Source organism: Jaculus jaculus, chromosome 7 (assembly GCF_020740685.1).
Source record: "Jaculus jaculus isolate mJacJac1 chromosome 7, mJacJac1.mat.Y.cur, whole genome shotgun sequence".
NCBI classification, from domain to species: Eukaryota; Metazoa; Chordata; class Mammalia; order Rodentia; family Dipodidae; genus Jaculus; species Jaculus jaculus.
Window position 1 is genome coordinate 70,720,911 of NC_059108.1, and position 72,089 is coordinate 70,792,999.

At 40.7% G+C, this 72,089-nt stretch overlaps 2 pseudogenes; one reads left to right on the plus strand and one right to left on the minus strand.

Moving 5' to 3' along the window:
* Positions 1 to 12,330: 12,330 nt before the first annotated feature.
* Positions 12,331 to 13,236, minus strand: LOC123462218 (annotated as a pseudogene).
* Positions 13,237 to 25,664: 12,428 nt separating this feature from the next.
* Positions 25,665 to 31,664, plus strand: LOC101605718 (annotated as a pseudogene).
* Positions 31,665 to 72,089: the final 40,425 nt, after the last annotated feature.

Consider the following 72,089-nt stretch of genomic DNA (forward strand, 5'->3'; position numbering starts at 1 on the left):
AAACCAAACCTACAGAGAATATTTCAGGAAATTCAGCACACAGAAGAATCAAATAATCAACCTCAAGTACTTACAAGAAGCATATCACAATGACCTAACTCAGAGAAGGCACAAAAAACTTCAAAGTCCATGAAACATAATATGGCAGGGATCAAATCAAACTTCAGTCATTACCCCAAATATCAATGGGCTTAATTCCCCATCAAGAGACCCAAGCTCACTGGATGGATCAGAAAATTAGTCCCCTGAATCTGTTGTCTTCAAGAAACCCACCTCACCACTAAAGACAGACACCTCCTCAGGGTGAAAGGGTGGAAAATGATAATTCAAGCAAATGGGAATAAGAAACAAGCAGGCATAGCTATGCTAATATCAGATAAAATAGGCTTCAAACCAAAAATATTCAAAAAAGACAAAGAAAGCCACTTCCTACTGATCAAGGGAACAATCCATCAAGAGGACATCACAATCATCAATCATTATGTACCAAACACAGGTGCACCACAATTCATAAAACAAAACCTACTCGACAGTAAAACAGAAATAGCCACCAACACCATAATAGTTGGGGACTTCAATACACCATTATCAGCAGTAGATAGATCATCCAAACAGAAACTCAACAGGGAAGTGAGAGAACAAAACCATCAAACATTTAGACCAAACAGACATCTATAGAACATTCCACCCCAAATCCACAGACTACACATTCTTCTCAGAAGCCCATGGAACCTTCTCTAAAATAGATAATATATTGGTTCACAAAGCTTGCTTCCATATATTTAGGAAGATTGACATAATCCCCTGCATGATATAAGATCACAATGCTATATTGCTAGAAATTAACAACAAAACACCCACCAAGAATCCCATTGGCTCCTGGAAACTGAACAGCACACTTTTAAATAATAAATGGGTAGTGGATGAAATAAAAAATGAAATTGGGAAATTTCTAGAAATGAATGACAATTTGAACACATTATACCAAAACTTATAGGACACAATGAAGGTGGTGCTCAGGGAAAATTCATAGCACTAAATGCCTTCATAACAAAGACAGAGAAATCCCAAATCAATAACCTAACCATCCATCTAAAGGTACTGGAAAGGCAAGAAAAATCCACCCCCAAAAGCTCCAAATGGAAAGAAATAATTAAGATCAGAGCAGAAATTAATGAATTGGAAAGTAAGAAAACAATTAAGAAAATTGATGACATAAGGAGTTGGTTCTTTGAAAAAATAAAAAAGATTGACAAAAACATGGCCAATCAGATCAAGCAAAAGAGAGAGAGACAGAGAGAGAGAGAGAGAGACTTAAAATTCACAACATTAGAAATGACAAAGAGAAATCACAACAGACATAAGTGAAATTGGGAGAATCAATCAGATTTTACTTTAAAAACCTCTACTCCACAGAACTGAAAAATATGGAGGAAATGGATAAATTCCTAGACACATACCATCTAACAAGGTTAAGCTCAGAGCATATTAATCTCCTAAACAAACCTATTACACCCATTGAGATTGAAAAGATAATTTAAAAAACCTCCCCCAAAAGAAGAATCCAGGACCAGATGGCTTTTCAGCTGATTTCTATCCAGCATTCTTTGAAGAACTAAAACCAATCTTTTCCAAAGTGTGCCACACAATTGGAGAACAGAGAAAGCTCCCCAACTCCTTCTATGAAGCTCCTATCACCCTAATACAAAACCAGGCAGAAATGCCACAAGAAAAGAAAACTACAGGCCTATTTCCATGATGAAGTTAGATGCAAAAATCCTGAACAAAATCCTTGCAAACCTAATCCAATAACACATCAAATTAATGATCCACCTTGATCAAGTGGGCTTCATCTGAGGAACACAGAGGTGGTTCAACATATGGAAATCTGTCAGTGTAATACACCACATAAAAAATATTAAACACAAAAACCACATGATCATTTTGATAGATTCAGAAAAGGCCTTTGACAAAATACAACATCACTTCATTATCAAAACATTGGAGAGAATCAGCATAGTCGCTTTATATATTAACACAATAAAGACTATATAAAAAGCTCCTATGGGTCTGGACAGATGGCTTAGCAGTTAAGGCATTTGCCTGCAAACCCAAAAGATCCTGGTTTGACTCTCCAGGACCCACATAAGCCAGATGCACAAGGGGGCGAATGCATCTGGTGTTTGTTTGCAGTGGCTGGAGGCCCTGGTGCACCCATTCTTTCCCCCTCTCTCTGCCTCTTTCTCTCTCTCAAATTAATAAGTAAATAAATAAATAAAATATATTTTTAAAATGCTCCCAAAGCTCAAATAATACTTAATGGAGAGAGACTGAAGGAATGCCCATTGAGATCAGGAACAAGACAGGGGTGTCCACTCTCACCTCTGCTCTTCAATATAGTACTGGAAGTCCCAGCTCAAGCAATAAGACAGGAGAAGGAAATAAAAGGGATACAATTTGAAAAGGAAGAAGTTAAGTTACTGCTATGCACAGATGACATAATTCTATATGTAAGAGATCCGAGACCTCCACCCCAAAACTCTTTTTTTTATTGTTAATTTTTTTCTCAATTTTTATTAACATTTTTCCATGATTATAAAAAATATCCCATGGTAATACCCTCTCCCCCCACTTTCCCCTTTGAAATTCCATTCTCCATCACATCCCCTCCCTGTCTCAATCATTCTACTTACATATATACAATACCAGCCTATTAAGTACCCTCCTCCCTTCCTTTCTCTTCCCTTTGTATCTCCTTTTTAACTTACTGGCCTCTGCTACTGAGTTTTTTCCTTCTCACGCAGAAGCCCAATCATCAGTAGCTAGGATCCACATATGAGGGAGAACATGTGGCATTTGGCTTTCTGGGCCTGGGTTACCTCACTTAGTATAATCCTTCCCATATCCATCCATTTTTCTGCAAATTTCTTAACTTCATTTTTCTTTACCACTGAGTAGAACTCCATTGTATAAATGTGCCATATCTTCATTATTCACTCATCAGTTGAGGGCCAAAACTCTTAAAGGTGATAAACTCCTTCAGCAAAGTAAAAGGTTACAAAATCAATGCACAAAACTCAGTAGCCTTTCTATATGCAAATGACAAAGGTACAGAGAAAGAAATAAAGCAGAAGGGCTCAAATATCCAAGCATATCCTCAGCATAAGAAACACCTCTGGAGGCATCACCACACCTGATCTAAAGCTATAATATCTGTCCAAGCAACTCATGGTCTAACCTACTTAGCAGCAAATAACCTGTCATGATGCTCACACAAGTGCAATGGTGGTGCACAGCTATGGTGGGAAACCGGCTGCTCTTGATTTGGCTAACTGATCCCCTCAGTGGTACAAGACCCATAGCTGGAACTGGGAAACAAGTCAGAACCATATCCAAACATAAGCCTGCTCTCCATTATCAAGCTACCACCAATTGAGGGCTACAGGAGGGCCTACACCTATTAAATTCTCTATAAAAAAAGTAAGGGTTATATCATTTGTCAGGTGTTAACTTTACTCCCCATTGGAGAGTCTGCTTATGTTTTTCAGATAGACATAGATCCTAAGGAGAGAGCCACACCATCATACCTCAAAAGGTCCCCGGCTGAAACTGAGAACAATTGGCGAAACAAGCAAGGGTGCTGTTTTCTTGGTGAACTGGGTACCAGCACAAGGGTGAAGGAGATCAACACAGAGAAAAATCAACTCCTGCCAGATCAGATTTCCAGAGACCCAGAAGCACCCAACACCTCATAACTGAAGCAGAACAAAAATGAACCCAACATGGCTCAGGGAAATTTTGTGGAAGAAGGGGCAGAAAGAATGTCAGAACCACACATTGGGTCATGATATGCAGAGACATTTATCCTACCCACAACTATGGGATAACTCCAGAATGCATGACCCATATACCTCACCAAGGAGGGATCAGGGGGAGGGGGTAGGACATGGATGAGCCTAACAATGGTACCAAATTGACTGTATTCGCTGAGTACAAAACTAATTAATTAAAAAAAATGAAGTCATACTCAAAAAATAAAACTATCCTGGTTAAAGTTTTGAACAGAGTCCAATTTAAAGTTGTAAAATGTTTCAATAAACATTTCTGCAAAAAGAAAAAAAAAACAAAGCCATAATAGTCAAAACAACATGATACTGGCATAAAAACATGAGTATAAATCAATGGAATAGAATCAAGGACCCAGACTTTGGGTCAAGTAACTACAGCTACTTGATATTTGACAAAGGTCCTAACAATATAGGCTGAAAAAAAGACAGCATCTTCAACAAATGTGCTGGACAAACTGGCTAACCATATGCAAGAAATTGAAACTTGAACCATGCATCTCACCAAGCATAACAATCAAGTCCAAATAGATCAAAGACTTCAATATAACACCAGAAACTCGATGACTACTGGAAGAAAATTTAGGAGGAACATTCCATGATATAGGAATGGGAAAAAGCTTCCTGAACAAAACCCCAGTAGCCCAGGATCTTAGACAATCATTTCAACAATGGGATCTTGTGAAGGTCAAAACTTTCTTCACAGACAAATATACAATAAGCAGAGCCAATATATTACTCACAGAATGGGAGAAAATATTTGCTGGTTATCCAACTGACAGAGGCCTAATCTCTAGAATCTACAAAGTACTCAAAAATCTAAACAACAAAAAGTCAAACAACCCACTCACAAAATGGGTTAAAGAGCTGGACAAGCAGTTCACAGAGGAAGAAATACGAATGGCAAACACACACTTAAAATATTCATCATCCCTAATCAGCAGGGAAATGCAAACTAAAACAACTATGAGATTCCACCTTACCCCAATAAGGATAGCAAACATTAAAAAATCAAATGAAGGGCTGGAGAGATGGCTTAGTGGTTAAGTTCTTGCCTGTGAAGCCTAAGGACCCTGGTTCGAGGCTCAATTCCCCAGGATCCACGTTAGCCAGATGCACAAGGGGGCACACGCATCTGGAGTTCGTTTGCAGTGGCTGGAGGCCCTGGCGTGCCCAATCTCTCTCTCTCTCTCTCTCTCTCTCTCTCTCTCTCTTTCCCTCTCTCTGTCTGCCTCTTTCTCTCTATGCCTGTCACTCTCAAATGAATACAAATAAACAAAAAAATCAAATGAAATAAATGCTGGTGAGGATATGGAGAAATAGGAACCCTCATCCACTGTTGGTGGGAATATAAGATGATAACTATAGAGTTACCAACAGACCCAGTTATTCCCTTACTGGGCATGTACCCTAAAAGCTCCATGCCTCAGTTCAGAGAAATTTGCTCAACCATGTTTGTAGCTGCTCAATTTGTGATAGGCAAGAGCTGGAATCAACCCAGATGTCCATTATTAGATGAATGGATAACCAGGATGTGGTATATCTACACAATGAAATTTGAAGAAAAATGGCCAAACCTGGGACAGATCATTCTCAATGAATTCATCCAGTCACAGTAAGATAATTGCCACATAGTCTCACTCATCTGAAGCTCCTAACCTGAATCTACCCAAGTTGCTGACATACCTAGCAAGCATCTAGAGGACTGGACAGTAGAGTGGGTGGGAGGAAGGAGAGGGTAAAGAAGAGGGTGGGGGACACAAAACTGAACCCAAATGGCAATGGTACCATAAAACACTACATCCTATAAGACTAAATGGTTCAACCTTCAGCAGGCCCTTAGAGGGAACACTGTTGCAGTCTGGTTCACGTTGCTGGTAGAAATCACCCAACCAAGTGCAGCTTGTGGGAAAAAGAGATTTATTTTGGCTTACAGGCTCGAGGGGAAGCTCCACGATGGCAGGGGGGAAATGGTGGCATGAGCAGAGGGTGGATATCACACCCTGGCCAACATAAGATGGACCATAGCAACAGGACAGTGTGCCAAACACTGGCATGGGGAAACTGGCTATAACACCTATAAGGCTTCCCCCAACAACACCTCCTCCAGGACGCTTTAATGTCCAGTTGCCATCATCTGGGAACCTAGCATTCAGAACACCTAAGTTTGTGGGAGACATGAAATCTGATCTTTATCTCCTCCTGTTTCTGTTTCTCTCTTTTCTCTTCTCTTTTCTTCTCTTTCATCTCTCTATCTCTTTTATATTACTTATCTTTTCCTTCCTTCCCTTCTTGTAACTCCCAGGACCAGCAGGTGGATATCATCCACAATGAGCTTTTGATCAAAGAAACCTACAAGGTTTCTCAAAAGAATGCCAGAGCACTTGATGACCCACCATAGGTTACTGGTAAGATCCTATGGCTGAAGACACCATACGCTGTTGGCATGTAACATGGAGTGACATGGCTGGAAGCTGGAAGAGAGTCCCTAGACAGTTATCGCATCTAGTGCCAGAAGTGCTACCTGAGCGACTGGGGGATAATGACCAGTATCTGTCCAAGCAATGCATGGTTTAACCTACTCAGCAGCAAACAACCTGACGTGATGCTCGCACAGTGCAATCGTTCCACACAGCCATGCTGGGGAGGCAGCTGCTCTCAATTTGGCTAACTGATCTGCTCAGTGGAATGGAACCCATAGCTGGAGCTGGGAAACAAGTCAGAAACATATTCAAAAATGAACCCACTCTCCACTAAACTCTCTCTAAAAAACAATGGTTACCACATTTATTTGGTGCTAGCTTTACTCTCCTTTAGAGAATATGCTTCTGCTTTTCAGATAGACACAAATCCTAAAGAGAGAACCATCCCATCCATACCTCAAAAGGGCCCCAGCTAAAACTAAGAATAATTGGGGAAACATACAAGAATGCTGTTTTCTTGGTGAACCGGAAACCAGCATAATGGTGAAGGAGATAGACACAGAGATCAACCCCTATCAAACCAGTTATCCAGAGACACAGAGGCTCCCAATATCTCAATACTAAAACAGACCTAAAATGAACCCAACATGGCTCAGGGAAATTTGTGGAAGAGAGGGTGGAAAGAATATCAGAGCCACACGTTGGGTCATGACACAGAGACACATTTCCTCCTACTCAAAACTGATGGCTAACCCCACAATGCCCAACCCATATACCCCAACAAGAAGGGTCCCTGTGAAGGGGTGAGGACAGGGAGGAGGCTAAAATCGGTACCAACTTGACTGTATTCACTAAATACAAAAATTTTTTAAAAATTTAAAAGAATAATATCATAGTACAGTATAGCATCCTAGTAAAGAATAGCATCAACTCAGAACGCATCATGGTGCTAGAAAGAAGTGACTGGAGTGCTCAATACTGCAATATCTCTATCACACCTTCCAAGGCTCAGGGTCTATTGCCCAAGAGGTGGCAGAAAGAATGTAAGAGCAAAAGGAAGGGTAGGACTTCTTACAACGTGCTCCACCCAGACACAAAATAGCCTGTATATCCATGACCTCACATTGCTTGACACTACCTACACAAGACCATCATAATAGGAGGAAAAGATCATGACATCAAAATAAAAGAGAGACTGATTGGGAGGGGGAGGGGATATGATGGAGAATGGAGTTTCAAAGGGGAAAGTGGGGGGAGGGAGGGCATTACCATGGTATGTTTCTTATAATCATGGAAGTTGTTAATAAAAAAATTTTGAAAATAAAATAATAGCATCATAGTGCAGGACATCATCATAGTACAGGATAACATCATAGTACAGGACATTGTCATAGTACAGGATAGCATCATAGTACAGGATAACATCATAGTACAGGACACTGTCATAGTACAGGATAGCATCATAGGACAGGACACTGTCATAGTACAGGATAGCATCATAGTACAGGACACTGTCATAGTACAGGATAACATCATAGTACAGGACACTGTCATAGTACAGGATAGCATCATAGTACAGGACACTGTCATAGTACAGGATAGCATCATAGTACAGGACACTGTCATGGTACAGGATAGCATCATATGGTACAGGATAGCATCATAGTACAGGACACTGTCATAGTACAGGATAACATCATAGTACAGGACACTGTCATAGTACAGGATAACATCATAGTACAGGATAACATCATAGTACAGGACACTGTCATAGTACAGGATAGCATCATAGTACAGGATAACATCATAGTACAGGACACTGTCATAGTACAGGATAGCATCATAGTACAGGACACTGTCATAGTACAGGATAACATCATAGTACAGGACACTGTCATAGTACAGGATAACATCATAGTACAGGATAACATCATAGTACAGGACACTGTCATAGTACAGGATAGCATCATAGTACAGGACACTGTCATAGTACAGGACAGCATCATAGTACAGGATAACATCATAGTACAGGACACTGTCATGGTACAGGACATTGTCATAGTACAGGATAGCATCATAGTACAGGACACTGTCATGGTACAGGACAGCATCATAGTACAGGATAACATCATAGTACAGGACACTGTCATGGTACAGGACATTGTCATAGTACAGGATAGCATCATAGTACAGGACACTGTCATAGTACAGGACAGCATCATAGTACAGGATAACATCATAGTACAGGACACTGTCATGGTACAGGATAACATCATAGTACAGGACACTGTCATGGTACAGGACATTGTCATAGTACAGGATAGCATCATAGTACAGGACACTGTCATAGTACAGGACAGCATCATAGTACAGGATAACATCATAGTACAGGACACTGTCATGGTACAGGATAACATCATAGTACAGGACACTGTCATGGTACAGGACATTGTCATAGTACAGGATAGCATCATAGTACAGGACACTGGCATAGTACAGGATAACATCACAGTACAGGACACTGTCATGGTACAGGATAGCATCATAGTACAGGACACTGTCATGGTACAGGATAGCATCATAGTACAGGACACTGTCATAGTACAGGATAGCATCATAGTACAGGACACTGTCATAGTACAGGATAGCATCATAGTACAGGACACTGTCATGGTACAGGATAACATCATAGTACAGGATAACATCATAGTACAGGACACTGTCATGGTACAGGATAGCATCATAGTACAGGACACTGTCATAGTACAGGATAACATCATAGTACAGGATAACATCATAGTACAGGACACTGTCATAGTACAGGATAGCATCATAGTACAGGACACTGTCATAGTACAGGATAGCATCATAGTACAGGACACTGTCATAGTACAGGATAACATCATAGTACAGGACACTGTCATGGTACAGGACATTGTCATAGTACAGGATAGCATCATAGTACAGGATAACATCATAGTACAGGACACTGTCATGGTACAGGACATTGTCATAGTACAGGATAGCATCATAGTACAGGATAGCATCATAGTACAGGACACTGTCATAGTACAGGATAGCATCATAGTACAGGACACTGTCATGGTACAGGATAACATCATAGTACAGGACACTGTCATGGTACAGGACATTGTCATAGTACAGGATAGCATCATAGTACAGGACACTGTCATGGTACAGGACAGCATCATAGTACAGGATAACATCATAGTACAGGATAACATCATAGTACAGGACATTGTCATAGTACAGGATAGCATCATAGTACAGGATAACATCATAGTACAGGACACTGTCATAGTACAGGATAGCATCATAGTACAGGATAGCATCATAGTACAGGACACTGTCATGGTACAGGACATTGTCATAGTGCAGGACAGCATCATAGTACAGGATAACATCATAGTACAGGATAGCATCATAGTACAGGACACTGTCATGGTACAGGATAACATCATAGTACAGGACACTGTCATAGTACAGGATAGCATCATAGTACAGGACACTGTCATAGTACAGGATAACATCATAGTACAGGATAACATCATAGTACAGGACACTGTCATGGTACAGGATAACATCATAGTACAGGACACTGTCATGGTACAGGACATTGTCATAGTACAGGATAGCATCACAGTACAGGACACTGTCATAGTACAGGATAGCATCATAGTACAGGACACTGTCATAGTACAGGATAGCATCACAGTACAGGACACTGTCATAGTACAGGATAGCATCATAGTACAGGACACTGTCATAGTACAGGATAACATCATAGTACAGGACACTGTCATAGTACAGGATAGCATCATAGTACAGGATAACATCATAGTACAGGACACTGTCATAGTACAGGATAGCATCACAGTACAGGACACTGTCATAGTACAGGATAGCATCACAGTACAGGACACTGTCATAGTACAGGATAACATCATAGTACAGGACACTGTCATAGTACAGGATAGCATCATAGTACAGGATAACATCATAGTACAGGACACTGTCATGGTACAGGACAGCATCATAGTACAGGATAACATCATAGTACAGGACACTGTCATGGTACAGGACAGCATCATAGTACAGGATAACATCATAGTACAGGACACTGTCATAGTACAGGATTACATCATAGTACAGGACACTGTCATAGTACAGGATAGCATAATAGTACAGGACACTGTCATAGTACAGGACAGCATCATAGTACAGGATAACATCATAGTACAGGACACTGTCATGGTACAGGACAGCATCATAGTACAGGATAACATCACAGTACAGGACACTGTCATGGTACAGGACATTGTCATAGTACAGGATAGCATCATAGTACAGGACACTGTCATAGTACAGGATAGCATCATAGTACAGGACACTGTCATGGTACAGGACAGCATCATAGTACAGGATAACATCATAGTACAGGACACTGTCATGGTACAGGACATTGTCATAGTACAAGATAGCATCACAGTACAGGACACTGTCATAGTACAGGACATTGTCATAGTACAGGACACTGTCATAGTACAGGACATTGTCATAGTACAGGATAGCATCACAGTACAGGGTAACATCACAGTACAGGATAGCATCACAGTACAGGCTAACATCATAGTACAAAATAGTATCATAGTACAAGATAGCATCATAGTGTGAACAGTAAAGTAGAGCAAGGAGAACAGTGAGCATCATCGAGGAACATCTTTGTGGGAGTAACACAAGAACAAAAGGAATAGTACTTAAAGGGGGAAGGGGAAAAAAGCAGAGGAATCAGGGAAGAAGATTAAGGAAGGGCAGAGTATAAGAAGCAACTTTAGATTGAAAAGATCACAGACTGAAAATCATACTGATACATGTAAGGAAAACCATCAAAACAAACTCCTAAACATAGCTTCTTCCACAGTTTAAACTCCAGGGAGAGATTATTAGGCATATTTCCAAGCAGGAAAATGTGGGCCACGTTCAAAGTCAGAAGTCCTCCGGGTGGCTCTGGACTGCTGCATGCTTAACAAACAAGAAGACCGTGGGGTGATAATTTCCACTGAAGGCTATGTGGAAATGTGAGTTAAAATTTGTCATATTTGCTTTTCATGCCTGCAGGAAAGCAACAGAAAAACTCTCTCATTCTGTCCAAATTTCAAACACTGGCCAATCAATATCCTTTATGCAAAAGATACTTCAAGAAGCACTGTAAGGAGATTCAGAGACTACAGAGAAAGCAACACTAAATCAGATTTCGGTCTTGCCCCTCACAGATCAGGGAGAAGTGGGACAGAAAGACTGTAAGAGCTTCAAGGTGGACGGGAAGAGCTTGAGGCAGTGTCTCCCCTCCCCCCTGCAGAGACTGACTGAGGCCTCTTGGTCTCCACAATGAATACCAATAACCCACCAATGAAGACCCTCAGCAGAATTGGGATGGGGGGGTTCTAATAGTACAAACTTTTTATTTTAAAAAAAATCAATAAATAAGAAAAAAAAATAAAGAAGCACTGTAATATACTAAAGGTTGTAGTTAGATTAAAATACCCTAAGATAGTTGTTTTTATTAAAAATAATGCATATTGGCTTCCAAAAGTAATTTTGCTTAAAGTTTTGAAATTAGCCAAGCCCCAAAGCAATAAAAGCAACCCAAAAGAGAACAAAAGAAAAATGAGAGAAGGGCGTGATACTCAGGTTATCAAATTAAGTCTGGCAAGTCACTCAGATCCTTAAATTTAATGTTGGCACTTAAAGTACACACTTAGAACCAACAGGTGTTTTCTTATTCACTTTAAGACTTAAAGCTGTTTTGGGTTTTGTTTTGTTTTGTTTTCCATCCTGCAGTATCCCTGCTTTTACATGAAGTTGAACAATACAAGGTTGTTTAAAATGTATTAGGGATAAGCACACTTTAAAAGTTGTTTTCTAGCCCTAAAATTTATAATATTGGGTATTTAAGTTTGAAGTACACTAGCTATTGAGAAAAAAAAAATTGGTTCAGGAGGGTATGGTTGAGGCCATTATGAAATGGAAGCATCAACTTTTTTTTTTTTTTCAAATTTATCAGTTGTTTAATTAGGTTCTTAGTAAGAAACTTAGAACACCAATTTGTGAGGATAAACTCCATTCGTTCGAGCCAAAACCGATCGCGGGTAGCCCTGGAGCTGAGGAACAGCTTTGATCTTTGGCAAAATTTGCGAGTCCACAGCTTTCTGCTCCACTTTGCGTTGCTCTGTAATCTCGTATTTCTCCTTCTCTGTGTCAAAGCTCTCGCCTTCCTGATGCCTGGGCTTCCGCGGTTTCTTCTTCTTGAAGTAAGCATCAGTGAGGTGTTTAGGAATTTTAACTTTGCTGATATCTATTTTTGTGGAGGTGGCAATGACAAACTTTTGGTGTGTTCTACGCAGAGGAACTCGATTGAGAGAAAGAGGTCCAGTCACAAGTGATAAGCCACTTTCCAGCTGCTTCAGGAAAACCGCTCTCTTGGCTCTGTGGCTCCTGTGAGGATGATCAGATGGTCCCGGGAGTGATGCTGGCGCGCAGCGTCTCACATGCTGACCCGAGGGTTTCTTGCCATGGCTCAACAGCTGCCGTGGCACGTCTTCAGTAGGATAATACCTAGGCATTTTACGAAGCTTAACCATGCGATACCTTCATTCTTGTCACCACCGACTGGTTTGGTGACTGTAGCACGAACCTTCTCCCCTTTTTTCTTTTCAACCTTGGATTTGGCAGTTGAGTACTTCCTCTTGTACAGAGCCCTTCTGGAATACATAGCTGATCGGGAGTACCTGCCAATTCCTCTCACCAGGACCGGGTTCGCGGCGGCAGTGGGGCTTCTTTGGCTTTGTAACCTTAGGGTCACCCTTTTTAGCCCTGCCTACAGCATCAGCCTTCTTGACTGCAGGTTTCTTCTCAGTGTCTGCTTTGTCAGACTTTTCACTTGCCATCTTGTAAGATGGGAAAGAGAACTCGGAAGAGTCAACGTTTTAAGCACTATAAGCCTAAAACTGCATTTTCTTCTGCCTGCTGTTTGTAAAAGTTCTCTGCAACGATCTTTTATGATGACGAATTATTTAAAGCAGTTTACCTACCTAATATGAGTGTTCTAAGACATGTATGTAAACCTCCAAAACTTTTTTCTGTGTATTTAGAAAATACAGAAGAATTTTTATCAACCCCTTCCCCCCCACCAAAAAAAAGCCTTGTGAGCACTAGAAGCAACAGAGAGTGGTAAAATTTAGGGTTGGAGAGGTGGCTCAGTGCTTACAGGCACTTGCTTGCAAAGCCTGCCATTATGGGCTTGATTCCCCAGAACCCATGTAAAGCTAGACACACAAAGTAACTCATGTGTTTTATGCAATGGCAAGAGGACCTGATAGGCCCATTCTCCCTTCCTCCTCCCTCTTCTCTCTCTCTCTCTCTCTCTCTCTCTCTCTCTCTGTCTCAAATAAATAAAATAATTTATTTATTTTTTATTAGATATGGACATATTTAGTATGTAAACAACACATGTTGGTACCGTCCTTTCCCTCCTCCCTGCCCCTTTTTTGAAGAGGCCTTCTTTGTTGGGGATGCAGGTCAACCCCATGAGGATTATGGATCATGCTTTAGGTGTGGGGAGAGAGGCAATGTCTCTAAGCAAAATGCCCCAACTTGTGGCTCTAACAATCTTTCTACCCCCTCTTCCACAAAATTCCCTCAGCTAGGCTGGGTGCATTTTAAGTCTGCGTCAGTGATGGGCTCTTAGGAGCATCTAGATGTCTGGTTAGTTAGGTGTTGAGTGTCCTCAGTGTCCATCTCCATCACCCTTGTGCTGATATCAGATTCACTAAGAAAACAGCACTTTTGCTCATTTCCCCAATTCCTCTGTGGCTTTCAGCTAGGGCCTGCATGGCAAAACTTGTGACACACAGTGTAGACCAAAGGGGCAGTGTTGACCATCTTCTAAAGACTTACCCCAAAGCAACAAGTGTTAATTCAGCACTAGGGAAATAAGAATAACTGCAATATTTTGTTATTAAACAGATTTTAATTTTATTGTTGATTTGGGTGTTTGTGTGCATGTGTACACATGAGTGAAGGCAGACGATAGCTTTCAGGTCTATCTTGCCTGTTTACCTTATTTGGGTCAGATCTTCTCACTCTCTCCTATTCTTTGCTGTGCTCACCATGAGCTTCTGGGATTCTTCTGTCTCTGCCTCTCATCTCAGTCAGTATCAGCATGCTGACATTCTAGAAGTCCACTGTGGCTTCTGGCTTTTTACACTGGGTCTGGGGATTGAACTAGGGCACTCCAGCTTGGGCAGTGAGTACTTGATCCACTGAGCTATCTCCCCATCTCTAAACAGCATTTTTTTGTTTGTCTTGAGACAGGGTTTCACTATAGAGCCCAGGCTAGCCTCAAATTTATAATTCTCCTGCCTTCACCTTTAAAATGCTGGGATTAAGTTGAATTTTTTAAAGAGCTGTTATCTTCAAATATTTTAAAAGAATAACAGATAAAGAAAAACCTTGCTTCTGAGTTCAATGTCTGATGTGGTGGCTTTGCAGCCACTGCAGGGACTTCAGTTTAAGTAGATAAAAGACATAATTGGTTTTGCATTTCAAAATCTCAAAAAGGGGCTGGGAAGATGGCTGAGTGATTTAACGTATATACTTTTTTTTTGTTTGTTTGCTTTTTGGTTGTTGTTGTTTTTTTTTTTTTTTTTTTTGGTGTTTCAAGGTAGGATTTCACTCTAGTCCAGGCTGACCTGGAATTCACTTTTTATTTTATTTTAAAATTTATTTATTTATTTACTTATTTGACAGAGAAGAATAGGTGTGCCAGGGCCTCCAGCTACTGCAAAGGAACTCCAGATGCTGTCCCCTTGTGCATCTGGCTTACGTGTGTCCTGGAGAATTGAACCCAGATCCTTTGGTTTTGCAGGCAAACCATTAACTGCTAAGCCATCTCTCCACAAAGGCATATGCTTTTAAAGTCTGAGAGTTGGTTCAGTCCCCAAGCTGTCAATGTAAGCCAGACTGCAGCAAGAGGCCCTGGTGTGTGCCCACACTCTCCTCTCTGCTCTCTCTTCTTTCTTTATTTTTCTCTTTTTTTTTTTCTTTCTCTCTCTTTCACACATAAGTGCAAATAAATAGATACCATTTTTTACAGTGGACATAGGGCTGGAAAGATGACTTAGTGTCTTAGAAGCCTAAGGACCCAGGTTTGATTCCCCAGGACCCATGTAAGCCAGATGCACAGCCTGCATCTGGAGTTCATTTGCAGTGGCTAGAGGCTCTGGTGTGCCCATTCTCATCTATCTATCTATCTATCTATCTATCTATCTATCTATCTATCTATCTGTGGTGGTTTGATTCAGGTGTCCCCCATAAACTTAAGTGTTCTGAATGCTAGGTTCCCAGCTGATGGATATTTGGGAATTAATGCCTCCTGGAGGGAGTGTATTGTTGGGGGCGGGCTTATGGGTATTAAAGCCAGTTTCCCCTTGCCAGTGTTTGGCACACCCTCCTGTTGCTGTGGTCCACCTTACATTGGCCAGGGGGTGATGTCCACCCTCTGCTCATGCCATCGTTTTCCCCTGCCATTGTGGAGCTTCCCCTCGAGCCTGTAAGCCAAAATAAACCTCTTTTTCCCAGAAGCTGCTCTTGGTTGGGTGATTTCTACCAGCAATGCGAACCGGACTGCAACAGTGAAGTGGTACTGAGGAGTGGGATTGCTGCTAGACACCTGACTATGTGGCTTTGGCCTTTTGGAGCTGATTTTCAAGAGGAATGTGGAAGGACTTGAAACCTTGGTCTAAGAGATGCCTTGCAGTGCTGTAAGTACAGCTTGATGGACTATTCTGGTCTGAGCTGCAAGACCTGAATGCAATAAGAACTATGGACTGTGAGGTTTGGCTTATGAGGGCGAGAAAGAGCTTTGCTTGGACTGGGCTAGCAGTTTGTGTGAGAAGCTTGCTCTTATGCCCATGTCCTGAGAAGTTGTGCAGGGTTGCTTTGTGTAGAAATGAACTGGTGTGAGCAGAGGGATATGGCACAGAAAGAAAAATCTTTGGGTGAACTGTTGCCTGTTCAGCTGCAACTGATAGATTACAACCTTTGAGACTGGCCTAGCTGACCTGTGCTGGGGCAACAAGAAGAATGTAGACTCTTTTGAAGGGGCCTGAGTGCTCAAGGAGTCCTGTTCTTCAAAGTCTGCTTTAATCCCCCCTGGATTAACAAATTGGCACCTACCTGGTATTGTGGAGTATAAGAAATGCTGGAAAGAGGGTCATTGAGTTTGCAACACGGTCTTGTGTTTTGGAAATGGCCATGGGCAGTGTGAAGCAGGTTTCCTGGTTGCCTGCATAGAGACCCCATGGGGCCATGAGGATGAACCGTGGCTTGCAGTGGAGACCCAGTGGAGATGCCGGGACCATGAGATGGCTGCCGAGGAGCTGCTGGCCCTGATGAAGTTTCCCAGGTCTGTGAGTAGCCTAGCTGGAGGGGCAGAATTGGAATGCCAGAGACTTGTTGCTGGTTAGAATTATTGGACTTGAAGATTTGTCACTGGCTAGAGTTGCTGGACTTGAAGCTACAGAGTTTGATGTTTGCCCTGGTTGTTTTAAATCTTGTATTGGTTGAATGTTTCTTTGCTATGCCCAATGCCATCTATTGCAGTGTGAATATTTATTCTGTGCCATTATGGTTTTTTTGAGGTTATTTTTTGGTATTATGGCTCAGTTAAAAGATCTTGGACTCTGGGGATGTATGAACATCATTGGGATTGATAAAAACTATGGGACTTTTAAAGTCAGACTGAAAGCATTGTATTTTACATCATGTATGGATATCAGTTTATGGGGGCCAGGGGCGGAATGTGGTGGTTTGATTCAGGTGTCCCCCATAAACTTAAGTGTTCTGAATGCTAGGTTCCCAGCTGATGGATATTTGGGAATTAATGCCTCCTGAAGGGAGTGTATTGTTGGGGCCGGGCTTATGGGTATTAAAGCCAGTTTCCCCTTGCCAGTGTTTGGCACACCCTCCTGTTGCTGTGGTCCACCTTACGTTGGCCAGGGGGTGATGTCCACCCTCTGTTCATGCCATCGTTTTTCCCTGCCTTGTGGAGCCTCCCCTCAAGCCTGTAAGCCAAAATAAACCTCTTTTTCCCAGAAGCTTCTCTTGGCTGGGTGATTTCTACCAGCAATGCGAACCAGACCGCAACACTATCTATCTATCTATCTATCTATCTATCTATCTATCCATCCATCCATCCATCATCTATCAATCATCTATCTGCTTCTTTCTCTCTCAAGTAAAATTAATAAAATATTTTTTAAAGTGGACATAGATGTTGGGAGCTATGAACCAAACCTCGGCCATGTTGACAGAAACTGCCATATAGCAAGTTAAGTTTCTATTTCCTCATCTAATGATCTATTACCAGAAATGAAGAAGCTGTTATGTCTGTTATGTTATGTTATACTGGTGCTGCCAGTAATTGATGAAGAAACAAAGAAATTGCATTTAGCCAGTAACCCTGTGATCTCTGGCCTGAATATGACTCCTTCCCCCTACAGCCCTATAAAAACCTATGTGTAAAAATAAACTTCGAGACCTTGACAAATACCTAGCTTGGTCTCCTTCTTGTGTCTGTTTGCCTTCTCCCATTGAGGTTAACTTTCCCTTGGGTCCTTGTTCAACTCCCCGCTGGCCAGGGCACATTGAACTTTATCTCTTACTAATATTTAGATTAGCATGTGTGCTGATAACATGTCTCAGAGAAATGCCCTCAGCAATTACCACGGAGCCACAAAAACCAGCTTCCTTGAGGGACAAGAGTATCCTTAGTGTCACAAAACATGCAACTATTCATTACCTTTCATATTAGCAGTTGTTCTAGTTTCTTCCCTCATCACTGTGACAAAATACTTACAACAACTTAAGGGAAAACAGATTCATTTTGGCCCAGTAACAGAGATTTCTGTCTGGGTTGGTGGGAGAGGTGCAGCAGAGCTCATGAAGGCACAGGTGTGTGATGAAGACTCCGGGAAGAAGAAGATGCAGGCCAGAACCAGGGTCAGGCGTAATCTTGAAAGACCAACCCCTAGTGATACAGGATTTTGGGTCTACAAGAAGGATCAAGTTCCATAAAGACAAAAGAGATCCTAGGCCTGTGGACCCCAACTTTTGGGGTCTTTGTTCAAGTTAGCAAAGAATTGAAAATGCAGACTCAGAGAGGAGAAAATTATGAATTATTTATTTTCAGGAGAATTACGATCCATCAGGAAGGCTAGCAGGGAAGCTCAAGCCAAAAGTTCTCCCCTTCCCAAGTTGGGAAAGGGGAAGGGGAGATGGAGAAAAGTCTCCCTTACATAGGGAGATCTTCCTGGAAGAGGCCTCTAGGGAAGGGGCTCACACACACCACAGGAAGAGCAAAACAGGAGAGCCCAAGGCACAAGATCCTACACACAGGGGCAAGAGAGAACTGTGAGATGGTAAAGGACTCGGAGCTTAAGGAGAGATCATGCATGTAGCAAAGCAGGAAAGCACCAAAAACAGGGCAGGGAGGTGCAAGGACAAAAAGAAATCCCCCCTTGGGAAGCAGGAGAGGAAACTGAAAAGACTTTGAGGGGCCAGCCCACAGATGTGATAAGCCCCGGGGAAAACCTGAAGAAGCAAGAAACACTGATGAGTTGTTGCTTGTGGCCATGTTGGATGAGATTGGATCAGGGTTCTAGTCCTTCCAGGGCAGGTGAGATAGCATCTCCTTGGGCCTCTGTCGCTGGCTGACTACCTATAAAAGGCTACCTTGCTCATGTTGTCTATCACTAGTGACCTACTTCCTCCACCCAGGACCCACCTACCAAAGGCTCCAAAGCTTAAGCAATAGCACCACATGCTGGGGTCCAACACTTAAAACATGAGTCTGTGGGAGGCATTCCAGGTTCACACCATTACACCCTTAAGATCTGACACCAAAAGCACAAATCTTCCGATTATAACTAGATAGCTATGTTGATTTGTCTTCAGCAAGATAGTAATGATTATTACTCTTCATTATAAATGAAGAATTTAAAATTGTGCTGTGTGCGTGTGTTTAAAGCTTCATGAACTGCAATCCATAACATATTATTTTAAATATTTTTATTTACTTACTTGAGAAAGTGATAGAGATAGAGAAAGAAGGTCAGAATGGATGTTCCAGGGCTGCCTATCACTGCAAATGAACTCCAAAGACATGCACCACTTTGTGCATCTGGCTTTACATGAGAACTGGGGACTCAAACCTGGGCTGCCAGGCTTTGCAAGCAAGAGCTTTAACCACTGAGCAATTTCTTCAGTCCAAGATTTTATTTTTTATGTAGGGATCTGTATGAATTTCTATCAATTTTTAAACATTTTTTATTAAGCCTATAAACTCTTATCCACTACTGAAATTCAAGGTCTTTTGTTTTCATTTGGCAGAGCCACTTGGCATAACAGATGCCAGGCTATTTATAGTCTATCCTGCTTCATGAAAATACTTATATGTTTTGCTGCAAAAATAACTGCCTTGATTATTAGCTTTCTTATATCTATTGATACATGACTTTTGTCCTTTTCTCCATTTATTGAGATGTTTTTGTCCTTTATTATGTTTTATAGTGCATCATATGATTGATTTCTTCATGTGAACTGAATTTGCTTACAGGACATCATTTTTAATATATTGCTATATTTAGTTTCCTATTTTTAAAAAAGATTTTTATATCCATATTCATGGAAAATAGCCTAAAATTTATTTTTGCAATGTCTTTGTCAGATTTGAAATAAAATTATGTTAGTCTTATGAAACAAGTTGAAAGTGTTCCCTGAACTGTTTCTGTGAGATTAGCATTGCTTCCTTCAGAAAGGTTTAGCGAAACTCACTATCCACTGGCTTGGTGTTTTCATTATTAGATACAAAAGAAAGAAAGAGGGAGGGAGGGAGGGAGGGAGGGAAGGAAGGAAAGAAGCAAGGAAGGAAGGGAGATGGATGGAGGGCTAGAGATGTGCTTAGCATGCAGGAGGCCCTCATTTGATGCCCAGCACTCAAAGAAAAAGCATAGAATATTATTTCTTATATAAATGACAACAGGTCCTCGTTTGCTTGGAAATGTCATCTAAAAATTTAAATTTATTAGCATAAAATAATTAAAGTATTCTTTTATTTTCTTTTGATTATCTGTAGAATCTGTGGGCATGCTTGTTTGCATTCCAAATGTTGGCTCTTTGCATGTTATCTTGTGTCTTGATCAGTTGTGGCAGTCCTCCAGTCTCAATAGCCTTTCAGAGAGCTAAGTGCAGGCTTTTTTTTCTCTCCTTATGCTTGTTTCTTATTTCATAAATCTTGTTTATTTGCTCTTTAGTCTACTTTCTTTGAATTTTTTTCTGTTCCTTCTCTCAAAATGAATGCTTAGTTCATTGCTTCTTCAGCTCTTCTCTTTAAATAATTTGTTCAAGACTAATGTCCCTTTTAGACGTTTTATCTTTCAGGTTTAGATATGTACTATTTCATTATCACTTAACTTCCAATATTTAAAATTTTCCAGTATGATTTATTCTTTGGCAGGAGTTATTTAGAAATATATCTTAATTGTCCAGCATGTGGATCTCCTAGTTGTTATTGTTGAGTTTGAAAGCAATTTCTTTGAAAACAGAGAACATATGCTGTATAATTGCAATCTTTTGAGCTTTATTTTGAGACCTTTTATTCTTGAAGTATATTTTGTCAGGCTAGAAATTATTTTTATCTTCTCTTATTTACAAGCAGAGGGGTGGGGGAGGAAATATGACTATGGGTGCAGGGCCTCCTGCCCCCATCAATAAACTGTAGACATATGTACCACCTGGTTTTACATGGGTACTGGGAACTGGAACCCAGGTTGTCAGGTTTCGGAAGCAAGCATCTTGAGAGGCTGAACAGCCCTAGAGGTTATTTTTTCACAGCTCTTTGAGAACATTGTTGCAGCATCTTCTTGCTTTTATTGATTTATTGAGAAAAGCAGCCAACCATTTGCCTCCCCACTCCTGCCCCGGGTTCCCTGCCACAGTGGACTCTACCTGCTGGAACTGGGCGTTTAATTAAACCCTTTCCTTCCATAAACTGCTCTGGTTATCTCTGTGACCCAGAAGTAAGAAAGTAATTGATACAACCAGTGCTAGGTGTAGGATTATGAAAGTTCCACATCATTTTTTTAAAAATGTCTTTTTGTTGTTGTTCTTTTTTTCTTTTTTTATTAATTAGCTTTGTATTCAGCAAGATAGTTATTTTTCTTTTTTGTTGTTATTGTTTTGAGGTAAGGTCTTTCTCTAGCCCAGGCTGACCTGGAATTCACTATGGAGTCTCAAACTGGCCTCAAACTCACAGCAATCCTCCTACCTCTGCCTCCTGAGTGCTGGGATTAAAGGCATGCACCACCATGCCTAACTATTTTAGAGAGAAGGGTGGGAAATAGGCCTACCAGGGCTTCCCACCATTACAACCAAACTCCAGATGCATGAGCCACTTTGTGCATCGGACTTTACATAGGTACTAGGGAGTCAAACCCAGGAAGTAAGGACTTACAAACAAGTGCCTTTAACTGCTGAGCCCTCTCTCCAGCCCTAACATCATTTTCTTAGGTGCAAACAATTTTCAGGTTGAGCCTGTACTTGAGACTCCCTGGGAGGCCACCCTCTGCAGAACTTTTGACCAAATTATCCTTATTTGTTCTTCTTTTCCCTGTCCTACTCCATTTATGGCCTCTTCTCAGGGCTTTTCTTTCATAAGATCTTTCCATGCAAATCCTCATCTGATGATTGTCTAGTGGACTCAGCCCAAGATATCTTGTTGCATTTTTCCTTCTCAAATACACGTTACTAAATGTTTGAAGCTATTGAAAGTGGTTCATTGCTGCAATGGAAATACCTTTGAATTGAATATTAGATAAATAGATTCTTAAATTCACCCACACAGGTACAGATAGCTCTCTTCTTTCACAGACTATACTTCAGCCATGTTACTTGACCCCTGTACTCCAGCAAAGTTCTCCCTCGGTGGTATAGTATGTGCCTAGCATGTGCAAGGCCCTAGGTTCAATCCCCAGTACCACAAAATCCCCCCCTCCAACTTCTCCCACTTCTCTGATTTGTAGACACTTCTTAAATTCTTTCTATGCTCTGAAACAAAATGCTTCACTCTTTGGAGCATGGTGATTTACTGACACGTGCCTGTGCGTGCACCCCCCCCCCATCAGATCTGGTGACTCATAAGTGTGCTCTGCTAAACAACAGCTGCTGAGCTCTGGTCAAACCATGCTCTGCAGAGAAGAATTGCTCTAGCCCTCCTCTTCACCCACTTCCCGCCACTTTCCAATCTTCACTTAAGGACAGGAAATACAGAAAGATTTGCCTTCCTTCGTAGACAACAGAAACACTTGGCTGGTTCGAATTTTTAAAAATAATCTCCCACATATACATTTGCATAATACAAGATGGATTATAATTGAAAATTACACCAATAGTTCCAGATAGAAGAGTCTATAAAACACTTTACATCTAATGTTTCCTTCTTTCCCTGCTTTCATTATCTATAGTCTTTAGTTACATTGTCCTTTGCCTCCCACTGCACATGATCCTTCAGACATTGCAGTGGGTTTTGGCATGTGTATACGTGTGTGGTAGGCATTGTGTATATATATATGCATATTCATGGCATGTGGGCACACATGTGTGTGCATGAATGTGGATGGTAGAGTTGATGCTAAGAGCCTTCCTCTATCACTCTCCCACCTTATTTTGAGACATGGGAGGTCTTTCCATCTTCTCAAGTCCTCCTCTCTTTCTTGAGCGCTTTTAGGTTTTCATTATATAATTCTGTCACATTCTTTGTTAGTGTTATTTTATTTTTTGTTGCTATTGAAAATGGGACAGCCTCACTGATTTCTTTCTTTGTATATTTGTCCTTTGCATATATAAAACACTACTGATTTTTGTGTACTTCGAAGTTTTGGGATGGAGACTTTTGGGTCACTTATATATAGGATCATGTCATCTGCAAATAGGGCTAACTTGACTTCTTCCTTTCAATTTGAATACCTTTTATTTCTTTCTCCTGTCTTATTGCTTGGGCTGGTACCTCTAGTACTATGTTGAAGAGCAGTGGTGAGAGTGGGCACCTCTGTCTTGTTCCCAATCTCAGTGGGAACTCCTTGAATTTTTCCCTATTAGGTATTATTTGAGCTTTATGAGCTTTATATATAGCCTTTATTGTGTTGGGATATAAGCCCTCCATGCCTATTCTTACCAGTGTTTTTATCACTAAGTGGTGTTGGATTTTATCAAAGGCCTTCTCTGCATCAATTGAGATGATCATATGGTTCTTATGGTTAATTTTATTTATGTTACATTTTACATTGACTGATTTCCATATGTTAAACCATCCCTGCAGCCCTGGGGTGAAGCCTACTTGATAAAGGTGGGTAATGCATTTGATGTGTTGTTGAATTCAGTTTGCAAGGATTTTGTTTGGGATCTTTGCATCTAAGTTCATTAGGGGTATAAGTCTATAATTTTCTTTTCTTGTTGCATCTCTGTCTGGTTTTGGTATTAGGGTGATGGTAGCTTCAAAAAAGGAGTCAGGGAGGATTCTCTGGTCTCTAATTATGCAAAATAGTTTGAGAAAAAAGTTGTTTTCAGGTCTTCTATAAAGGTTTGATAGAATTCAGCTAAGAAGCCATCTGGTCATGGACTGTTCTTTTTGGGGAGGTTTTTGATTACCTTTTAAATTTCCATGGAAGTGATAGGTTTGTTTAGGAGGTTAATCTGCTTTGAATTTAGTTTGGGTAGGTGGTATGTGTCTAGGAACTCATCCACTTCTTCTGGATTATTTAATTTTGTGGAGCAGAGGTTTTGGAAGTACTCCCTGATGATTGTTTCAATTTCACTGATGCCTGTTGTGATCTCTCCTTTTCATTTCTGATTTTGTTAACTTGAGACTTCTCTCTTTTTTGCTTGATCAGTTTGGCCAGTGGTTTGTCAATCTTGTTTATTTTTTCAAAGAACCAGCTCTTCATTTCATCAAAATTTTAAGATTGTTTTCTTAGTTTTCAATTCATTAATTTCAGGATGTGGTGGTGCACACCTTTAATCCCAGCATTCTTGAAGCAGAAATAAGAGGACTGCTGTGAATTTGAGGCCACCCTGAGGATACATAATGAATTCCAGGTCAGTCTGGTCTAGATTGAGACCCTACCTTGAAAAAACAAAACAAAAAGATATATATATACACATGAACATACACACACAAACTGGCAAAGAATTCATGTCCAGAACAGATTAAGAACCTTTGCAATAATACAGCCGTCCTTTCAGACCAGCAGGGATGGATTTCATGACTCTACTCACTCCTGCAGGGACATCAAAATCTGTGTATGCTCAAATCCTTTTAGATAAAATGGGACAGTATTTGCATGCAACCACTAAATATTCTTTCATATTCTCTAGATAATTTATAATGCCTAATATAAGAAAAAATCACTTGCTTACAAAACCTGACAGCCTGGGTTTAATTCCCTAGTACCCACATAAAGCCAAATGCACAAAGTGGCCGGCTGTATGTCTGGAGTTCATTTGCAGTGGCAAGAGGCCCGGGCATGCCCATTCTCATTCTCTCTCTTTCTTTGCAAATAAATAAATAAAGATATTTTAAGGTGTTGAACAGATGGCTCAATGGTTAAAGCATTTCCCTGCAAAGCCTAATGACCTGGGTTCAATTCCCCAGTGCCATATAAAGCTAGATGCACAAAGTAGTGAATGCACCTGGAGTTTATTTGCAGAGGCTGGAGGCCCTGGTATGCCCATTCTCTCTCTCTCTCTCTGCTTGCAAGTAAAATAAATTTTTTTAATTAAGAAAATAGTTAATCTAATGGCATTTGTCAGTCAATCACCTGGTGTAGAGACCACTTCTCACCTAAAGACATGCTAAAGAGGTGGAAGAAATAGTTACCCACTTAATAAGATAATGTATTATCCCCCAAAAGCCCCTCCCTCATTGCAATTGCTCACAGACCTTCACTGAGGTGCATGCCAATTCTCTGTGCTCTAACTCAGAAAGCATAACATTTCCCCCCCGCCCACCCTTTCTTTATTTTCTTTGGCTGCCAGCTGAAATCCTAGCATGATTACCCTGACACTTTGGAGCTTTTTCACCTTTTTCTGAATAAATCTCCTTTGCCTTATGCCTTGTTGTTTATGTGTCTAATTTTTCATGTTTTGAGACAAAGAACTTATGTGAAAATTTGAAACATTACATTCTAAAGAGCAGTACCTTTTGACCAGCATAGGCATTGATCACAATTACCCAATAATGGTTAGCAAGCTTTAATTAAACATGGCATCTGTTTCCAGGTATGGGACCCAAACAAGAATAGTGAAGCTCCTGGTCGGGCCACAGAATTGTTATGCCAATCTACCATGAGGTTAGGGTTTGTTTTTATTTATTTAAATGTTTTTATTTATTTATTTATTTTCAAGCAGAGAAAGACTAAGAGAGTAAGGGTACACCAGGGCCTCCAGCCACTGCAAATGAACTCCAGATGCATGGGCCACTTTGTGCACTGGGTCTTATGTGGCCATTGGGGAATCAAACTTGGGTTGTTAGGTTTTGCAGGCAAGTGCCTTAACAGCTGAGCCATCTTTCCAGCTCCCCACCTCCAGCCCTTGAATGCAATTTAAAATTATTTATTTATTTGCAAGGACAGATACAGAGTGTGAGAAGAGAGACAGAGAGAATGGTTGTGCCAGGAACTACCAAGGAACTCCAAATGCATGTACCACTTTGTGCATCTGTCTTTGTTTGGGCACTGGGTCTCAAACCCAGGTCATTAGGCCAGGGTTTGCATTTATTTATATATTACCTTATCTTTCTGTGTTATTTCTTTCTCCTCCCCCCTCCCCCCTTCCCTTATTCCTATAAGAAAGCTCAATCTGAGTCACCCTGAAAATTACCTACTCAAGACCCCTCCCAATGCAGGAATTTTCTATTTTAATTCCTTTCCTTCTGTTAAGCTCTTTAATAAAATCATTGTAAACCTCACCCTCTGTCATCCATGGATTTCATTAGTTGAATTCATAACCTGGAGGCTGCTGATTCAGTGAAAATTTTATATGACTGTGAGCATCTGGCACCCTAACTCCTGAGTTAGCCCACACATGATGTGAGAATGGCTTCATCATTCTCAAAGACACCCCAAATTCCTGTTTCATAATCAGCTACTGTTATCCCAAGTAACCAAAAAGAATTTGCTTCCCCTCCATGAGGGAATAAATAAAGATAGTTGGCCCACTCCAGAAAACCCAGGAACCACTTCAAAGCATTCAAGATGAGGAGTCCTGTAATTTCAGCATCATTGCTCATCATTTTTAAGAAACAACAAAAATATTCTGATTGATAGTTATATTGAATTCAGTGATAAAGCACTTGGCTAGCATGTATGAGGCCCTGAGTTTGGTCCCCTGTGTGCACACACAAACACACACACACACAGTTAAGTTTACTCTTGTCCTAACCTTGATTCTGAATAAAGCTTTGAGCTCTGGACCTGTAAAGTCTATTGCATATATTGCTTAGGAAAAAATTTAAGTTCTTTGAGGAGAGGATGCAATAAATGGTTTAATATACTTGAGGTGGGGCTGGACAGATGGCTGAATGGTTAAGGTACTTGCCTGCAAAGCCTAAGGACACAAGTTCAATTCCCCAGCACCCACATAAGCCAGATGCACAAGGTAGTGCATGTGTATGGAAGTCATTTGTGGTGGCTAGAGGTCCTGGAGTACCCATTCTCTCTCTCTCTCTCTCTCTCAATCTCTCTCTCTCTCTCTCTCTACCTCTCTCTCATAAATAAATAAAAGAAAGTAAATAAAGAGATTCTCTAAAATATCTGAGGTGGGCTGGAGAGACAGATCATCAGTTAATGGTACTTGCTTGCAAAACCTGATGGCCCAGGTTTGATTCCCCAGCGCCCATATAAAACAGATGCACAAAGTGGCGCATGCATCTGGAGTTTGTTTGCAATGGCAGGGGGCCCTGGAGTGTCCATTCATATTCTCTCTCTCTCTCTCAAAATAAATATTTTTTAAAATTAAAACAATAAGAGGGTTTAGGAGAAAGTAATATTTTTTTTAATTAAAGAAAATTGAGGGCTGGAGAGATAGGCTGGTGGTTAAGGCACTTGTCTGCAAAACCAAAGGACCTAGTTCCGATATCCCAGGACCCACATAAGCTAGATTCACAAGGTGGTGCATATGTCTGGAGTTGTTTGCAGCTGCTGGAGGCCCTGGCATGCCCATCCTCTCCCTCTCTCTATCTTTCAAACAAATAAATAAAAATAAAAAATATTTTTTTAAAAAAATAATATTGAAATTGAGTACCTCCTTCCACTCCCAAGGTTTATGATAAAGTGGTTATCTCTACAGAAACCTCTTCAAAATAGAATCTGTCTCTCTCTACACTCCAGTTCTTTTTCATATTCTTCAACCAAGTGGAGAGGTTTCTTAAGTCAAGGAATAGAGGGGTGTGTGTGTGTATCTGTGTTCATGTGTAGAACAGAGGACAACCGTGGCTGTCATCATCATCCACTAATTTTTGAGTCAGGGTCCCTCATTGGTCTGGAGTTCTCTTGATATACCCCAGGGATTCTTCTATCTCTGCCTTCAAAGTATTGGGATTACAAGTGCACCACACTATGTCTGCAATGTTTACATGCTGACTTGGCAAGCACTTTACCAACTGAGTTATCTTTCCAGCACCCAATTTTTAAACATATTTTTGATAGCTGAATAAGACTTTGAAATCCTGTAACTATAATTTACCAAATATAAATATTCAAAATATAAATTTTGTAAATATAACAAACTAATGTTTTGGTATTTTCATCAAAATTTCATTTTGGTATCCTGTTATATATATTTATATATAAATAAAATTTATATTTAAAATAAAATACACAAAAATACAGAGAATAAAGGCAACTCTATAAGAAATAGGAATATGTTAAAATTAACATATTCTTTGGAAACAAACATCAGTAGACAACCATAAATGAATAAATATATGTGAAATATTTATAAATAAACCTAACAAAATATGAACAAAATATTTATGAGAAATAATTTTTAACTTTTTTGATGGCTAACAAAAGGTGAATGTATGCAGATATTTCTGTATCTGGAGGAAAAAGCTTAACATTGTAAAGAGGTTAATTATTCCTCACATTTATCCTATAATTCCAGGGCAATTCCAATTCAATTGCTTGCAGGACTTTTAGGAAAGTTGGTAAAACTGTTCTCAAATGGCAGTGGAAAATACACTTATAGTTTAGAATAGGTGGTTTGATAAGAAAAATCAAGTGTGGGGTGCTGTCTGCCCTGTGAGACAAAACATGTCCAAAGCCTTATAACTGAGAATAATGTAAATGCAATGAAAGCTCATTGAATGAACACAAGAGCACAATGCTAATGACTGAGCAAAGAGTGGATTTGAACATAGTCTTAGAAGAAAGTGATAAAGGATGCACTGCTGAAAAAAATAAAGAAATAATGACTAAAAATTACTCAGATTTCACCAAAGACACAAATCTGTAGATTTGAGAAGGCAAGTGAATCTTCAGTAGGACAGTTAACAAGAAAATCAGCAAACTGGCTGGATATGGTGGCTCATGCCCATTCTCCTAGCCCATGGAAGATTAAGGCAGAAGGGTTATCCTGAGTTTGAGGACAGCAAGACAGCCTGGGTTACAGAGTTACACACATACACACTGAGTGAGAGAAAGAGAGAGAGAGATTGAACTCAGGAAGAGCATAGTCAGCTGGCATATATACTACAGACAGAAACAAGCTCAAAAGCAGTCAGAAGCAGAAACATTTTTATGCAAGGGACAACTCTAATGACTAAATTTCTCATCAGAAACTTAGATCCTTCAGAAAAATCAGATGAAATAAAGGCATTCTCATGTTCTGGAAGCTAGGTAAATTCAGAGTCAGCTGACCTATTCTAGGAGAATCCCTAAAGCAAGTTGTTCCAGCAGAAGGAAAAGCAACGGCAGGAGGCGACTTAGACACCATAAATGAGATAGATGCATCTTCTCTTGAACTGTGTAACGTGTATTTGATGCTTGAAAGCATAGATCTGAGTGCTGAGTGGGGTTCTCCCACAAGTAATTCATGACAATAACATAGAGAAGCTAAGAAGGCCTACATGATGGCAAGGGTTCTATCTTCCAATTAAAAGTTCTAATATAATTATTTTAACTTGGCAGTGCAATTTTTAATTTCTATAGCAATTACCAAAAAGCTATATACAAAGAGGTATGATTAAAACCCACAGTAAATTTAAATATATATTTTAAAACATTTAAATAACTCTCAAGAAGGCAGGAAGCTGGGTGTGGTGGTGCACGCCTGTAATCCCAGCACTCAGGAGGAAGAGGTAGGATTGCTATGAGTTTGAGACCAGCCTGAGATTTCATAGTGAATTCCAGGTTAGCCTGGGCTAGAATAAGACCCTCCTTGGGGGAGGGGGGGGGAAGAAGGAGGAGGAGGAGGCAGGAAAAGGGAAACAAAATACAGAAGGAATACATAAAAACAGATTTATTAAGTGATGAATCTAAATTCAAATAAACCAATTATGAGATTTAAAAGAATGAAATGTAGCTATATCAACCCTAGAAAACTCCCTGGATCATACAACTATGCAAAAAGCAAACTGCAGAACAAAAATGCCCATTATAATACCCATTAAGTTTCTCCGTGGTGCTCATGGATATTTGCATTTCTGTCTCAATATAAATGCAGTAGGAAAGATCTGGAAGTGTTCTCACAGGTAAATAGTGCTTGAAAGGTCACTGGAATACAGTGACAAAATAGTATCAAAAGAAATTTTCTTTTATATAATGTTAATTTTATGACAAAATGTACTATGTACGACTTTCTTATTAAAAATAAATGAAACAGAATTAATTTTAGAAAAATTGTTGTTTACAGTGTGCCAGTGATACTACCATCTGGGAGTTAGACATTTTTTTATGTCCCCCGACTCAGGAGTATGCACAACTATTTTCAGCAAAATTTGTCAACTGATGTTAATGTTTCAAATTTTCTGCCTGTACTATTTATGATGTACTTTTTTTTCTTCCCCTTCTGAAATTTAAATCTCAGAACTACAGGTTTATAAGCCTAAAGACTGTAGACATGCAGTCTTTCTTCCCTCCATCCCAACATCATACAGCTTTGAAAAAATATTATTTACTTATTTATTTGCAAACAGAGAGAGATAGAAGACAGACAGGCAGAGAGAATGGGCGGGCCAGGGCATCCAGCCTTTGCAAAAGGACTCCAGATGCATGCGACACTTTGTGCATCTGGCTTTACGTGGGAACTGGGGAATCAAACTCAGGTCCTTAGGCTTCGCAGGCAAGCGCCTTAACCGCTGAGCCATCTCTCCAACCCCAATACAGGTTTTTAGGAATTTAGTATCTTCAAAACGTTTAACCAGAGTCCCGAATTCTCGGAAGTCGGAGCGCGGCGCCCAGCCCAGCCCTCCCGCCGCAGGGCACGCTTCCAGCACCGGAGCCCTCGGGACCACTGGCGACTCTGAGAGGTGTCGCTTCGTCACCGCCACAGTTTACTGTAATGGGTTCGCCTCCGTCACGCGCATGACGGTCAGAAGCATTGACCGCTTCCTGGCGGTGGTGAACCCCACCCGGTCACTGTCCTGGCGCACTCGGGGGGAGAGCGTCCTTCACTTGCCCGGCCATCTGGGCGATGGCCATCGCGGGGGTCGTGCCTCTTTTCCTCAAGGAGCAAACCACCCAGGTCCCGGGACTCAACTTCGCCCCCTGTCATGACGTCCTCAATGAAACCCGCTCGAAGGCTGTTCTGCCTTCTACTTCTCGGCCTTCTCAGCTAACTTCTTTCTGTGCCATTGATCATTTCCACAGTCTGCTGTGTCTATCAGATGCCTCAGCTCCTCTGCAGTTTCCAACAGGAACAAGTCCCGGGCCTTACTCTTGTCTGCAGCTGTTTCCGGTATCTTCATCTGTTTTGGACCCGTCAATGTCCTCCCGATAATGCACTATTTATTCCTCTCCTACAATCCTGCCACCAAGGTGGCCTCTTCGCTTACCTTCTCAGCGTCTGTATCAGCAGTGTGAGCTGTTGCATAGGTCCCCAGATTTCCCACTATGCTTCCTCTGAGTGCCAGAGGCACCTCTACAGCATCTTATGTGACAAAGAAAGTTCAGATCCCCATAGTTACAACAGCAGTGGTCAGCTGGTGGCAGGTAAGATGGATTCCTGCTGTAGTCACATGAATAACAGCATACACAAAACTTGATGACCCACCGAAGGTTAGTGATAAGACCCTACTGCTGAAGACACATCTGCTGTTGGCAGGTAACAGGGAGTGACATGGCTGGAAGAGTCAGTCCCCAGAAGGCACCTCTAGTGCTACATGAGCGACTGGGGGGAAACGACCGATATCTGTACACGGAATGCATGGTCTCACCTACTTAGCAGAAACAACCTGATGTGAAGCTCCCACAAGTGCAATAGTGGCACACAGTCATGGTGGGAAACCACCTGCTCTTGATTTGGCTAACTGATCTGCTCAGTGGAATGGGACCCATAGCTGGAGCTGGGAAACAAATCAGAATCATATCCAAAAATGAGCCCATTCTCCATTATCAAGCTCCCACCAATCGTGGAATTTTTAAATTCCCTTTTAAAAAAATGCCAGGTGTGGCAGCACACCTCTTTAATTCCAGCACTTGGGACACAGAAGTATGGGGATCACTGTGAGTTTGAGGCCACCCTGAGAATACATAATGAGTTACAGGTCAGCCTGGACTAGAGTGAGATCCTACCATAAAAAAAAGGTTATCCAAAAAAAAAAAAACAAAGAACAAAACAAAAAAAAAAAAAAAAAAAAAAAAAAAAAAAAAAAAGGTTATCCTATTTATCTGGTGCTAACTTACTCTTCACAGGAGAATTTGCTTCTCTTTTTCAGATAGATGCAGATCCTGAGGAGAAAACCACCCCATCATACCTCAAACGGGCCCCAGATGAAACTAAGAATAAGTGGGGAAACAAGCAAGAGTGCTGTTTTTATGGTGGACCTGGTACCAGCACAAGGGTGGAGATAGACACAGAGAACACTCAACTCCTACCAAACCAGATATCCAGGCTCCCAAGACCTCATCACTGAAGCAGGCCTAAAATGAACCCAACATGGCTCAGGGAAATTTGTGGAAGAAGGGGCAGAAAGAATGTCAGAGCCACACATTGGGTCATGATACACAGAGACATTGCCTCCTACCCATAACTGATGGCTAACCCCACAATGCACGACCCATATTCCCCAACTAGGAGGGTCCCTGCGGAGGGGAGAGGACAGGGAGGAAGCTAACAAGAAAAATGAAAAGCTGTTGGCTTAGGACAAGGGACTGGTGGTAGGTTACAAAGAAAAGATTTTAAAAGTACATAAGCAAGGATTTGTTGGTCCCTGGCAGAAACTGTATTTACTTCACCACTCAAAGCAACAACTGTCAGATTTGCAGGCTTGCTTCTTATGAAAGCCATTAAGCATATATATTGGTTAATTACCAGGAAAGGTAATAAGAATAGAAGATGAAGCTGTTTCAAGGGAGTGTTGCCATTTCTACAATAGTAACTGAATGCAACTTTTATATATCTAAATGACTTAAATATATGGATGTTGTATGCACACACATGTATTATTTGCAGTACAGTATGGAATAAGCACTTTGATACCCTCTGGTTTTTCCCTCTATCAATTGTGGAAGTAGTCTAGTTCTTTGGTATAATGTAAAAAGTTAGTACAAAGTCTAGGTTGGTGGAGCTTAGCACTGCACAACTAAGATGTCCAGAGGAAACAGAAAAGAATCCCATAATTTAAGCTTAAACAGCTTTTGCAAATGCATTCTTAAAAGACTGGAAGCAGTGTTTAAATGATGGAAGGATGAGACATTTACTCTGTGTGTAGATAAAGATCTCATGCTTTTCATTTTAAATATATCATCCTTTAAAACTTATCAAAGCAATTGAAAAGCTCATTTTCACATGAATAGAATTTTGTACATGTTACACACTGAATACATAAGACCCACAAGGACCATAGATTGCCTTTCAAGCAGCTAACTCTGAGAGCTGCATGCATCCAATCTCCATGGAGGTCCCCAAGCAGCAGATACATGGCACAGCTGGTCTTAACCCTCCAGCTGAGCATCTCAGAGAGAGTGACTCTGGAACTACCATTCTATCCTACCATCCTGGTACTCCCAAGGTTTGAATTGATCTCATCTATTGGACTTTGCAAAGTAGGATGTGATATTCTGAGAGGCAATAACTATGAAAGATGTCTGCTCATCTTAGGTACAGAAAACGAAAGCGTGTTTACATCCAGTAGCTGTCCTGCAAGGCTGGTTCTTGTGTGGACACACCTATGCACCCTGGGTACCCTCTGATGGGTGCTGGATCTATAGACTGTAATCAGACTGAGTCTTATCCTGATCCTAGCAAAATAGAAATCTAGCACATAGAATGTGATGCGTGTGTGTGTGTAGTAAATTTGCATGTTTCAGCCAGATATAGACAATCATATTGCCTACAAGCAAGACCCCCATCAGTTAAAGAATTTTGATTATTTAGGTCTTTGCTTCCAGGTGTTATAGCTTAAGATAAAAATACTATACAGGTTGTATATTTTTATTTTTAAAGCCCTTGACTCTACAGTCATTTGACATTATTTATTTATAAAAGTTTTGTTCAAAATTACTCAAAGATTTCTTTTAAGGATCATGTAGCTAGACATGCACACCTTTAATCCCAGAACTCAAGAGGTTGTGATAGGAAGATTGCTGTGAGTTTGAGGCCAGCCTAACACTACATAGTGAATCAATTCCAGATCAGCCTGGGCTAGAGTGAGACCCTACCTATTAAAAAAAAAAAAAAAAAACCTCTCTCTCTCTCTCTCAATCTCTCTCTCTCTCTCTCTCTCTCTCTCTCTCTCTGCCTCTTTCTCTCTCTGTCACTGTCAAATAAATAAATAAAAATTAAAAATTAAAAAGGGGGGCTGGAGAGATGGCTTAGTGGTTAAGCACTTGCCTGTGAAGCCTAAGGGCCTGGCTCGATTCCCCAGGACCCATGTGTGCACATGCACATGTGCACAAGGTGGCACACGCATCTGAAGTTCATTTGCAATGGCTGGAGGCCCTGGCACACCCATTCTCTCTCTCTCTTTCTTTCTGTCACTTTCAAATAAAGAAATAAAAATAAACAAAAAATTAAAAAAGATCATCAATCTGGATAAAAATAACAGAAGAAAATATAATTGAGATTGAAATCTAGGGAAATTATTCTGTATTTTTCATTTGCTTTCCTTAAGAGTTAATGAAAGGCAGGCATTTTTAATGCCACAATGACTAATGAGCATAGAAAATCATGGGTTTGACAAGTACTTTAAAAGTTAGGTTGAGGGACTGGAGAGATTGCTTAGTGGCTAAGGTGCTTGCCTGTGAATCCTAAATACCCAGGTTCAGTTTCCTGGTACCCACATAAGCCAGATGCACAAGGTGGCACATGTCTCTGGAGTTCATTTGCAGTGTCTGGAAATGCCGGTGCACCCATTTTTGCTGTCTCTCTCCAATAAATAAATAAAATATTTTAAAAATTAGGTGGAAATATCTTTTTTCTGATGAAATAAAATGATGGCATTTTAAATAAAAGACAGAAGAAAATTGTAAATTAAATGTTTACTTACAATAACAAAGTATTTCCAGATGTCATAGAATAATTTTCATTAAAGGTAATATAATTGTAAGTAGAAGCTAGCACTGTTATTAACTTAGTTATGGTGTTATTTTATCTAAGGCAGAGATTCACTGTCATTGATCATTCAGTCTATACATACTAAAATACTGATGACTTAACATGACTTATTACTGTACTTATGAAATGTTTCAGTTTCATATTTGCTTTTTAAAAAAATTCTATGTAACCTATTAATAAACATGAATATTTGCTTGGCAAAAAAAAAAATGTTTAACCATTCCAGTCATGATTGGGAACAATGTTTAATATATTAACCATATTAAGCAGTTTGTTCCCTGCCACTTCAAAAGTTGCTTCGTAGTACTGACTTTGAAGTTATAGGTCTCTGCCATTAGTAGGTACTAAAACTAATATAGTAATTCTCAATTCACTTCTTTTTCTTTACTGTATTTTGTGCTTTTTTTTTTATAAACAAGACCCCACTCTAGCTCTAGAACTCACTCTGTAGCCCTAGACTGGTCTCAAACCCACAGCAATCCTCCTACCTCTGGCAAGAGTGTTGTGACTGGAGTTGTGCACCACCGTGCCTGACTTTTTATGCTTTTTATTTTTTTAAGAATAACTTTTTAAAGGCAGTTTTAGGTTGACTACAAAATTAAGAGAAGCATGTAGAGATTTCACACATACTCCAGCTCCCGCTCATCAATATGCCAGCCAGAGTGGTACTATGACAGCTGACAAACCTCATGATCATGATCACTAGAAGCGCAGTTTATGTTAGGGCTTGTTTTGTGTGTGCTATACATGTGGTAGGTTTGGACTATCATAGTACAGCAAGGGTCTCTGGTAACAGAGCCGAAGGACTTATACAGAAACTACCCAGCCCACTACATTTATATATTTGCTGGGTTTTCCCTCCAAGTGATCACTTACAACTGGCATTATGACTGTCATCCTAAGAAAGGAGAGGAAGGCTATAGAAAAACAGCAGTATCACATCAGTCAGGGTTCTCTCAGAGATGCATTCCAATAAGAAAGGGTCTTAACACAGGGACACAGAAACGTGAAGAATGATTAGAAAGGGTTGACGAAGCAATATGGAAATTGCTACTCCTGTCATAAAATCAGTAGAGGATGGATTTCAGGAAAGTTACTGATCATCCCAGCTGCTCACACTACTAAAACCAGGTGATCTCAGAACTTGCCTGGAAGCTGGAGCAAATAACATGCATGCCATATGTCCAAACAGCTGTATTCAGCTGCCAACAGGGATGCTGACTTGCCTTCTGCCTTCCCAGTATCCTACAAATGCCTTTAATTGGCAGATTCCAACCTCAAGCCACATAGGAAAATGACACTGGGAAATGAATATCCAGACTCCCCGGCAATGCAGAGGACAGAAAGGGGCAGGGATGATGCCCAGTTGCCAAAGACAATCTGGTAGGAACAAGCTAAGCCAAGTATCTAGATCCAGTGTGGAAGTTATGTAAGATACTATCAAATCTGTGCCCCCTTGCATGTTTGAAAATAATCTTATGGTGTCTATTAGCAAAATCCTTAGGGCAAATAAACTCCAAGCAGATGTTACAGCTGCCTTCTCCAATGTTAAACTACCTAATAGTGTCAAATACAAGTTTGACATGCACATAATTCCCACGTGGCATGAGATGTCTTTTTGGTGCTACTCTCGATTATAACTAGACTCTTTAAAACTGAGGTCTGAGAGACCAAGGTCCAGAAGGAGGCAGGAGCTTCATCTCTCCCATGTCTAAATCTTCTCTGGAGCTACTCTAAGCAAGGCCCAAAATTTCCCTGGTAAGGGATACAGAAATCCACCACCTGTTTTTACTGATACCTGAAGGCTATGACCTAAACCTATAGCTCCACAGGGTAGTCATGTCATTGTACAAACAAAATGGCACAACAAAAAAGTGATAGCTCATCATCCAAGACTTAAACACATGGGAACAGGGAATCATTTCTTATACTTGTGGATGTCTCTCTGGGGATGTTGGGGAGACAGTCCTCAGAATAAGTACAGCAGGGAAAGGATCTTCTATTTAAAAGATGAATTCAGTTGGACTAGCTAAATGTAAGGTCTTTGCAGGAGAGGCAGGAAGAGAGAGGTATCCAGGAGGCCCAAAAGCAAAGTCAGTTCACCACTAGCTCCCTCTCCCTTCTCAGATGCCACTACAGCCCCCTCCCCAAGGGTCCCTATGACCTATCTCCTTTTCTACCGCACTCCTCCCTCATTCCTCCTGCCCTAGCAGTCATATGGATTAGCACCTGTGCAAGAACTAGGTCATCACAGAGCAGTCTCTTGATAAATATTAGCTGAATTGAACTGAATTAAACTGATGGGAAAGTCCAAATCTGTTTACATAATTACACATTTAGCTGCTTCCAAATCAGATTTAAGGAGAAGCCAATGAGAGGCCAGGCTGAGCTAAAAGCAAAAGGAGACCAGTTATGCCTGAGGGCCTGGCCCAATACCTTCAAGCTTCCTATTTATTCTCTCATACATTTCTCTACCAGGTAACAAACCTAACCCACCAACTAAGTGCTGTGATGCAGGGAAAAGAATATAGGGTAAATGTGATGTATCTGTTAGCAGGAAACAACTCCCTCCCCAGTTGCCACAGACCTAACTGTGCCTTCCCTATGTTTGAGACAAGGTGGCTAATAACTGTGGCCTCTAATTTCCCTTTTAACTTAATTTTTTAATTTATTTATTTTAGATAAAGAGAGAGAAAGAAGCAGGTAGAGAAATAGAAAATGGGTGTACCAGGGTCTCCAGCCACTGCAAATGAACTCCAGATGCATCTGGCTTCTGTGGGTCCTGGGGAATTAAACCTAGGTCCTTTGGCTTTGCAGGCAAGCACCTTAACCACTGAGCCATCTCACCAGCCCCCTTTTTGATTTTGTTAGGGATTCACAACTGGGGTACCTGCCTAAGCCAAAAGAAAAGGTTCTTGCTCATCATTGTCTCTTCTAGAACTAATGAAAAATAAAAATAAATAATTGCAGCCTGGATAGAGTCTGTCTGTATTGAACTTCTAAAGTGAACCTGGCCCTGAGGGTGCAGGTGCATTGATCATCTAGTGCCTTCCTCTCCTGGGATCCTGGGATCTCGGGATAACAGAACAAACAGAGCAGAGCTGGATGGGATTGGAAGGCTGTAATTCTATCATGCCATTATGTTGAGAATCCAAACCCAGTGCTCTGTCTTGGTGGGTTCCATAGACATCAGAAATCAAGGCAAAACTTGTACGTTTACACTTCATTAAGGGTCAAGGCAGCAAAAGTAAAGAACAAAGGGCAGTAAATTGGGTCAAGAGGACAAGGAAATTCCAGGGGCTGTCACAGAACAGCTATCTACAGCTCACAAGATACACTACCAAGTTCTCAGTCACACACGATGTCGGGGACAGGCTTCAGACAATCATGTCTCACCCTATGACTTTAGGTCTTTTTCTGTCAGCTCCTTCCCATCACCTATCTCTCACTGGTGCAATTTCACTCTATTAGGTAGGAGCTCCCTCTGCCTCCTATTTTCAGCTTGTAGGGAAACCAGACCTTCCATAGACCTAATACAATAAGGCTGTTCTTTGAAAATATATGTGGTCACAAAATATGAGAGAAAGAACAACATAGCCCATGTTACTTCCTTCACTCCTTTCATTATTTTTAAATAACTTGAATTTAGACATCAGCAGCAAACTAAATAGAAAAATTACAATAGAGGAGAATCACAGGTTTGCCTTTTGCAAAGTGAGTTAGGGAAGACTGGGGGCTGCCCCTCAATGTGATCCTTTCCAAACAGTGATCCTGGCACTCTAGTTCAAGAAAGGGAAAGACTGTTGGTTCTATGCTTTGACATCAGCTTGCCCACCACACTCACTCAGGAGCACCAGTTTGCAGGCTCTGGTTATTGCTCTTCTTTTTGTGGCCTGAGTTTATGTCATCAATCTGCAGAAGAGCCACTGTCTTATGTTTGCAGCCTCACAGCCAATGGCTTCCTTCTTTCATGTTCACCAAGATACTCACCTCACTGCTTACTCCCCAGGTCCTACAATCCTTCTCTGTGTGTTTGGCTGAAGGGTGGTAAGTGGACAAATGGTGGTGGCCCCACAGTTCTGAATAATGGTATGAGAAATGATCTCTATAGCCCTTTACAGTCACTCATCCACACCTTGGAGTTCATTGCCAAGGCATGGTGTAGAGCCATCTGAGATGCTCCCCCTCACTAAGGGGGAGCTAAGGGTCCAGGAGAATGTTGCAATACACTTGCATGGCATTCTAAAAGTTGCATTTTACTTCTGAGAAAATTTCTTTGTTGCCTTGCTGCACGCTGAGAATGGTGAAGGACTTACTGTCTTTGCACTTGATGATGGCAATGAAGTACTCCTCTCCAATTTTCTTGGTTTTCAACAGGTCTGCTCTTGTTCCAAAATCATCCTTTGGTCATCTGACTACCTAGGTCTCCCCAGCTCTAACAAAGTGATTATTGTCTGTCTCTCAGACTTTATGTGTGGATGACTCTGGCACTAGCCCCCATGAAGTAATGCTGAAATCTGAGTTGCCCTTTTCTGTGATGGTCATACCAGGTTTCAGGTGGATTATGTCTTCCCAGAGCTGATTCAAGTACCCCTCTTACACTTGGAAGTCTTTCTCTCATGTAATCTCAATGTCAGGATGGTTTTATTCTTTCTCCTTTCTTGTAGTTCAGAGAAGAATTTAGCAGCACAATGCAAGGGTTCTTGATATAGCACCACATTTGTGGATATGCCATATTTCTATTAACCACAACTTCACATAAGATGTGAATTTTGAATAAAACTTCTATCTTTTCTACCTTGGCATATTTTTTGTGTGAATTTCCTCCCCAGCCATCACAGCCTGGGACTGTATAGTGTTGACAGCATCCTCTCATCCCAACATGTCTCTCATGCTGTGGCCTGACACACATTCACACATACCACCTGATACCACAAAGACAGTTGATGAGCCTGAGATAAACCTTGACCAATGGGAAATAGGAGCTGATAGGTAAATATTTCCCCTCTGTTGTCTGGATGTCATTTGTGGCCTCAGGATTCATGTGCTAAAGTCTGATCCTCGCTGTGATGGTGTGGTGGTAGTGGAAAATTTAAGAAGCTGAGTCTAGTGGGAGGTAGCTAAGACATGAGGGCTCTACCTTATAAGTAGATGGATATCCTCTTGAGGTAATGGCCAGATCTGGAAGGAGCTCTCAAAGTTAGACCCTAGAACTGAATTCTCTGCTAAAAAAAAAAAAAAATGAAGTCCTTATTGTTCATATAATTGGATGGTCATGAGCCTTAGTATGAAATTGGATCCCAAGGTTCCTAACATGAGGATAAAGTGCAGAATAATGTTAAGTGCTAGAACATTTGAGCCGCACGAAGGCAGTGTTAATTTTAAAGATTGAAAGTTTGGTGGCTTAAATGTTTTAGAAATCTTAAAGAAACCCAAGTATCTATGAAATCCAAAAATTCTCCCTAGCAGGGTTTTAACAGCTTTTTCTCCATCAGCCAGAGGGTAGAACATGCTGAAAATCAGCCATAGTGTTTGCTTATGTGGGTAACAGAACTACAATGAAAATTGAATGGAAGAGCTTAAAAGGCATCCTTCTGAAAGTCAGCACTCTAACAAAAACAGAAAAACTCTGAGAACTGGAATGGAGACAGTTGGGTGAGCTGAATAATGCTGGGAACATAGAAATCCTTTGACTCTTCTTTGCTGGCAAGTTTTTTCCTTTTATCAAAAGGGAGCAGTGTCTTATTCTTAAAATATCTACAAAGACCTCACTTGAGGCAACCATTTCTTAAGATAATGCAGATTTACATGAGGATCTCAACCTGCCTTCAGTCATCTTCTCCTGACCAGTACCAGGGTCATATGTACCATATCACAAATGGAAAAATACACAGGCTTTCTCTAGAATGAAATGTCATATGTGTGAAATTAGTTTCTATATTTGGCAAATATGAACAAGTAGGAAGTGGATAAACATAAGTAGCTCTTGAGGGGTCTAGAGCAAAGAAAGAAACATCAGGCTGGGGACCAGGAACATGGCTCAGTAGTTAAAAGTATTTGCTTGCAAAGCCTGATCCCAGGTTCAATCCCCAAGCCACCCATGTAAGCCAGACACAAAAATTGCACAAACATCTGGTGTTCATTTGCAGTGGCAAGAGGCCCTAGTGAGCACACACACACACACACACACACACACACACACACACACAGAGAGAGAGAGAGAGAGAGAGAGAGAGAGAGAGATCAATAAATAAAATTTCAAAAAATGAAACATACAGTTGGATAGGGCACCAATTGTTATAAGAGCACTCTTCCATAACTCATTAACAGCCTGGCAAGGTCACCTGGAACTGATTCTAGACATTACTGGAATAGCTCCTTAAGTCTGGACATAACAATAGCCTGTAATAAATAAAGTGAAATTGCTGGGACTGCATTGGTAGAATGCTGATAAAGGGGTCAGAGGCTTTGATATATGGTAATTTTAGAACAGATTTATATGATGCCAGAGAATCTATTCAGTTTCCTAAGCCAAAGTGATAACCAAAGGGACTTGACTCAGAGCTCTGCATTAATAGCTATTAATTACAGTGTAGTGACAATGCAAACATATATGTAGACATTATTTAGCTTGTATATCTTAGGAGGGAAGGGGGAAGAAGAAGTTGTTAGGCAGTTTTGTGCAAAACTTTTTCTGGGGAGATGCTAATGAGCACCAGCTCCCCCAAGGTGGGCCAGCAACAGCAGACTAAAGGACAGTTTCGCCAAAGTGCAACCTGGTGAGCCAATGTATTTATTTATTGGGCTTTCTTACCAAGCATGGGTGAGGGGCTGCTCACAGGAGTGTGGAGATCCCACAGCAGCTGTAGACATCAAATCTCACCCCCAGGACGGATGATGACACTCCCAAAGCTGCACAGATAAGGCAATTTGTTCGGGGATCTTCTACTCTCTATATCTCTATCTCCCCTTGAGACCACAAGACTTCATGCATCATTGCGTATAGTTGGCATCAGGGGCATCTGACATCTTAGCTGAGGGTTGGATGGGCCTCCTCAACCCTCCTTCTATGGAGGATGTCAGCAGTCCAATTTCCTGGGTTTCTTGTGAGTGGTCTCAGCTGCTTCTGATAGAGATGGCGATGGTTGGTTTTCTAAGAAGACAGTATCACACCCAGAAGCCACCCCAGGGGAAAATCTATAATCTCAAGTATCCAGACTTAAATTTCAGTAACTGACATGATGACAGTGCCCCATTTTGGAAGTACATGTAATAGTATTCCAAGTATACAATAAGTATATCGTTCCCAATTGGCAACCGCAACCATTTACCAGAAGAAATTACACCAGGGGAGAGAGGGAGTAATGAAACATTTCAAGGGCTTTTGATTACAATGACTGAGCTTGACTACAAGATAAACTACCATGGCCCTCTGGGCTTATGGATACCAGGTGATATGTCAGAACCAGCCAAGAAAGGACTACTGATGATGACAGGAACCCTATGCAAGTATGGTCCTCAGGGACATTGGTGAAGGAAAGTTTTGTTGAAGGCCGATATTCTTCAGAACAATACTTCTGAATGTCAAAACTTGGTATGGCTTGGGAGGCAGTGCATTTGCAAAGGGCAAGAGATCCTGTCTCAAAGAAGGTGGAGCACAGACACCTCAAAGTTGTCTTTTGATGTACACACACACACACACACACACGCCACCCCCATACATAATACACAAATAAATAAATAAAAATTTAAAAAATACTTACAAACTGAATTCAAGAATACCTCAAAAAGATCACTCACCATGATAAAACTGGCTTCATTCTGGAGATGCAGGGGTAGTTAGACATATGTATAAATGATATAAATGTAATTCATCACATAAATGGACTCAAGAACAGAAATTACATAATCACCTCCATAGATCTAGAACAGACCTTTGACAGGAGAATTTTGAGTTTAGAGCCAGCATGTTCCTATTTCAAACAAACAAATACAGAAAAGGGCACAGTCTTTAATACACACTTTCTTTCTAAAAACTATCTTATTTATTTGAGAGAGACAGACACAGAGAAACAGACAGAGAGTGGGGACAAGCTAAATAACTAAACTATCTGAATCAGTGAACCCTGAACTCAAGTGAGAGACCTGTCTCAGTAAATAAGGAGACCTAATGTCAACCTCTGGCCCCCACATGCACATGTACATATGCATCCACAAATGTATGTACCACACACATATGAACATGCATGTTCATGTGTACTCACATCATGCTCACACATACACATGCAAACTAAAAGATTCAGAGTTAGAATCACAGCTCTGACAAATAGTAGGTATATCATCAAAGGCCAAATATACTTCTCTAAGTTTCAGTGTCTATATTTACAAAATGAGATTAATATCATAAACATCCCTTGTTATAAAATGAAGTAAAAAAATGTGTTAGTGGTCTGGAGAGATTGCTTAGTGGTTAAGATGCTTACCTGCGAAGTCTAAAGATTCAGATTTGACTCCCCAGTACCTACATAAGCCAGATGTACATGATGGCCCATGAGTCTTGCATCTGGGGTTCATTATTAGTGGCTAGAGCCCTGGCACACCCATTTTCTCTCCCTCTCTCTCTCTCTCTCTCTCTTAAATACATACATACATACATAAATAAATAAATAAATAAATAAATAAATAATTTCTTTAAGAAAATGTTAGCGCTAGAGTTACTAAATTGAGGCTGAGCCTGGATGTGATCTAAAGCATCTTTTCATAGAGTTTTCTTCTCTGGACCCTACACAATTCACCAAGACACTATATATGAATTGGCTTTCAAGCAATTAAAATGGCATGCAGTGGCTAACCATAATTACATATCTGGACTCTTGAGGAAGGAAAATAACATATTACTCTTATTACATTCAAAGTCTAATTCAGAACAAAGGGGTAGGGATAGTTTATGAGACAAAGCAATAAGGATTAAATGAGTTGTATTCATTACTTATTCAACAAACTTTTAAAGCATCTATCTCCTCTTAGACTATGTACTAAGCTAGAGATACTAGAAATATATTAGTGTGGCTGAAGAGTCAGACAAGTAAGTAGCTGGATTTAATACGGAAGACTGCTTCACAAAAGTGGTAACTTCTAGACCCTTGGGGTGGTGGTACATGCCTTTAGTCCCAGCACCAGGAAGCAGACATGAGAGGATCGCTGCAGATTCAAGGGCAGCCTGGGACTACATAGTGAATTCCAGGTCAGCCTGGGCTAGAGTGAGACCCTACCTCAAGAAAAGGAGGGGGTGGGGTAACTTCCCCAGGTGATATTCAAAGTCAATAGGAATACTATTGACAATAACATAGGCACATCCTAGCAGAGGGAACACTGCTGAGGAAATCTCATAGGCACAAACTTACGGCCTTGATCATTCGTTGGAGGAAAGGCTGGCAAGAGGGCAAGAGATCATTGGGTGTGTCCTTGGAGAAAGAGAAGGGGTCGAAGGACGTGACTTAGAGCTGAGGTGAGAAGCTGAAGGCTAGCACCTGAGCCTGTGCACAGGGCCAAGAGCTCTCTAGTACCTCGAGCTCCCTTAAAACTTGAGATGAGCCAAGTGTGGTGGCACACACCTTTAATCCCAGCACTTGGAAGGCAGAGGTAGGAGGATCACTGTGAGTTTGAGGCCACCCTGAGACTACACAGTTAATTCCAGATCAGCCTAGGCTAGAGAGAGACCCTACCTCGAAAAACCAAAAACAAAGAAAACTTCAGACAAAGTGATAGGGATCCTACACAATGTAAAATGAGATTAAGTACTTCCAAATCAGAGGTTAGCATAGGCTCCACTCCCACATCCTTCTCTGCTAAAGAAAATAAACTGGTGCTGTGGAATACTCTAATGAGGAAAGTTGGCCAAGTGTACTTAACACTCCAATTGTCTGCCAAGGACCCAAAGGTCTTGCCCTGAGAATAGCTCTAAGATATTTAGCAACTAAATATAATTTTATCTAATATAAAGCCCAATATTTGAAAATACAAGATGTTAAGAATATGATTTATCCCTCAACTCCAAATATCATTGCAAGAGAAAATAAATATTCACATTTTAGGGCACAAGAATGGGCCAGTATCACAGAACAGAGACTTTCATATCCTGTTATAGGGTTTCACTCTAGCCCAGGCTGACCTGGAATTCACTATGTATTCTCAGGGTGGCCTCGAACTCATGCCATCCTCTTACCTCTGCTTTCCGAGTGCTGGGATTAAAGGCGTGCACCACAATGCCCAGCTTGGTCTCTGTGTCCTTCTTAATCACACTTTCCTAGAAACCCAGCACTCCTTACCCGCTCTATCTTTCCTTCCTCACACACAGACACCCCTCAAACTAGTATCATGTCAGCTAGGTGCATTTTGCTTTAAAATATTAATTAGCCTAGCTAGTGACGAATCCCTGCAATCCTGGTTTCGCAGAAAGCTGAAACAGGAGGATCATTTGAACCTAGACATTCCAAGACTAGCCTGGCAACATAGTAAGGCCTTATCTCTTTTATTTTTTTTTAATGATGTCTTAGGGGTTGGAGAGACAGCTTAGCGGTTAAGGTGCAAAGGACCCAGGCTCAATTTCCCAGGACCCATGTAAGCCAGGTGCACAAGGGGTGATGCATGTGTCTGGAGTTCACTCGCAGTGGCTAAAGTCCCTGGTGCACCCATTTTCTATCTGCCTCTCTCCATCTCTCTCTCAAATAAATAAATAAGTAAATAATGAAATTTTTTAAAAAATGTTTTCTTAGTCTATTTTCTGTTGCTTTAAAAAAAAATAAATAAGCCAGGCGTGGTGGCACATGCCTTTAATCCCAGCACTCAGTAGGCAGAGGTAGGAGGATCACCATGAGTTCGAGGCCACCCTGAGACTCCATAGTGAATTCCAGGTCAGCCTGACCAACAGTGAGACCCTTACTTGAAAAACCAAAAATAAATAAATAAATAAATAAAAAAGACATTTGAGCTGGGCGTGGTGGCACACGCCTTTAATCCCAGCACTCGGGAGGCAGAGGTAGGAGGATTGCCGTGAGTTTGAGGCCACCCTGAGACTCCATAGTGAATTCCAGGTCAGCCTGGGCTGGAGTAAGACCCTACCTCGAAAAACAAAAACAAAAACAAGACATTTGAAATAAATCATGTTTTCAGCCTAATTTATTTATTTAGCTTATCTGCTCAAAGACATAATAGACTTTGAAATGTCTGCCCTGGAGTTCCATAAAGGCCGTGTCTACATCATCCAAGAGGTAAAGGCTGCCTTGTTTTTTCCCCACTTAACAGCTTAAAACATTATCTGGATGCCTTAAGACCCAAGGACATTTGTCACCCCTCTTCACTTCCTTTTATAGATGAGATAGTTGATGGCTAAGAGCTCAGGAAATATAATAAATATTATGGGCTGTTTAATAGCAAAACCAGAAGATAGTTTAGATCATTGTTTTCTGTATCAGCACCATTTACCACCTTTCTCAGTATACCCATCATGTTTGGAAGTAGAAAGGCTAGGAAGCCGTCTTATTTCTCCCTCCATCAAGTATGTTGGTTCGTCACTCCAAGGCTGTTTCTTCTGCCAGATTTGGGAATCCACAAATCTACCTGAGAACTTCAGCCTCTAAATTCTTCGGAGTTCAATGAAAGAAGTGATAAGTAAGTGTAAAATCAGCTTTCCACTAGATTAAATCCTCTACAAACATGACAATTCTATCACTGAGACCTCTCACATTGTTTGCACAGCAGTTTGGTTCTTGACTGCTGTATGTCACTTCACACCATGATAATATTTTTGGCTTGGCTTTGCATAACCAAGTGGCTCACCAAAATACTGCCATAACATCAAAAAGGCAATGCTTCTGTTTTGTTAAGGATGGACTCTAAACTCTTTTAACAGAATAGAAAAGTTGCTGGCATTGTAAAATGCTTTTCTTCATACTTCTAGCCACTGAGTGGTGTGTGTGTGTGTGTGTGTGTGTGTATTAACTACAACTAGAATAAATAAGAAAAATGTTTTTCTGGATTTCCCAGAGAACTGAAGATTTCATTTTTAGTATTTCAAAGTTTACATGGTTTTCTGCAGAGGAGAATGAAGCAAAACTAAATAACTAGAGGAGCGTCTCTCTCTCTGAGACGGATTGAGGCCTATTCAAGGAAAAGTAGGCCACACGTTTCTAAACATGTCAACAACCTCATTTTGGGGTAGATAATGCCACTCCCAGAAACCACAGGTTATAAAATGCTAAGTGCTAAATGTGGGGAACCTCCCTATGAGTTGTTGCTCAGGGAGGCCCCGGGGCCCCCAAAACAATATAATCTAAGCTTTTGCCCTTGGTTGCATGATGGTAACAACAACCACTGTAAGGTAATGAATGTACCTCTCAGTTCATGTCTGGATAACAATGCCACAAATATTTTGAGGATTGATCAATATTTTTATTTGATTATGATCAATTTTGAGAGCTCTACTTTATATACAGACACAGTATAAAATGTAATACAAAGACATGTTAATTTGATATATGCTGAGGAGTGATAGTACAAAAATATTGTCTTTGTTTTCTATAATTAAACTATTATATAAGAAAAGAAAACTTTAGATGTACAGTAAAAATACTGCAATTCACAATACTTAGTAGTTGAGTCTAAGCCTAAATGTTTCAGGCCGCATTCACTGGAAATGGTTTCGTGGGGTGTGATGGCATGTGCCGTGCAAAGTGTGCATGCTGTGTATCAAGAGCCAAGGCTGCAGTCAGGTTGCAAGATGCAACACAGGTGAACACTGCCAGATACACCTCAGGTTCATTATGTGCTTGATTTTGAATTAATTTTTGGTCATCATATGTCCAGAAACCTTTTACTAGTGCCAGGTTTATCATAACCCTACATTCAATTATATGACTCATTCAGGGTCACAACCCACAGTTTAAGAAGCTGGATCCTACAAGATGTGGGTGAGAAGGGAAGACTAGATAGAGGTCGAGTCATAACAGTTGGCACTTCTACAGGATAACTGACAGCAAAACTGGCTTTTATTGATTCCATAATAAGAACATTTCTGTTTAACTTATAATAAATATTAAAATGTTAAATTAAATATTAAAATGTTTTAAAGAAATAAGATGCCTCAAGGAAGACCAGCTGTGGACCCATTGATAGGAAGACCCAATTGAATCAGGTCACTGTGATCATGGGGTCCACAACTGGATAAGCACCTCTGTTGGAGACCCACTGGGTGACTCGTGACACCTTGGAGGTGTTCACTCTCTACCCTGACTTCCCACTACTCCTACTTCTGTTGACCCACATGTGAGCTCTTTCTGCTCTGAGCACATGTGAGCTGCTCTGAGCTGTGGTGAGTATATAAATGGAGGTGAAATGAGGTATAGAAAACAGAACAGCCAAATGGAAAGGCTGAATTTTCACCTCCTTTCCACCTCCAACCGCAGGATATGCTTTGCAATTGCATATCAGGTCTAGAATACTACCCATGAGGTGATCAGAAGCTAGAAGCCACAGAACCTGTACATGGTTGTGGCCAAGTTCAGGGATAGAGACTAAGCCATAGGGAAACTGGGTGCCATATGGGAGAGGCAGAGCAGCCCATGGCCACAGTGAGGGGCCATTAAGTAGAAGGAGGAGCAGTACGGTTTGGAGACCCTAACTAAGTGCACTGGCACACTTGATGACCAAGCATGTGTCCAGCCACTGAAGAGGCCCACAATCCATCTGGGCAGAGCCACAGGCCTGAGCAGAGATACTTTGAGTCTGGTGAGGAGAGACGACTCTCCACTCTTAATTGATGCTGTTTCCTTCTGTTCTGAGTTTGACTCCAAGGTACCAAATAAAAATGTTCTCCTGATGTAACACAAACCTTCCTTCCCTCCCTGATCCTCAAGGTCTCCTTTCACCTGCAGGCCCTGGAGCACTCTGAAGGTGTTGGACTTTCTGGTAGGTACATCAAGGGGCATCTCTTGGCAATAAGACAATAGTGGAGCAGTCTGAGGAAATCAGTGAGACTTCCTTGCTTTCTCAGGATGGCTGATATCCCTCATTCACTCTGACTGCAGATCCTGAACATGATTAGGGAGAAGGCCCCAGCCCTGTTGTAATTCCAACATGGCCAGAATTTCATGAGCCCATATTCATGTGTGACATTCTTTAGGGTAATTTATTGGTATAAGTGTTCAATATTACCAAATGTGGAGTATATACTCCCCAAATCCAAATAGGTCAACAGAACAGTAAGCATGAGCTATCAAACTGGTTTCTTTTTGATCACCTATGAAATGTCATGGATGGTTCCTACTCAATTTATTCCTAAGAATTTCATCATTTGGGCAAGCATGTTTACCTTTGCAGGATTTGCAATCCATCTTCTGTTGATCAACTGTCACCCCTGCATTTAGATCAGGTCTCAAATGGCCTCCTTCATTTTCAGATATTACCATAGCACCAATTTAAAACTAGGAACTTGAATTAGTCCAAATCTTTCCTTCTGATATAGGGAAATCGTGGAGGACCAGAGCATTTCTGGAACCTCCAAGTGCTAAATTTGTGTCTGTAAATTAACCAAAGCATTAGTAATCCAGACTAAAGAAAATAATCTTTAACTCATCACATTTTATTTAAGTATCACAGGGATGTAACGGAGGGAAAGGGCAGAGGAAGGGAAAGTAAAATGGGGAGAGGGAAAATACAACATGTGGTCCAGGAGCGCACATAAACAACCGTGTTTGCTTAGGGGGAAAAATATGAGGGGATTTTTTAAGTGCACTTCAAAAGAGATTAAAAAGAAAAAACAGTAATAAAAAGTGTCCCTTCCCACCACAGCAGCAAGGGTAAGGAAGAAGGACAATATTTCCAGAGCAAGGACTCAGGCATGTGTTTGTGTGCTCATGGGCCAGAGAAGATAAGACCTTCCCTATGGGCCCAAATAAGAATATTTTAGAGTCCATACCCACCTGCACCAGGTATCCCAGCCAATCTGCCTGGGATCAGAGAAGAAATCCACCCACACAACAGAGCTCTCATTGAGTAAGTCAGGCCTATGATGAATCCCACTGAAGCAAGCTGAGACAAGTGGGTCATAGGCATGGTAAGAGTGTGACCCAAGATCGTAAGACCCTTCCCTTAAGGGCCATTCCTGTCTACCTAGTCAAAAACTATCTGTCTAACCTGGTCTCCCACATTTCCCCCTCTCATGAGACGACACTCTAACTGCTGTTGGAGGAAAGAGGACAATGACATCAGAGGATCTTGAATTACTTTCTGTTGAAAAGATATGGCAATTAGAGTGTCGGGGGCGGGGACTGCTATTCTGAAGGCCCAAGAGAGAAACCTATCAGTTAGACATCACACTGCCTAGATCTTTTCGGCCTGGTACAAGAATTGTAACATTAGTAACGTAAGCATTGGAGTATAGCATTGTGAGGTGGGGGAGGAGATAGCTCTGTCAGAAGTGCCAACTTCTCCACTCTCAATGGGTGTTTAAGGAGGCCCACATAGATGGAGTTAGATTGTTATATAACCATCTGGGTGTGAATTACCTGTAAGCAAGCAGAGATAAAGTTAAAAGAGCAATTGAGTACACAAGGGCCAAAGATTATCAAAATAACTATGAAGATTATTATGGGTATTATCTTCTTTTGCCATGAAAAAACTTGAGATCTACTCCCAAAACTGTTCACTGAATGGTATGGTAGTATCAGGTATGGTTTGAATCTTCTTATGTAGGTCTTGTAAAGTATATGAGACATTAGCAGTTATCAGGAATGTATACATAATATTTAACCTTGATAATGGTATCCATGCCACCTTGGGCTGCCATGACGATGTCTAAAGCCATGTGGTTCTGTATGATGACATGTCTCATCTGTTTTGAACCTCAGAATTAAGAAAGGAGAAAGCCTTTTGTGTATATTTAGTGAGAGTTTCTATGTGTCATATGACACCTGTTAAGCAGATAGATGGAATAAAGACAAACTAAATGATCATACCATTGAAAAACACTCTTATTTCATCAGTGTTTTAAAACCTGTAAATTGGATGGTGCTCTGAGGGAGCCTTTTGACTTAAATGACCTTTAGTCAGTCATCCACATATATGTATCCCAGATATAAAAATAACCATTCTGATATCTATGATTGTTTTCCCTTATCATGGAATTAGAATTGCTGGAGAAGAGCCAACATACCTACTCAGGAGTTTGTCAGTTGCCTCTTTTGCTAAGTTCTTTCTGTGTCCCTGTTTGTTCCTGGTAGAGTTGATAGGCCACTGAGAAACATCCCATCTAGTAACCTGAGGTAGGACAGGAAAGCTAGCTCTTTTCTGGTTAATACATATTTGTAATTGGTTCCAGTCATCTCCTTGAAGAGGTGATACCCATCATGAAAGTCCACAGGTGCTGGAAGTGGGCAAGAGCTCACAAACCCAGCAGTTAGTCTGATTTGTATATATTTTGGGCCCATACAAGGAATAAGTTTCCATCTTGGGTATAGGTGGGTAGAATGAAAAGGCTGAACAACAGCAAGGATAGAAAGTGAGGCATGCTTTGTGGTAAGAAGAAGAGAAGATTTATCTATTTGTGTTTCATTTTACACTTTGGTGTGCTCTTTTGTGTTTGTTTATATTTTTCTCTCTTTGTGTTTAAGACCAAGCAAGTAGCCAAAATTTAATCTAAGATACAATTTTGGAGGTCACTAATGGCTCTCCAACAGAGACTCTAGGGGCCTGGGAGTAATACTATAGCCTTTCTAGTACTGGGATTGTCTGTTAGGATGAGCCAGGGCTATGTTGGCCCAATAGTCATCTGTCCTTTGGGAAGCCAGGGGGACTGACTTTTCCTTGTGTGACTCTTCTGTTTTAGACGGTCTTTGTTTTTGGGTCTCTGTATCTGTCCTGATCAAGAAGACAGGGGTCTTACAGAAGGCCAGTGCAAAACATGATAGAAGTGTTCCCATCTCTAGTGGCCTCTAAACCTGACAGCAGGGGCCAAAATACCGGCCTTTTTTGCTCTAGTGATTCCAATTGGCTTTGGCTTCTACATAGGTTATTAAAACACTTAGAAAGGAAGTTATGCCACTTAACAGGGGTAGGAGATGACCTCATGTTTGAGTTGGCTGACATCTGAAAAGCAGCTTGAGGTCTTTTATTGGTTCATAGGTGTAGAGGCTAGTCTCTCTTTCAGGTTCCTGTAGTCTCCTGGGAGGCATGTTACCTGTTTGTGAAACATTATTTATTTAAGAGAGAAAGAGGCAGAGAGAGAGAGAGAGAAAGACTGAAAATGGGTTCAGCAGGGCCTCCAGCCACTGCAAATGAACTCCAGACACATGTGCCACCCTGTACATCTGGTTTACATGGGTAGTAGGGAAGGGAACCTGGGTCCTCTGGGCTTTTCAGGCAAGTGTCTTAACTGCTGAACCATCTCTCCAGCCAGTGTGTCACCTTTTGATTCTAGTGAGATGAATCTAAGACTTTGTCACCTTGATAGCCATAGGGGTAGACAGAATGACTGTGTAAAGACCCTCCTGGGTTCTAAGGAGAGATCCTCTTTGAATGTCTTTATTAAAACCAAGGCTACTGGCAAAAGGAAATGTCCCTATATCATCCTGTTTAGAGTTTTTCTAGTTTTGATAGGATTTGTTAGAACATAGCCAAATCCATAACATGTGACATTAGCTGGGTAGTCTCGGGATCATGTAGTTGGTGTCTGGAAAGGAAGTTCCTATCATATTATGTCTCAAAGGAAATTAATTCCAATTACCCTGGAGTGTTCCCTAACCACACTAAGAATAGTGGCAATAGTTTTTCCCAGGAGCTCTGGGCTTCCTATAGTATTTTGGTTAGGCTTTTCTACATGAGAGGATTGAGGATGTCAGGCTCAGTGGAGATTAAATTGTATTCCCTAAGCCCAAGAGACCTTTGGAGTGACTTTCATCTCAAAGGTTGGTCTATTGTCACTCTGTATGTTTTGGGGTATTCCAAATATTGGAGTGGTTTTACCTAAAAGGGCCTTTACTACTTCTTGAACCTTTTCCATCTGGCAGGGGAAGGCTTCAACCCACCCAGTAAAAGTATCTACCCATACAAGTATCAAGTGGGTTTTAGAAACCCCTGGCAAATGGGTGAAGTCTATTGTCCAGTCTTCCCCTGGGCATTTTCCTCACCTTTGGTTTCCAGGAAGGGGTAGAGGATTATTATGAGGGTTAGTCTTTTGACAAACTTTACATTTTTTAACTACCTGAGCTATTGTATTAGTTATTCTCCTGTCTACAAACATTTTTTGTTAGTTGACTCTAGTTTTCTCTCCCAAATGATACATATAATGATAACACTTTTGGACTTTCCATTGTAAGGACTGAGGCAACTGTAAACCGTCACCAGAGGCCACCCACCACCCACAGTGATCTAAACTATATCCCTCCTCTGTGCCTCAGTGGCTTCCCTTGGGGTACACTGTGGCCTTTCAGGTGGGAGGAGGGAATCCTCCCATAGAAGGGGACACATTCATTCTGTCTTTAGACTTGCAGATTTAGCTGCAGAATCTGCCAAATGATTTCCTAAGATCATTGGGTCATCACCCTTTAAAGATATATTTTTATGTATTTATTTATTAGAGACAGAGACAGAATGGGTGCCCCAGGACCTCTAGCCTCTACAAATGAACTCCAGATGCATGCGGTACCTTGTGTATCTGGCTTATGTGGGATGTGGAGAATCAAACCTGGATCCTTATGCTTCACAGGCAAGTGCCTTAATCGCTAAGCCATCTCTCCAGCCCAGGTCATCACCCTTTTGATGCCTATAGCACTGTAAGACTGCCACCTCATGAGGGAGCAGGACTGCCTCTCGAAGGTTTACAATTTTCTCAGAATGGTTAACTGGAGTTCCTGAAGCAGTTAACAAACCTCTTTCCTTCTAAATAGCAGCCTGAGCATGTCGTATTAAATAAGCATATTTGGAGTCTGTATAGCTATTTACTCATTTCTCTGTGTTAATGTTTAGAGCCCTGGTCAGAGCTATTAGCTCTGATAATTGGGCACTGGAAGTGGACCAGATTTAAGAATATCATGTTCTGTCACCACTGTATATCCTGTCCTTCTAGCTTCATCCTAAACAAAAGAACTCCCAGGGTTTTCTAAGGGTTGGTCTTTAAGGTCTGGTCTGGCAGTATTAGTTTCTAATAAGACCTCTTCACATGAGTGCTCAAACTCTTTCTCATTTGGGAGGTAAGTAGCAAGACTGAAATAAGAGCAAACCTTAAGGGTTATTTTGGGTCCCTCCATCATGAAGGCTTGCTGTGTTACCATTTGACTACCAGACAGCCACATGTGTCCTTGAGTTAAGGGTGCTCCTTATGTCATGGGGAGCGTGCACAGAAAGAGGCCTTCGCCAGGCCAGCTTATGTGTCTCAGGATCAGTAGTCCTACTGTTGCCGTCACCCTTAAACAGCCCTTGGCTATGGAGACAGCCCATTGGCTGGGGTGTTGGTCCTCTAAGTTGAGTTAAGCCCCCTAGAACAACACCCTTTCTTTGCGTTACATAAAGAAAGCCGAGGTTGGATAGGTAATCCCAAAGCAAGGATCTGAGCCAGCATGTCCTTCAGTTGTTGGAAGAAGTGGCTTGCCTCTGGTTTTTATAATATTTTTATAATATAAAAGCCCTCAGTTGTCTTCCTGTCTGGGGGAGAGGGTAGGCTAGAAAAGGCTGAATTCATTCACAACTTAAACTGCATTTTTTACCCTCTAATATCATTTCCAGATAAATTACCTGAGGTTGACACAATTGAGCTTTTCCCCTTGAAACCTTGTAGCTCCAATTAGCCAGGAGGTTGAGAAAAGCCTCAGTTTCCTGAAAGACTGCTTTCTCAGAAGCATCATTGTGGGAATGTTACAAAGGGCATATGGGAAAGTTTCAATGGATATCCCCCAATAGATTCAGGAATTTTATTCAAAGCTTGTAAGTTAGATCTCCAGCTGCCTGGCTGGAGGAGGCGTCACTGGACAAACCTTAGTGTCCATCCCTAAGGTGTGAAGGTGGGTCAGGAATTCCAGTTTAGCCTGAACTTTGTCTGGGGCTCCTGAAGTGTACTTGCCTGTGTTGATTGCTTTTTGTGCTTTTCTCTCTTCTTCTCCTATCATGGAACTCTCCCTGGATCTTTAAGCTTCAAATGTATTTCCTTCCTCCCATAACTGAACCTGGTTTGGAAGTTCATCCCAGCAATTGAAGCTGACTACTACAGGATATATTCTAGAGTCCACACTCAGAAAGAGGTGGATACACCTTCACCAGATATCCCAGCCAACTGGCCTGGGCTCAAAGGAGGAATCCACCCACATTGGGACAGGGTACATATTCAGGAGAGATCTGACTGGGTAAGTCAGACAGACATTGAAGCCCACAACTAAAACAGGCAGGGCATAGACATGGTAAGGGTATGATCTAAGATCCCTCCCTGAAGGGCCTGTCTGCCAAATTGGAATTCATTCCAAATGAAGTCAAATCATAATTAGCTATTTTCCAAAATTGAAACTGAAAAAAAGAGAACAGCATCATCTACCTAAATCTCTGTGTACCAATGTCATTAGCCTGCTGTTCTTTGTATATTGTTGACTATATCAGTGTTTACTGATGCCATGGTTAATGTGACTTTATTCAAGCCTCTCTGTCCACTGTTACTCTACATGAGTGTCCCTCCATCTTGATTAATCTGGCAGACCATCACCACATCATCAGGTGTCTCATCATCTTTGCCCTCCATGTTTCTAAATTCTTTCAAATAGCAACAAAGTTTTATAAACCCCTTTAATACTAGGGGATCAGCAGGTATTATTAGTCTACCCAGCTTCCAACAGCTTTCACTTTATAACAGATAACAATAACCAAGACTGAGTCTACCAGTTATAAACTCCATGATAACATTTACCTCCAGTAACTGATCATAGTTCAGGTAAGTTCTGGAGTGTGGATGACCAGGTAACCAACCAAGAATTAATGGTTCATCAATTCCTGCTCTCCTGTCCTTTCTGTCCCAAACCGCATGGTTCAGTGAGCCAGGATTAATCTAAAAATTGCCATTCTCAATATTCTCAATGTCAAATGCATAGCCCACCCAATTGGGCAGTTAGAGAACAGCTTTCACTTCTTACAGCAGTTGCAAGTTTAGAGATTTTCAAACCACCCTCACTTTTAAAGAACAATTCATTAGAAGGATTCATAGAAAGCTATACTCACAGTTATGGTTTATTACAAAGGACACTGACTAAAATAAGCCAAGAAAAAGAATACATAGGGCAGAGCCCAGGAAAAGAATCAAACAGATGCAGGAATACACACAGAAGTCAACCCAGGAAGTTCATTCAGTCTCTGGTGCCTAAAGTCTTCTTTGAGACCCGATCAGGTAGGCATCAGATCAACCACAAGGTTGATGTCAATTACCAGCCCATCAGGAAGTTGAACTGACATGTGAGGCCAAGTGCCTCCAGCCCCACTCAATCACATTAGCAATGTGGACTGAATTTCAGGTCATCCTGGGCTAGCACTAGACACTGCCTCAAAAAAAAAAAAAAAAAAAGAAAAAACAAAACATTTCCTTTGCACAAATGGCCTACAAAAGAAATTAAGAAACTAATATGGGTACTGAAGACATGGCTTAGCAGCTAAGACACTTGCCTGCAAAGCCTAACAACCCAGGTTTGATTCCCCAGGACCCACATAAAGCCAGATGCACAAGGTGGCACATGCATATGGAGTTCATTTGCAGTGGCTGGAGGCTCTGGTGTACCCATTCTCTGTGTCTCTGTCTCTCTTCTCTCTCCCTCTCTGCTAAGGAAGGAAGGACAGAAGGGAGGGAAGGAGGGAGGAAGGAAAAAAGGAAAGAAGGAAGGAAGAAAATAAGGAAGAAAGAAACTAATATGTGTGCATAATAAAATTGCACCTGCTGGGCTGGGAAAATAGCTCAATGGATAAGGTGTTTGCTGCACAAGCATGCGGACCTGAATTCAGATCTCTAGCCCCTACTTAAATGCTAGGAGTGGTGACATGTGACTGTCATCCCAGGTTTGGGGAGGCAGAGACAGATGAATCCCTAGGGCCTACTAGCTAACGAGCCTAGCTGAATAGGTGAGCTTCAGTTTCTGTGAGAAAGCCTGCCTCAAATATAAACTAGAAAAAAATGACTGAGAACAATACCCAACATTAACCTCTGGCCTATACACACATACACACACACAAGCACACACACATACACTTGCACCACACACATATAATATGCCAACAAATAAAAATCAACACTGTGAAGCATTGGATAGGATAAGACTTCACTTACATAGGATGAAGCGAGATAATCTTCAATAGTATGTATCAGTCCCCCACGAAGAGTAAATCCACTTGGCACCCAGAACAAAGAGCCAGCCAGCAAAAAGAAATATTTATAAGCTATATATCTGATAAGGAGTTAATATCCAAAATAAATAAGGAACTTGAACAACTCAATAGCAATAAAACAATTTTATTAAAAATGGGCAAGAGGCCGGGCATGGTGGCACATGCCTTTAATCCCAACACTCGGGAGACAGAGGTAGGAGGATCGCCGAGAGTTCGAGGCCAGCCTGAGACTACATAGTGAATTCCAGGTCAGCCTGAGCCAGAGTGAGACCCTACCTCGAAAAACCAAAAAAAAAAAAAAAGAAAGAAAAAGAAAAAAGAAAAAAAAATGGGCAAGAGACTTGAATAGGTATTTCTAAAAGATTCAAATAGCCAAAAGGTATATGAAAAAATGCTCAATATAACTCCTTATTAGGTAAACACAAATCAAAATCATAGAATGCTTTTATTGTAAAATAAAAGCCTGGTGCTATATTGAGACTTTGATGATTCAACAATGTTCGAGTTGCAAAGAGGGCGGGAATATATCATGGGTGTGTCCTGAAGAAATAAGGAAGGGATAGGTAAACTGACTTAAAGAGTTGACAAAAGAAGCTGCCCAGAGACCTGACCTGGTAGACCTTGAGCACTACTTCTGTCACTTGAAGTCCCACTTGACTTCAGACCAAGCCACTGGGATCCTCCACCAAGGTAAGAGGAGTATAAGTTGATGTGTGTGTGTGTGTGTGTGTGTGTGTGTGTGTGTGTGTGTGTGTGCAGAGTCATCAATCTTCTCATAGCACCATGGGCTTGAGATAATTGTCCCCCTCTCTTTCTACTCCCACTGAACTCTCTGCTTCCCAAGTAGCCCCCCTTCTATTTTTTTTTTTAATTTTTATTTATTGATTTGAGAGCAACAGACACAGAGAGAAAGACAGGTAGAGGAAGAGAGAGAGAATGGGCGCGCCAGGGCTTCCAGCCTCTGCAAACGAACTCCAGACGCGTGCGCCCCCTTGTGCATCTGGCTAACGTGGGACCTGGGGAACCGAGCCTTGAACCGGGGCCCTTAGGCGTCACAGGCAAGCGCTTAACCGCTAAGCCATCTCTCCAGCCCCCCCCCCTTCTATTTTGATGTGTGCGTGTGCGCGTGCATGTGTGTCCCACTGAATTTCATTAGGGTTGCTTTCACAAGCATGGCTGAGGTGTTATTTACAGGAACATGGGCAACTTAGCAGTGGATACACCACTGAAGAAAATGTCTCCCCTCCCTTGGCAAGCATTGCCTTCAAGTAGCTCCTCAGAAAGATGTGGGCTCTGAGGACCCCTTCCCATCCATGATGGAGTACGAATGGGCCCAATCTTGTGCATGTATGTTGTGTACATACGACAGCACTTCCCAGCACTCCTCCTTATGTTGTAGCTCTGACATTCTTCCTGTCCCTTCTTCCTTGATGTCCCCTGAGCCTTGGAGAGGGTGATATGGATGTCCCATTTAGAGCTGAGAACTCAATTGTGACTTATTCTCAGCACTCTAACCAGTCTCTGCATTAGCTGCACAAAGACACTTCCAAGACTAAGTAGTACTAATCTATGGACATAAACATAAATTTTGAAATGGCAGTGTGACAGCATGTCCATTTAAAAGAACAACAGTAGTACCCCTTCCTGCCCTCAGGGCCTAATGATTTCCCAATCCATGACTATTTATTTATTTGTAAGCAGAGGAAGATAGAGAGAAGAGAGATAAACAGAATGGGCACGCCAGGACCTCCAGCCACTGCAAATGAACTCCAGGTGCATGCAAACTGTGCATTTTGCTGTACATGGGTATTGGGGAAATGAACCTGGGTCTTTAGGCTTTGCAGGCAAGCACCTTAACTACTGAACCATCTCCCCAGCCTGCAATCCATGACTTTTGGCTAGGTTACAGTATCAGGCATGGATTTCCTCCTGGAGAGTGGGCCTCAAATCCAATCTGAAAGAGGTTGGCTACCCTGCAACAGTGATTTGTGATGCTACTATTGTACCAGTGGGAACATCTTGCCTGACAAGTTGGTATTACAACATGCAAGGGCCATAGCTGGGTAAGACTGTTCATGACCTTTTTCCCCAGTAGCCTACTTCTGGCCCTATAACAGCTAGCCATCTGGAGGAATCTTTCAGCTCAGTTCCAGCTTGATTTCTCTAGGTCCTGAAACCAAAGTGTGTGGTGTCTTTAGCATCAGGGTCTTATGTTCTATTTCTTACCTGAATTGTTTGGGAGCCCAGGGTTCCCCTCACCAACAACTTTCAGGGATATATCGCACTGTGGTACTGGGGTTTTTGTTTAATAACCTGTGGTTTCTGAGAGCAATATTATCCATTCACATAGGATATCTCCATTCATGCTCTTTTTAAAATTGTCTTTTTTTTCTAGGTAGGGTTTCACTCTAGTCCAGGCTAACCTGAAGTCACTATGTATCACTATGTACTGTCAGGGTGGCCTCGAACTCATGGCATTCCTTCCACTTCTACCACCATGCCCAGCTAAAATTGCATTTTTAACTAGCTTATAAAATAGTAGCTTTTTATATAGCAGTTCAAACATCATCCCTTTTCCATCTCCACTTAAAACTTTCCACCACAGTTTTCCACATTCTACTTTTATAACACATGTGTTCTATTACAGCTGCCCCCGACCACTAATGCCTTTTTCTTTCCCTCTTCTCATGGCCCCTAAAGATGCTTATTCCCACTTAAACACACATCTAAAATCCAAAGCTGGGATGAGTATGCATATGAGAATGTCTGGTGTATTTATTTCTGAGACTGAGTTACCTCAGTGTAACTTTTTCCAATTCCATCATTTTTTCTGGAATTTTCATAATTTTATTTTTATTTACAGTTTAATAAAATTCCATTATGTGTGTGTGTGCACATTTTCATTATCCTTCATCAGTTAATAGGTATCAAAACAGATTTCATTTCCTAGCTATTGTGAATAGAAAAACAATGAACATGAATGTGCAACTATCTCTGTGGCAGAATATAAAGTTCTTTGGGTCTATGCATAGGAGTGTGTGGTAGTTTGGATGTAAATGTCTCCCATAGCCTCAGGTGGGTTGGTTTTTTTGTTTTTTTGTTTTCCCTTGGTTTTTCAAGGTAGGGTTTCACTCTAGCTCAGGCTGTCCTGGAATTCACTATATAGTCTCGGTGGCCTCAAACTCATGGTAATCCTCCTACTTCTGCCTCCCAAGTGCTAGGATTAAAGGCATGCTGCCACCATGCCTGGTGCCTCAGGTGTTTTGATTAAGCTTCCTACTTAGTCCCTAGCTGGTGGAGTCTTTGGGAGGTACAGCCTTGTTGTAGGAGGTGTGTCACCTGGGCCAGATTTGGAATCCAGCCCCTAATGGTATTCTAAGTAAGCCTGAGCTCTGGATGTTCACTCTGCTGTAGATGTACAATGAAGTAAGCCAACTTTTTCTGCCATGAAGAAGTTTCTGCTCAAAACTGTAAGCCTGTTATACCTCAGAATATTTTTGTCTATCCAAGGTGCTTCCAATTGAATTTAAAGATACTTTTTTCTATTTCTGTGAAGAATGGCATTGAAATATTGATGGGAATTGCATCAAATCTATATAGTTACTCAAAAATCATTGAATTTTGCACTGAAATGTTATGATGAATAAAATAAATGTCATAGGGGTGGGTGTGACGGTGCACGCCTTTAATCAGAAGATAGAGGTAAGAGGATCACTGTGAGTTTGAGGCCACCCTGAGACTACATAGTGAATTCCAGGTCAACCTGGACTAGAGAGTGCAACTCTACCTCAAAAAAAAAAAAAAATAGATGTTCATAAAATTATTCTCCTTTAACAATAAACCTTCAGATCTTTAAAGTCCATAATATGGTCTTTTCTAAAGATTGCTTGCCTGAGAAATCACCTGTATTCAAAGTTATCTAAAATTTTATTTTCCATTTTCTCTTTTCATTAGCAAGTTCAAAGAGGAAGTATGTCTTCTGTTTTTCTTACTTTACTACAAAGTATTGATTCAGAGGGAAAACCACTTCCCATTTACCAAGCAAAAGTCTATTCTAAGCATTTGTTAGTAGGAACTCTCTAATAACTGCTACCTTATCATTTCTTAGCTTTTTCTGATTCTAAGTAGAACCAGAAATTAAGTAATTTGTCTAAGAGCAGAGCTTGGCATTAGCAGCTCAACATTCTAATTTGTGTTAAGATGTTCTGAATTCTGACATGTTGTGGAATTGGCAGTGGAAGGGTTGCTAATTTTCAGTGAAAGACCATATCTTTCTACCACAACTCTTATCAAGAAACAAATATGGGGAGAGTTCTGCAAGTGCAAGGCAACAGTAGCATTAGCATAAAACATACAATGCTGAAACTAACTTTCTTGATATTTAACGGATGTGATTCTGTTTGACTCTTTCCAGTGCTCATTTGTACATTGTGTTATCAGCCTAGGGAAAAAAAAAGTTAGTGTTGAACACTGGTGAATATGATTCAGTGACACTGCCAAAGTTTTTGAAGATTGATAAAAACCATTAATGAAAATTCCACGCATAACCTAGGGAGATTGCTCAATGGTTAAAAGCACTCGCTATGTGTGGTTGTTTGAATTAGGTGTCCCTCATAAACGCACGTTTTTTTGTTTTGTTTTGTTTTGTTTTGTTTTTCAAGGTAGGGTCTTGCTCTAGCCCAGGCTGACCTGGAATTCACTCTGTCATCTCAGGGTGGCCTTGAACTCATGGCAATCCTCCTATCTCTGCCTCCCGAGTGCTGGGACTAAAGGCGTGCACCACCACGCCCGGCTCAAACTCATGCATTTTGAATGCTTGGTCCCCAGCATCTGGCTAACATGGGTCCTGGGAAATCGAACCTGGGTCTTTTGGCTTTGCAGGCAAATGCCTTAATTGCTAACAGTTAGGGGCAGCAGGCTTTCCATAGGATGAAGGCTGAAGCACTGAGTAAGGCCCAGGTTCAAACTTATAAGGAGGATCCTAAGAAACAAACTATACCAGCTGCAGTTCCAAAGGGAGTAGACAAGAAACTGTAGTTATTTGTGTCCTTGTTCAGAGTAAGCTTTTTTAGCAAAATTGTCTAGGGAGGATATCTCATCAGACTTTTTTTGTCTGGATTCTGATTGTCTTCCCATTTCCCGGGTCAACATTCCCTCTAGGCTCCCCTCTTTTTTGAATATTTAGAAGGTCAGTTATATTAATTTGATATTTTTGACTTTTATGTTACATTTAGATAAGGTTTAAATAAACAAACAAAAACTCATTAAAGATGAATCATGATTTTGTTAAATATTCAGTTTTTTGTAGTCAGAATTTAACACTAGGAAATATAGATATAGTTCAATTTTAACTTTGATCTGAGACATGGCAATGTAAATAAATTTATCAACTTATTACAAAGAGTAAAGTCTGAATTATATGAAAAACTAAGATGAGAAAAAATATGGAGAGTTAAAGCCTTTAAGTTAACTCATTTTATCATAGGCAACTCAAGCCTTTTTTAGTTTATATCCCACAACCCTTTTATATCATTTTCACATCCTTTTAATAACATACCTTAGAACAATCTTTTACCTTATAAAGTCTTTTCTGATCTAAAAGCACTTCTCTTTCTGTAGAAGCAGAATCAGAATTTGGTATACAAATATGTCTATTATTGTAGCAAGTATGAACAAGCATGTTGTCAAAAACATAGATGTTAATTATTTTAAATATATTGTAAACCTGGTTTTAATAATTTAACATCATCTGAAAATATATGAGCATCTGTACATCTAATAACCATAAGCACTGTAACAATTAATGATCATGAATTTAGTCATACATAAAGACAGATTACATGAAACACAGAACACATGACATGACATGCTTGGTCAACATAAGACATGACAACACAAAACATGGAGAAATATCCCTTTTTAAGACTTCAGTTATGTTTTAAATTGGTAGATTTAATTTTAGCAGAGCAACAGCCAGTTGTTTGAATTTACAGTTGTTTAGGAGGGGCAGGAACAGAGGAGGGAAACTCACATACCATTTGCTGTGTCACTGGAGAATATTATCAAGACCAATGAGAATGTTGAAATCCAATGTACCAATTTTAGGCCAGTGGTGGCCATTGTTTAGAGACTATTATGGCCAAATTTGAATAGAGAGTTTGAGTAATTTGGTAGGTAGGAGCTCAGAGTCCAACTCTTTTAAATTAGCTTTGAGACATGCCAATGTAATATATTTTGTAACAGATATTTTAGAGCCCATTTTGGAGGACAAGGACTATTTAGAGTGGCCAATCCCACTGCCAGGGACATCTGTCAGGTTTAGGGAGAGCAAACAAAACTCAAGGATTAGAAGGGCGTGTCCCCACATTCATAATGTTTGGGGTGTTTAGTGGAGCTATACTTGGGAGACTCACAGAGCCTCCGATTATCCACAGACCAGAAAGTGAGAAACTCCTGGAGTTTCTAAGGTCTGAGACAGAGAGCTTCCACCACAAACTGAGAGTGAGTCCCGCATCCTCAAGGTTGTAATCTGATGGAGTGGACGCAGATGGTGTCACATGGCAAGGGCCTCTTGCCTGGAGCTCAAAAGTCTGGTAGGAGAGGGTGAAAAGAAGAAGAAAAGGAAGAAGTCTCTAGGAATTAAGCTGGAAAGACTGGAGGTTTCAGGTCACAGGTGGCTGTTTAGTTCAGAGTGGTGAGCAAGACAAGTGTCCTGAGGAAGTGAAACACTGGCAGAGACGTGGGTAAGAGAAGAGAGAAAGAGAAAGGGAGGGCTTGCAGGCCAAAAGCCCCGGAGGACCCCAATCTCAGTCATGGCACCAAATATAAGGAAAGTGTAAGATAAAAGCAAAACAGAACACTGGAATTGATCTCTACCGACAGACCGTTTATTTAGAGAAACAGCAAGGGCAGCAGCCTTCCCATAGGATGAAGGCTGAAGCACTGAGTCAGGCTGGAGTACAAACTTAAAAGGAGGATCCTAAGAAACAGACTGTACCAGCTGCAGATCCAAGGGAAGTAGATAAGGAACTGTAGTTATTTGTGTCCTCGTTCGTAATAACTTCTTAGCAAAATTGTCTAGGGATATATCCCATCAGATAGTTCTGTTCGTTCAAGGTTTTCTGAGCTAAGGGGAGATTATCAATCACAGGAGATGTTGTGCCTGTCAAGGCTGCTTCTGTATTGCCTTCTAGTCTTAGGGATAGTTATTAATTCTTTAGTTCCCTCTGTTTTCAGGGAAAGCTATTAACCCTTCAATATTCATTTATATGGTATAGTGTCAAATAAAAATGTTTTCATAAAAGTATATATCGTAAGCCGGGTGTGGTGGCACACACCTTTAATCCCGGCACTTGGGAAGCAGAGGTAGGAGGATTGCCATGAGTTTGAGGCCACACTGAGTCTCCATAGTGAATTCCAGGTCAGCCCTACCTCGGAAAAACAAAAACAAAAACAAAAAGTATATATTGTATGTTAAACCTATTTTCCCTGTATATATATACCTCCTCAACTTGGCTTTGAGGCTGTCAAATGTCTAGTTTTCCTTCTACTTCTCAGCACTAAAAAAAGAACAATCTTTTTTTTTTTTGGTTTTTCGAGATAGTGTCTCTCTCTAGCCCAGGCTGACCTGGAATTCACTATGGTGTCTCAGGGTGGCCTCAAACTCACGGTGATCCTCCTATCTCGGCGTGAGCCACCACGCCTGGCAAAAGAACAATCTTTATGTGACCCAGAATCAAGCCTTCTCTTTTTGACATGTATTCACCTGCCAGATCAACTCATCCAGTCTGTGTGATAACTCCTGAATATCTGCAGCTAGCCTGGACCTCTCCCCAAATCTAAATTCAGACTTAAGCATCCAATTTCCTCCTCTCCAATTGCAATATGCTTATATATTAAAGTTAAATTAAATATTAAACTAAAAATCCTTATTCTTTAAGTCAGTTTTCTATAAGAGCAGTTCAGCATTAAAGAAAACCTAAATGCATAAATATAAGCACAGAAGCAGGCATTAGTTTTAATTTTAGAGTATTGCTTTTGTCTTGGGGTTTTTTGTTTTGTGTTTTATTGAGGCAGAGTGTCACTGTAGCCTACTCTGATCTGGAACTCACATTGTAACCAGGCTAGCCTGGAATTCACCAGTGATCCTCCTACCTCATCCTGAGTGCTGGGATTAACTACTCCCAGCTTAGATTGATTTTGGCCCTAAAAATGTTAGCAACAACTGTCCATGGTGATCTAGTGACAAATTCACAAATATTAGTAACCTCTAATTATAATTAAATTAGCTAGAACTTTCTTTAGTTCTCACAACCTTTTTTTAAACAACTTACTTAAGCCTTGTAGTTGTTTTTTTTTTTTTTTTTTTTTCCATTTGTCTATTTCTATTTGGAACAACATTATACCTTGGAAAAAAATATCTTATCTAAAATTCTGACTCATCATGCAAAATCCTTTCTCATTCAAAAGTATTTCTCTGCTTCTTTAACCTTCTTTAACAAAAATGCATCTTATAACTTTTATATCCTTTTTTATTTGACAGTTTCTATCTTATCACCATCATTATGATAAAATTTTGAAACATTTAATAAAATAATTGCATAGTAAAGAAAAAAAAAATTCTGTGTCTGAAATATAGAAAGTATATATTTGTATCCTTAATATTAACAGGTAAAAATACAGATAGAAACCTATCAAATGACCTGTGCTCTTGTTAATAAGCCCTAATTAACTATTTGTTAAGGATTTAAGTCTTATTTTAGTAAACATTTGCAAACTACCTCTGTTTTAGAAAAAAATAACTTTTTTTTGAGGTTTTTAAAATATTTTTTGTTCATTTTTATTTATTTATTTGAGAGTGACAGAGGGAGGGGGGAGGCAGATAGAGAGAGAATGGGCGCGCCAGGGCCTCCAGCACTCCAAATGAACTCCAGACGCGTGCGCCCCCTTGTGCATCTGGCTAACGTGGGTTCTGGGGAATTGAGCCTCGAACCGGGGTCCTTAGGCTTCACAGGCAAGCACATAACCACTAAGCCATCTCTCCAGCCCTGTTTTGAGTTTTTAAGGCAACACAAAAGACAGGATTAAAGACTGATATCTTTGTTTTCTTTACTTTGAGCCATCAACTTATCTTTGTAATAAGCATGTAAATCATTTAATAAGTATTTTATCTTTTAAAAGCTAAAAGCATAGAGATCAGATATTGTTCCAAACATATCCTAAAAGAGGACTCAAATCTATTTTTAGCCATTAAAAAATCACATCTTTTTCTTGTTTGTTTTGTTTTTGTTTTTGTTTTTGTTTTTTTGAGGTAGGATCTCACTCTAGCCCTGGCTGACCTGGAATTCACTATGTAGTCTCAGGGTGGCCTTGAACTCATGGTGATCCTCCTGCCTCTACCTCAGGAGTGCTGGGATTAAAGGCATGTGCCACCAAGCCCCGCAAAAATCACATCTTTGTACAAGTACATATCCTAAATTCAGAGCGCTTAATAGCCATACATTTTGTTATGTAGTTTTTTTGTTTTTGTTTTTTTTTTTTTTTGAGAGGGACAGACAGAGAGAAAGACAGATAGAGGGAGAGAGAGAGAATGGGCGCGCCAGGGCTTCCAGCCTCTGCAAACGAACTCCAGACACGTGCGCCCCCTTGTGCATCTGGCTAACGTGGGACCTGGGGAACCGAGCCTCGAACCGAGGTCCTTAGGCTTCACAGGCAAGCGCTTAACCACTAAGCCATCTCTCCAGCCCTGTTATGTAGTTTTTGAAAGGACACATCAAGGCAAGTAACATGAAGACAGTTAACAAACATAACAGCTACCAGCAGCCAGTACAGAAAATGATATACAACCCAAACCACATAAAGTGATTAAAGGGAGGAAAGAGGAGAGGAAGAAGGGATGCAGCTGAAGGCATTTGAAAAGACATTTGGAAATCTGTTCTTTAATTGTATTGGAGGGGAGTGTCTGGAAACCTTATTATCTGATCAAAGCAAGGCACTTGGCTAGGATGGAAAGCTGTGCAGGCAGCTGCCCTGTTAACTCCTGCTGAGAGAAACCAGGGCCTCTGCTGCAGCTGCTGAGCAAAGAAAAGTGGTTGCAGGGGACACAACTTGAATGGAAGGAGAGTTCTGAGCAAGAGGTTGTACTCTGAAGTAGGAAATATGTCTTAAGAGGTAATTTACTTATGAGTAGTGAACTTCACATACCAGAAATGAGACAGTTACTTTATACATAATAGAGAAGAATCTGGGCATTGTTGAGCTAAAACAGATGAGTTTTAATAAAAGTCTTATCAAATCTGCTGTCAAAACTTGTCAAAACTAGCTGGGTGTGGTGGCACATGCCTTAATTCCAGCACTTGGGAAGTAGAGGTATGTAAATTCTAAGTCAGCCTGGGCTACAGCGAGACCCTACCTCAAAAAAAAAAAAAAAAAAAAGGAAAGAAAGAAAAGAAAAAGAAAAAGCTTACTGATGAAGGGACAGACAAAAACCACCTCTGTAATTCCTACCTTAATAGTTGACCTTGAATGAAGTTTCAAAGTTTCTATTTGCTTCTTTGACAACATATCCAGGGACCAAGCTTTCACTTAAATAAGTGGCTGAGGGCTGGAAAGGTATGGCTAACTTTGTAAAGTGCTTGCCTGCAAAGCCTAAGGACCCAGATTCAATTCCCCAATATCAACATAGAGCCAGATGCATAAAGTGGCACATGCACCTGGAGTTGTTTTCAGTGACTAGAGGCACTAGTGCACCTATTCTCTCTCTCTCTCTCTCTCTCTCTTTCTCTATTTGAATAATTAAAGAAATAGCTGAATAAAATTAGAGGAGGGCCCAACAAGATGATGCAAGAAGTGAACAAAAGCTAATAGTGGACTGGAGAGAGATGGCTTAGCAGTTAAGGCACTTGCCTGCAATGCCTAATGACCTGGGTTTGATTCCCCAGTACCCAGGTAAAGCCAGATGCATTAAGTGGCACATGCCCCTGGAGTTTGTAGTGGCTGGAGGCTCAGGAGCACCTATTCTCTCTTTCTGTCCTCTCTATCGCTCCCTCTGCTTGCAAATAAATAAAAATAAAAATTTTTAAACCAATAGGGTATATCATTTCAATACTATGGTATGAACACTGTTGAGTCAAGTGACTATTTCTGATACTATGATAGCACTTTGTGATTCTGTTTGAGTGCAATTATGTTGCCAAAGTGCATGTTTAAGATAATCTGATTTTAAAATATGTAAATGGTGTTAAATGTTTAGAATTTGATAGGCTCAATTTATGAGTTGTTAAAGAAATGAGAATGAGGTTGGTGAGATGGCTTAGCAGTTAAGACACTTGCCTACAAAGCCAAAGAACCACAGTTCTATTCCCCCAAGACCCATATAAGCCAGATGCACAAGGTGGCACATGGACCTGGAGTTTGTTTGCGGCAGCTGGAGGCCCTGGCACACCCATTCTGTCCCAGCCCCCAATAAATAGCTAAATAAAAATAAAATGTTTACAAAGCAAGAAAAGAAATTAGACTGTAATTTCTCTCATTTCTTTTTACAATTCTTACTGCATTTATAATTAATAAGAATTTCAAGTTCACCCTAGAGATTTAAGAAAAAAAATTTTATGATGCTAGGAATGGAACACAGAGCCCTGTGCATGCTAGGCAAGTACTTTGTCAGTAGATTACATCCCTGGCTCCTGAAAAACTGTATTTAAATGTACTTTCATCAACCAAATATTTGTTTTTAAAAAAATCTGTCTTAAGAGAGAAAACACTGTTGGATAAACAATGTTGTTAGCTTGATCTTAGATAGCAACTAATCTGATGTACATTAGAAATGTTTATTAACATAAAGCCATTTTATGTCTTACCCATGACTTAAAATTGATAAGTCTTACACAAGCTACCTGTGGTAGTTTGAGTGGATGTCCCCCAATGTATTCAGGAATTTATTCAAGCTTATAACTTAGATCTCTAGCCTTCTGGCTAGAGGAGGTGTCAATGTGGGTGGATCCTAGGGTCCAGCCCTAAGGTGTGTTTGGGGAATTCCAGTCTAAAGAGGAGGGGAAGGAAAGTTGGAATAAAAATTTGTAGGGAACTGGGTTACTGGCATAATGGCTGCTTCATTCTGCTGCCCATGCCCACGGAGTTTGATCAAGGTTAAATTTATTATGGACTGATGTGCCTGGTTAAAGACATGGGACTGAGAAATTTAAGATTTTAAGTTGAAGAAACTCAAACAAGTTTAAAATTTACTGGCTCAGAGACTGGTTTTAGGTTATTGAAACTACAATTGTCATATACACTAACAATCTTAAGGAAGATGGCTTAACTACTTAACACTATTACAATGGAAAGGGGCTGAAGAGATGGCTTAGTGGTTAAGACTTGTCTATGAAACCTAAGGACCCAGGTTTGATTCTCCAAGTCCCACATAAGCCAGATGCACTAAGTTGTGCATGCATCTGGAGTTTGTTTGTAGTGGGTAGTGGCCCTATGGTACCCATTCCCTCTTTCTCTCTCTCTCTCTCCCTCTCTGTCTCAAATAAAACTAAAAGTAAATAAATAAACAATAGGGGGAGTGTCTGAGGTGATTCCACCAAGGAAGACTGAATGGTAGGAATGCACTCTTTTGAAAGGAGATCTGAAAAGAAGGAATCTGCTCTTCAAGGTCATGATTTATTTCATCCCTGAATTAAGAAGATGACTGTGTCCTGTATACCTGGTATTGGTTTTGGAGGCATGAAAAATGCATGGAGTGGTCATGAAGCACATATTGTTCCAGTAGGTGCTGCTGAAATATGGCATATAGGCAGGATATGATGACCCTGATAGGCTCACAAAGGCATTGGAAGAAGGACCGTGGTTTGCAATGGAGACTCAAGGATGTTTAGATACACCAGGACTGTGCAAGAGCTACCATGAAGGCTGTTGGCTAGGGATGGAAGTTTTCCCTGGCTACTTGGCCCAGCTAGAGGGGCAGAGTTGGAAAATTTGGAAACTGTCAGCCACTGATTATGATATAACTGCACATGCTTGATGGTTATTGAATTTGCATTGATCTAGTCTCTCCTTACTATGCCTTATAGCAGCTGAAAATGTTTACTCTATGCCTTCATATGTTAAAAGTATATAACTTGTTTTGATTTACCAGGACTCACCATTAAGAGACTATCTTAAATCTCAGATGAGACTTGGTACTTTAGAACTATCTTAAATTGGTCAAGAGTATGGGGACCTTTGAAATTGGACTGAACACAGTTTACAATATGAGATGGTCATGAATCTATTGGGAGCCAGAGGCAGAATGTGGTAGCTTCAATGGCTTTCCCCCGATACATTCAAGAGTTTATTAAAGCTTGTAACTTAGATCTCCGGCCTCCTGGCCAGAGAAGTGGTCACTGTGGGAGGGTCCTGGGGTACAAGCCTAAGGTGGGTTTGGGGAGTTCCAGTCTAAAAATATGCAAAGTGCTTGAGCTTTGCCTGGAGTTCTTGAAGTGTTCTTGCTTATGGTGATTGTGGTGGCTTTTTTCTCTGTGTGGGCCTCTGAAAGGGGGCCAACTTCTTCTGCCATTATGGAACTTCCCTTAGATCTATAAGCTTCAATAAATCCTTAGCCGGGTGCAGTGGTGCACGCCTTTAATCCCAGCACTCGGGAGGCAGAGGTAGGAGGATCGCCGTGAGTTCGAGGCCACCCTGAGACACCATAGTGAATTCCAGGTCAGCCTGGGCTAGAGTGAGACCCTACCTCGAATAACCAAAAACAAAAAAACAAAATAAATAAATAAATAAATAAATCCCTTTCTCTCATACCTTGTGCTTGGCTTGGAAGTTCATCTCAGCATGTGAGGCTGACTGCCACACTATCCCAACATATTTTACCTAACAGAAGAACAAAGTCACAATGGCTGAAATTAAATCTTTTAAATGGTAAACTTAATGATGTCCATTTGATCAAATTAGTATAAAGAAGAGGTTTGTTTTTTGTTTGTTTTTTTTTTTTCTTTTTTCTGAGGTAGGGTTTTACTCTAGCTCAGGCTTACCTAGAATTCACTATGTAATCTCAGGGTGGCCTCGAATTCACAGCGATCCTCCTACCTCTGCCTCCCAAGTGCCGGGATTAAAGGCATGCGCCACCACACCTGACTAAGAGTTATTTTTTAAGACCCCAATGTTTTTAGGAATGAGAATCTTAACTTGGGAAACTAAACATTAATAACTGAACCTTTACCTTATGATTTAGTTTCCCCAGTAGTCAAAACTTCAACAAATAGAGAAACATTGTTAACATGGCTAAGTACCTTAAAACTACTTTTTATATAGCCCTTAAACCATGAACAAATAAATATTAGTTGATCCCTTAGCCCTGACATCTTGAGGCTTGTATTATTGTAGTCTATGAGGTCTTTATCTAGGGTTAGAGTTAGGAGTTACTGAGCCAGAAACTAACAACTGATCAGGTCTAGCTGGCAGTCAATGCCAGCTTGTATGGTCATAGAATAGAAAGAGTTACTGTACTTTTAGT